Here is a 72089-nt window from a genome sequence, read left to right as displayed (position 1 = left end):
CGTCTGGGCCAAATGCTCCACCCCCAACCATGCCCATTATGGGCCCTAAATAAGCCCTTAGTATTGGGTTGACCAAAAACTTCGTTCGGATTTTTCCGTAACATTAAAAACCCGATGCTGAGTTTTCTCAGCATTAAAACACTTTGTGAAAGGCCTGTGAGCTGTGTTGGGGGAAGCTGGGACGGAGCTGGCTTCAACTATGGGCAGCTGCTGAGAATTGCTGTGGCCTGAGTGGGTCCCATTTCCGTGGCTTTGGAGTTTTTGTGCTGAATGATACAGCTTGACCCACAGACCAGATTCAGTGTGTACACTGGAGGATGTGATGATTTAGGTAAGGCAATCCCTGCCCGGTTACAAAAAGCCCCAGGCTGAATGGGGTCAGACTGGGATTCTTTCAGACTGGATTTCATCCCACAGGACTCCGTGATAGTCCTGCCAAAACAACTTTCTCCTCACTCAGACCAGAAATCCCATACTTTGGCTATTGGTGAATGGGTATGTGACTTACTGGGGAGAAGGGACTTATCCTTCTAGGATTTTTCTGAGATGGAATTTCCAGGTCTTCAAATGTTAACCCTAGGTAAAAGTCGGTGCTTTATTATAGACCTACGAGAGCATAAAAGCACCTACTTCTGATGCAACGACGGGAAACTCTCCTGGCCTGGCTGAGGAAGACAGGTGTTCCAAAGATGACTGAGACACCTTGACTTGCAAGTTCTCAGACCTACTAAAATTTGATTATCAACCCACATCACATGAGTCCCTGACCATACTTCTGAACTAAAAGTAGGAATCATAGTGTGGCCTGTAATTGAATGCCCGTGAGAACAGCAGTGATGGGGTATTTTAAATTGGGGGCCTTCTGAGAAAATCCAGGACCCATGACCACAACATGTAGAAATGAGTGTTCGGAGCCTATTTGAGACCTGAGCTACCAGCAAAGATCATGCTTTTTAGGAGTTAATTTTGGGACCACTCAGTACTTTGTAATCACTCCTTGGACATGTTGAGAATTTGCTGTTCTAATCAGAGGGCACTTACTACAAAGTTAATCTGAGATTATATTTAGTGATATGCTTTATCATGGTTGTAGCAAGTGGTAATTAGGAATAAAATGGGAAACAATTCCCATAAAATATTGTGATTAGCATTGATTATGCATACAATCCAAGTTTTTCCACTCCCACCTTGTTGCTTTTAATTGTGTCTCCCCCGCATGCTCTGAAGCACAGATCCTAGTTCTAATTCCATGCCCAGACTCCCTTGCCCCATCCCTCTCTACTCTGGATTGAGGATTCATAGAACATTGCTTTTGGTGCCCATTTGGCCAGATTGCCTCCTTGGTCTCCTACTTCTGGAACCCTTAAATTTCTCCTTTCTGCCCCTCACCTGCCCTTCATCCGGTGCCAGGTGAAGCGTGGGGGAGGCAGCTCGTGACCCTGGTGTTGGTCAGGAGTGACAGGTGTCCTGAGGCCAGGGCTGTGGGGGTGGGGGAGGCTGGATTAGGGGAAGAAGAGCTAGAGTCAGCATCTCGGTGCTGTCTGCAGAAGATATGGGGGTGCTGACTCTTCACCATGTCACCAGTGTCCCGGCCAGTCAGGGATGCAGCATCCGCCAAGAGGTCAAAAGAATAGTCTTGCCTCCCTCTATCTGCAGACCTCTCCACTTCTTACTTCTGACAGACTGGATTCCTAACTAGAGACAGAATGAAATCACTGCATACTAAGGGAGCTGGGGCTGAAAGAGCAAAAAATGAGGTAGTCCGCACACTGATGAGAAGAGTTTCAGGTTCCAGGCTAATTGGCACATCAGATTTTTGTGCTTTTGAGTCAAGGTAGGGGCTAGAGAGCAGAGGAACACTGAGTGTCTAAGGGGGTACAGAAAAGTGCTGAGTGGAGGAGTGACCCAGAGGGGAGAGGCCTGGAAGTAATGAAGACAGAACTCTGAAGTCTGCAGACTATATCATGAGAGACTTCTGGTGTGCTGTCGTTTGCCTTGTCCAGCTTGACCACTGGGGAACTATAGCTGAGATTAGGCCCCTAGGCCGCTGGCGAGGCTTTCCAAGGCTACATTACTTTCGTGGGAGTTTAAGTCAGAGCAGCTCTGACCCCTTCATCTGGCATGCGTAGTGAAAAGTTTTGGTTGGGGTGAGAAGGGAGGAGGTATGAGTCCTCCACCCCAGGAGTCCCCCACCCTCACTGGAACACTGTTCCACTCTACCCCTTAAATCTGTCTTTCACTTGAGCTCTGAAAATGCAAATGAGATCACACCATGCCCAGCTAAAAACCTTCCAAAGGTTTTCCAGTGCTAATAGAATCGAGTTCCTAATTTCAAAGCCCTATATGATCTGGTTCTTGCCTCTCTATTGATGTCATCTCCTACCCCTCACTTCATTCTTTCATCCGTCCTTCCTTCCTTCCATGCATGCTTCTATCCATCCATCCATCCATCCATCCACCCACCCACCCACCTATGCACCCATCTGTTCTGACTCAGACACAGTTGCTTTCTTACTATTCCTTAAGTGCATTTTATTCATTCCTTCTCTGCACTTGCTCTTCCTTCTGCCCAGAACACTCTTTCCTGCAATACCCACATGGTTCACTTGTTCACTTCCTTTATTTCAGTATCTGTTCTAATGTTATTTCTCCAAGAGAACTTTCCTTCACCATCCAGAGTTGTGACTGGAAGGCGGATGGCTGGGACTTCTGAAGCGTGGTCTTCTGTTTTTGATCTGAATGCCTGTAGCATTTTTGTGTTCAGCGTGTTAATATTCAGTCAGCCATAAACTTTGACTTGTGTACTTCTCTTTGTGCATGTTATACTTCAACAGAAACTTGAAAATAAATACCCACATCCCCATCTCACTGTACTTCTTACTTTGTTTTATTTTTCTTCATGGCCCTTATCACTACCTGACATTGTCTTATATCCTTATTTGCATTGTCTGTCATCCCAACGCCACATGCAAAGTTTATGAGACCAGGGACTTGGTCTAGTTTCCTGCTTTATACCTAGCGCTTAGCACAGCGCCTGGCATGTAGGAGGAGATAAATCATTGTTGAGTGAATATATGAGTAAATGGTTGGATACTTTAAGCAACTAGAAGGTGTAACACAAACTGGGGAGTGGGATATCTAATTCGTCTGGTGCTTTAAGTTGTAAGGGTCTCAGACTGGACTCAGCTTCCACTAGATTTCCTCTTTCCTCTTGCAAACTTCTGCTCTCTTGACTCTGTGACTTAGAGCTTGGTTTCTTTCCTCCAGTTGCCTCTCAACACACTGGTCTCAGACAGGAACCTCATCACCAAGGACCCAGCTTAGAGCGTCCATGGGGTACTGAGTCAGGTGCCAAATAACAAAATGTCTTAGAAAGGACTTGGGCCAGAAAGTCATTCCCACCCAAACTCCTCTTCATCTGCACTGAGCATGGTGGTAAGAACACGAGCTTTGAGGTCCAGAGACCTGGGTCTGAATCTTATCTCTACCTTATTCTAACCATGTGATCTTAGACAATTTACCTAGCCAGCTGAGGCTCAGTTCCTCATCCAGGTAATGATGCCCCCTGGGGTTGTTCTGAGGATTAGGTGAGGTGTTGTGCATCAAGCCCTTGGCACAATTCCTGACATTCCAGGCATTGTTATGAATGCATGACATTCTTAAGCATTCAATCGCTGTAGCTCCAACAGTGTTACTATTGATTGCTAATTTTTTTTTAACATCTTTATTGGAGTATAGTTGCTTTACAATGTTGTGTTAGTTTCTGCTGTATAACAAAGTGAATCAGCTATATGTATACATATATCCTCATATCCCCTCGCTCTTGCGTCTCCCTCCCACCCTCCCTATCTGTATCCTTCCTGTGATGTTATGATGCTGCATTTCTTTCTACTTCATACGTTTAGATCTCACCACTGAGCCCAGAACCTTGCCTCTGTCTTCACATGAAGTGTGATATTTTGAGAAATGAACTTTTGATTTATTTTTTGGTATCTTAAGACAGTGTATGTGAAGAGACTTGGAAAGCCATAAAGTGCTGTTTAGATGTACTTGTGCTTTCAACGACTCCCGTGTACTCCTTAGCCTCTTTTGGAGTCAGCATGAAAGAGCAGGACTCCTGTGGACCTTGGTTGGAGTGACAATGAGCAATCACTTAACTTCTTGAAGGCTCAGTTTCCTCATTTGGGGAATAGGGATAATAACAGGGTCCACTTTCAGAGTGATTTTGAGTGTCCCTGAAGGTGATAGCTATAAAGTCACTTGCAAGAAACATGGCAGAAGTTTTAAGTGTTCCCTACTTCCTCTGCCCACCATGCCCTTCTTTTCCATCTCACATGTGGTTTTGTTAAATCTTAGAAGAGCTTTTTATTCATCTAATCTAAACTTTTTCCAAATTATTTTTTACTAGCCATAAATTATTTTTTAAAAATTATTTATTTATTTATTTTGCCTCTCCCACTGGCCCTCTTATCAGCATTTATCCTGAGGACCATGGAGGAGGCCTAGTGGGATGGACAATTCCCTGCAAAGATTATGCACTGAAATGTGAGCTGCACCGCAGAGACATTCTCCTGGTATTTGCTTTCCTTCAACTGTAGTTTTTCCACACACATTACATTGGGTCATTATAATCATAACAGCTGATTGATTTTAAACCATGGGTCTTCCATTGCTAAGAAAACATCCAGTAAGTGCTGGTTGACTGATGGCCCAGTTAGAAAAATTCATGTGTCTGGAAAGCAAGAGGAAAAGGGTATGCTGTGTTTGGTTTTGATTTTATATCTTTAGTTGTCTAGAGAAATGGATTTTTTGTACTCCTTCATATATCTTGATGGAATTGACTCTCCTCTTTTATAGTCAGTGGACCTTTGCAAATTTTGTGATCAAACTGTGGTCCGACTGGCAGGATGAGCAGCAACTGGGAGCTTGTCAGAAATGCAGAATCTTAGGTCCCAGTCCAGGCCTACTGAATCAGGAATCAGAATCTGCTTCACCAACTCCACCCCATGATTGCTGTGCATAGGAAAGACGGAGAAGCACTGTTTTACAGGACTGTGATCCTGTCTGGACCCAGCAGGATCTGGGCCCATTATCAGCCTTGTAAGGCAGTGGGGAGCTCTGGGCTCTGGGGTGACATGCTGAGGAGAAATGACACAGTGCTTTAGAAGACCACCCGCTGAGGGGTCCAATAGGCTTCCAGGTCTGTGGACCCTCCACCTGTTTGCCTGGTGCCAGATGCCTTTGGCCTGACCTCATTTTCCCTTCCCTGTAGGACTGTGGTCCCACTGGGTACCAATCACCGTGGCTGCAATCGTTGTTATCTTTTCCTACGCCCCTAAAGTCTCCTTAAGAGCTTACTGACTGATTCAGTTAGAGAAATCCAAGTATTGAGAAAGGAGGCTCAAATTAGTTTGTTTTTGCCTTGCTTATCTGCCCAGAGAAAGCATCCCTGCTCTTTCAAATGTCTGATAAATGGACTTGATTATCCTCTTCAAGCAAACACGTGGTCGAGCGCTGGGAGCTGTGGATTGTTGGAAAGTCTATGGGCTGCCAGCAAATCGTTCTCTTTGCTGCTTTCTTTTCCATCCTGATGACAGAAAGTTTTCTGAGACAAAACCCTGGTGCAGGTTTCTCTTCTCTGCACCCCACAAAGAGCTGGAGTGTCTGAGAAGGATTGGGGACCAGCAGAGCTACCCTTTGGTGTCAGTTCAATACTAACAGTGTTGTTGGTTAGTCAAGTTGATTTTTCCTGTTCGTTCAACATTCGCTTATTCAGCAGATAGATATTAAACTCACAGCATCGTGCTTCCCAGCGCATGCTCTGGGGCCATACTTCCTGGGTTTGCATCCTGGCTTGCCACTTAGCAGCTTTGAGGCCTCCGACAAGTGTTTTAACCTCCCTGTGCCTCAGTTCCCTCACTGATAAAACGGGGATAATGAAAAGATCCATCTCATAGGGTTGTTGTGAGGATTAAGTGAGTTAATATTTCTATATGTTAACTGAGAGTCATTCTTGGCACCTGATGGGCACAGTTTAAGTTTGCTGTTGTGTTAATACTGTCAGTCAGGCACATTGCTAGGCAGCAAACATAGGTGCAGGGAATGAGGCTGGTAAGGACCCTGCCTTTACAGAGTGCACCTTCCCTGGCAAGACGGGAAGTGTACCAGTTCTCACCAGTCTGACATTGAATTTCCCCAGGGAGAAGTGCAGGGAGAGAGACATACAGGGTGCAGTAAGAGTGGGATTCAGGTGGATCTGGCCCACTTGGGGCATGTCCTGGAAGGTGTCCCTAGGAGGTGACATATGTTTTGGGCTTCCAGTGTGGCTGAAGTACAGATAGCTGGGGGGTGGGAGGGTAGGGCAGGGGTGGGGAAGGCACAGAACTGAGAAACTGGGTAGGGCCTCAAACAGAAATTCTTCCTTAGGGATTCTCAAGCTTTAATGAACTTCAGAATTTCTCAGAGATGCTGCTTAAAGATGCAAATTCCTGGGACCACCTCCAGAAGCTGTGATTCAGATGATCTCTGCTGGACTCTTCACTTTCACAAGAATCTTGGGGTGGTTAACATAGTGGATTCATAGAAGATAGTGTCGACAGCACAGCTAGGCCATGTTGAAGATGTCTGTTTTTATCTTAATCTTGAGAGAACTGGGGAACTATTCAGAAGTTTTTTATGGTATAATTGTGGTATAATTTACATACAGTTGAATTCGCATTTTTAGGTTCTATGTGTTTTAGCAAAATATACAGTTACGTGAACATCAGCCTGTAACAATCGATATATAAAATATTTCTTTCATCCCAGAAGTTGTCTCTTGCCCTTTTTGTCGTCAAGCCCTTCTTCCTCTCCCTGCCCCTGGCAATCACTGATCTGTTTTCCTCCATAGACTTTGTCCCTTTCTGAGTGCCATTTAAATGGAATCACACAGTACACAGCCCTTTGTGTCTGACTTCTTTCGCTTAGCATGATGCTTTTGCGATCAATCCATGTTATTGCATGTGTCAGTAGTTTATTCCTTTTTCTTTATGAATAATATTAAATTGAATGTGTGTACCACAGTTTGCTTATCCATTCAACAGTAGATGGACATTCAACTTATTTCCAGTTTTTGGAGATTGTGAATAAAACTGATAAAAAACATTCTCGTATAGGTATTTATGTAGACATGTTCTTATTTCTCTTGTGTAAATACCTAACAAAGGAATTGCTACATTGTATGGGAAGTGAAGTTTAATTTTTAAGAAACTGCCAAACTGTCTTCCAAATTGGCTGCACCACTTTGCATTCCCACCAGCAGTGAATAAGAGATGCCATTGGTCTATATCTTTACCAGCACTTGGTATCATCAGTTTTTTTTTTTTTTTAACTTTAACCATTTATTATGGTTTGAATTTGCAGTTCCCTAATTGCTAATGACGTTGAGCATTTTTTCATGTATTTATTTACCATGCATTCACAGCTCTTCTTTGGTAAAGTGTCTATTCATATATTTTGACTATTTTTAAAAAACTGGATTTTTTTGGTTTTATTCCTATTGAGTTTTGAGAGTTCTTTATGTATTCTAGCTACAAGTACTTTATCAGCAATGTGTTTTGCAAATATCGTCTACTGTTCTATGTCTTGTCTTTTCATTTTCTTTCTTCTTTTTTTTCAATAAATATATGTATTTATTTATTTTTGGCTGCGTTGGATCTTCATTGCTGTGCGTGGGGTTTCTCTAGTTGCGGCGAGCGGAGGCTACTCTTCGTTGTGGTGCGTGGGCTTCTCATTGCGGTGACTTCTCTTTGTTGCAGAGCACGGGCTCTAGCTGAGCGGGCTTCAGTAGTTGTGCTCATGGGCTCTAGAGTGTAGGCTCAGTAGTTGTGGCTTGTGGGCTTAGTTGCTCCGCGGCATGTGGGATCTTCCCGGACCAGGGATCAAAACCATGACCCCTGCATTGGCAGGCGGATTCTTAACCACTGCACCACCAGGGAAGTCCTCATTTTCTTAATAGTGTCTTTCAGAGAGCAGAAGTTTTAAATTTTATGAAGTCCAATTTATCAATTTTTTTCTTTTATAGTTCATAGTTTTGTGTTTTATTTAAGAAATGATTGTCTAACCCAAGGTTGTGAAAATTTTTTCTTATGTGTTTTATGGTTTTAAGTTTAGGTCAATGATCCATTTACATTTACATCTGTGACCTAGTCTTGAAATGTGGTATAGGTCAAGATTTTTACTACTGTACCGTTATTTAAAAAATTAATTGACCGCATATGTTTGGGCCTATTTTGAGAATTCTATTTTATTAATCCAAATGTCTATCCTTTCACCATTACCATACTGCAGGGGTTGGCAAACTATGGCCTCTTGGCCAAATTTATACTTCTGCCTATTTTTGTAAATAAAGTTTTATTAGAACACAGTCATACCCATTTATTTATGTATCATCTATGGCTGTTCTTGTGTTCTGGTTCTGTCCATCATCTGTGTAATGGCAGTCAGTTTATATAATTTCCATGGATCTGTTTCCCCATCTGTAAAATGTAAAAATTCTTTACCTATACTTTGCCCTGTCCACCTAATAGGATTTTTGTGATGATGTATATAAAATATATGAAATATATCTATATATTATGAAATGATATGAAGTCATGAAGGGCTATAACTATAAATGGCTGTAAAATCTAGAGAATTGCTATTCTGATGATGGCAGGTTACAGGGTTGATGGGGAGACATCCTCAGCTCTGAGAAAGGCAGCACCCTGAGGGCTGATGGTGTAAGAGAGGAGCCTGGTAGCTTTCAATATCCTCTTTCCAAAATCACAATCTTATATTTTCCAATGCCTTGCTTGACACCCTTCATGCTTCCCTTTCTTCTCAGGGTAACTCTCACCTTTCTTTATATCTTCACCTCACCTCTCCTTACTCCCCTTCTCACCCTCTGTGCTTCAGCCATGTGAGCTTCTTTCCTTAAATGTGCTAAATGCTCCCTCTCGTCTCTCAGGCTGGGCATATGCTGTTGCTTCTGCCTGAAATATGCTCCTCCACCCCTGAGTATCGTTAAATCCCACTTACCTTTCAGATCTCAGCTCCACCAGAAAATCCTCCCTCTTCCCCTACACCTATGTCAGTCACCCTTTTATGAGTTCCTATACAATCTGTGCAAATACATTCTGTTTAATACCATCCTTGCGTAGTACTGTTAATTGCTATTTGTCTCTGAAATATATTTTAAAGCCATATATAAATTATAAAATATTTCAATATGAAAAATCCATTACACTACTCTGTGTGTGTGTGCTTCTTCATCATGTCCTGCATGCTAACGTCTCTCAGTCATTGAGAGCTGGGGACTCGGCTGACTGTCCCGTACACCTTGATCGATAAATGTCATTGTACACCTTGGGAATGTTCTCCTCCCATGAGCACCTACAGCATGATCCTGAAGTGAGTGTGTTTGGCAATATGTGTTGTTTCTTCTGCAAGAGTCTTTCTTCCTGCCATGTATGCTTTGCGTCCTGGAGAACAGTTCTGACTCTAGTAACTGGGGATAGGTTTGCAGGTGATGTTACTGGACCTGCCCCAGAGAACCCAAGGAAGAGTATCACATTGGAGGCTATCACACCCTTTTGACAATGACTGGAGTTCACGGCAGAGCAAATTCAGGGCAGAAAACAGCAGGTGTTGTGGGAAGGTTGCCCTCTGACATCATGACAGCGCTATAAACGCTTGGGAGGATTGTCTAACAATAGATTGAGACCAGCCACTGGAAGAAATTATGGATGGGTGGCAAGTCACGATGTATGGAATTTGAGGACCTCTTGCATTGTACAATTCCAGGCCACAAACCCAAATGAACTCAACACGGTGTTGATGTAGTTACCACTGTCATTCCAGGAATATGTTCCCCCATGCTAAGTGGATACAAGTGTGTGTCTATAATGGCATCAAGTGCACTGCAAATAATTGATTCTTTGTTTATTTTTCTCTCTCCCTCTCCCTCCCACAGATTATAAACTCTGTGAGGGCAGATCTCTTGTCTATCTTATTCACCACTGTAGTGAATGCTGTGGTCTACCACCCATTTTCCCCTTCAGGAATTAGGTATTCATTTCCTGGCTGCCGGATGTGTTGCCCGCTGATGGCTCACAGCTGGGTTCTTCCCTGGGCATTGCCCTGCCTATAGGGAATTGCCTTGTCCAAGATTATGCCCCCTCTCTGTGACCAGCCAACTTCCAATGAGTCATAGATGGTGGTGTGTGTGGGGGTGGGTATACAGTGTCCCCCTTGCCTCAATTTGGGACAACTCTGAAGGGCCCACCAGTCCCAGATTGATTGACTGAGATCATGCTGCAACTGCATAACAGCTGAAATTCTCCCTGTCTAATCTAGCTTCTCCTCCTCCTGCATGGGCTTTTTTTCTGAGAGTGCTCCCTAATAAGCTTCCTGCATACAATTCTGCATCTTAGAATCTGTTTCCTGAGATATCAAAGATATCCCCTAGCGCTTGACCCTTTTCCAGCCTTGCATGGTCTTGTAGGTCCTCCATTTTATTATCTGTAAAATGATAAAAATTTATCATAAAAATGGAGGTTCAGTGCACTTCTGTGACTTGCCCAAGGCTGCCCACATACTATATGCTGTGCTGGGAAAACACCTATTTTAAAGGGTTGATGGTTTAAATGAGAATGAAAAAGTAACTATGAAGTATAGGTTCTCATTAAATGCTGGTGTTCTTTTTCTAAAGGGTTAGAAGTATCCCTGCAGAGTTCGAGGAGAAGGGAAGGAAGTTTCTAGAGAAGCACGCATGGTTTGCACTTTCCTCTGATGAAGCAAGATAGGGGGCCAGTTCTACACCCTTGTCGAGGGTGTAAGAAGATTAAGACTCTCCATCCCTGCCCACGTGGTCTGTCTCCCTGTCAGTAGCCTAACTTCATAGAAAGAACCCTTCTTTGCAGTCATATTTCATGTAAGGAAACATTAGCCTATAAATTAACTACTCCCTAAAGGCTCCTATTTCCATGTACTAGAATGCTTTTTTGTTGTTGTTGTTAGAAAACATTTTGACCACACACCTAGCTGATTATCAATGTAATTTTGCTGTAATCACATCTGAGGAAACTATCCAGCAAATCAACTCTGTCTGCTTACTCACAGAGAAGAGACTCAGATCTTTCAAATCAGAACATAGAAACAGGTGGCCTCATTCACAAAGAGGGATGCTCCTTCTACCACACAGCTTTTCTGTGGATAAATAGAGTGGATGTACAGGTCGAGAGGCACAGAGAATGTCTGCAAATTGATAGCAATTGTCTAGTCATTTTCCTCAGAGATTTCTGATGTAGGTGGTTTATGAGATATTTCTTTTTTGCCATTCCAGATACAAGGGTGAAAAAGATACTAGGCTGATAAGCAATTAAAGGCAAAGCCTTATTATTCACTCAGTCTTACGCTTTTGAATTCAAGAGATCTGAGTTTAGATACCAGCGTGCTGTGTCATCCTGGAAAATCTTTTGAATAATTCAGGTCAGGTTAGGTTATGCTATGGTAACAAGCCCCTTGAATCACCATGGGTTTACAGTCACTCATGAAAAGTCCTCTGCTGATCCAAGGCCTCTTCATGTCAGTTCTTTTCTAAGTTATGACTTAGGGTCCAGATGGTTCCATCTTGGTGCTCCGTCTTCTCAACAAGCAGCCACTCCAATCTTTGTACCAGGGGATGTGAGAGCAGGGAGCACATACATCCATTCTTTTAAGCTTTGACCCTGAAGGACCACATTTCTTTTGCCACAGCACATTGGCCAGAACTAGTCACATGACTTTGTCTACTGCAAGGAGGTTGGGAAATGCTGGGGAACACAGAGGTACTGGGGGAACGATAAACATCTCTGCCATATGTGGGTCTCAATTTCTCTGTCTTCAAATGAATTCACCTATTAGTTCAATAATGCATGCATTAAGGAACTAGTACATGCCTTTTAGGGTTTAGTTATTGTGCTGAGCTCCGGGCATGTAGTGGTGAGCAAAATGCACACCTTCCCTGCCTTCACAGAGCTTCTGTTTTGTGGGGGTCAGAAGTGCAAGCAATCAATGACAGTAAGTGAGTGCTGCCACAGAAGTTGAGGGTACAATGGCAGTTCATGGTTGCAAGTACAGATCTGGGTTAATGACAGCTTCTTCTGGAGGAAGTGTTACCTTAGCTGAAATCTGAAGGATGATGAAATGTCACCAGGAAGGGGAACATTCAGAGCAGAGAGATTGCCATTAGAAAGCCTGAGAAATGAAAGAATTTCTCCTCCTTCTCTACAATGGGGCTGGGAAATTTCCTTGAGATCATATATATTTAGAGTATTTCACAAACTAAGTACTCTATATGCTTGTAAGTGTTACTGTTCAATGCTCAGTGCAGAAATTTGAGTACAATGCCCGCTACTAGACAGAATCAACTTTATGGACACAGAAGCTATGGCAGTCAGGTGTTGAACCCAGGCAGTCGAACTTGTGAGTCCAAGTTTTTAACCACAAGGCAACACTGATTGTTTACAAAGCAAGTTGGAATGCAAGTATAAAACATATTATTATAGGGATAACCATTAACTTGATGCAACTTATACTTTCATAGAAGAGTAAATGATATACAACTTAGTAACAGATTGTTATGTTCTGATTAGTTATGAATTAGGTTGAAAGTAACGTGCACTTAAAACTGGGCACTGCAGTTAAATCTACATGACTGGACCAGGCAACTGACCTGTTGTCCATAGCCAATCCAGGGAGAGGGGAGTATTTTCTTTAGACTTAGTAGATCATGTTTTCCTAGGTCCAGAAATCATCCCTATTTCTATCAGATTCAGCCATGCACCTGCCAATTCATAGGTGAGACAAGCATCCCCACCCTATCCCCCACTCGAGACTTCCAGAGAAGTAGAGCCAAGGGATGAAGGAGGCAGGAAGTGGGAAGGAATGGGCAGGAACAAAGTCTGTCGTGTCAAGGAGAAATTGGTTCCTTTTGCAAAACGCTGACATGTCAATTTTCTACTCATCCCAACTAATTTTGCCTCCATCGTTATGTGGGGACTAAAATATTAATTTCATGAAGAAATTGTCAAACTTTGGTGCTCTGAAATAATTGGTGCATTTCATCAGCTCACACAGTTGGAAGAATGACTCGACAGAAGTCTGCCATCAGGCAGTTTCAGCAGAGAATTCTTTCATAACAGTCACTCGAAGATCCTCTTTGGAGATGCTGGTAAACGACCCAGCAATCGGGAGACATTGGAGCAAGCACACTTACCAAACCAGACAGGGCACAAAGGGCTTCACAACCAGGAAAAGCACTCGCCGGGGACTTGGTCCCAGGCTCTGCTTGTGATTGGAAGTGCAGTCACCTGGCTGTGTGTAGCTGTGTCCAGTAAGGGGCCGTTGGTGGCGATGCTCCACTAACTAGAAACCTCTTCTGCAGTCAAATTAAACACAGCCACAGCTTCCTTGTGATTCATGCCGGTTATCTCAGAGACATTTTATTGCAGAAATGCTTTTTAAACATTAATTATGCTGCGCATAATACGACCAAGTTAAAATATGGGCATATTATGACTTGTCTGTGGCTTTGGGGTGTGCTGTTTAATCCCTGGCAAGGGCTTATAGGAAGAAGGTGGGTTGGACTTTTGCTTTGGATTTTCATTCTGGGGCATTCTGAGCCTGCACTCCAACGGAGGCTGCAAGAAGGTTTGGATTTTGATTGCTCACCCTGAATTAGCCTTGTTCTTCCCCCACACTTCTGTGTCTCCCAAAGGGACCACAAAAGCCCCAGATTGCCTGGGAAGGTCCCGAGATTGACTTGGGGACCCATCCTTCAATGACTTTCTGCCTATGCCAGGCACAGCCATCCTCTGTTCCCTTAATGTTGACACCAGTGGGTTCTGATTGGTGGCTTCACCATTTGTTAAATATTGTTAATATCACCCCCGGGAGGTAGGCGTTGTCCTCATTTTTCACATACAGAAAACGAAGCTCAGAAAACGTGACTTGGCCAATATTTCATCTCACTGTTACAGGTAGGAGAGCTGGACTCCAGTCTATTTCTGTTTGTCTCTGTGCTCTTGCCTGAGTGGTTTTAAAACTATTATCTAAAGCAGTAGAAATCTTTCATTAGAGGCAATCTTTTTTTTTAAATACATTTATTTATTTTATTTTTGGCTGAGTTGTGTCTTTGTTGCTGCACATGTTCTTTTCTAGTTGCGGCAAGTGGGGGCTACACTTCGTTGCGGTGTGCGGGCTTCTCATTGCAGTGGCTTCTCTTGTTGCAGAACATGGACTTTAGGCATGCCCACTTCAGTAGTTGTGGCACTCAGGCTCAGTAGTTGTGGCTTGCGGGTTTAGTTGCTCCGCGGCATGTGGGATCTTCCTGAACGAGGGCTCGAACCCGTGTCCCCTGCATTGGCAGACAGATTCATAACCACTGTGCCACCAGGGAAGCCCTAGAGGCAATCTTATATGGGAGTTCAAAGCGATAAAATGAATGCAAATGGTGCTGCCCTGGGTGGAGGAGGGGGTCACACTCAGCTCCCTCCCATCATTTGCTCTGGTCTGGAACCTCTCAGTGTAAAGATGATTGTCCTATTACTGCACCACCTCCTAGAGGGCCTTGAAACAAATGAATCCATCTCCTGCTGATTCTTTATTTGTGGAGCCATCCTCTGTTCCAGTACTCTCCTAAGCACTGGGGAAACAGCTGTGGCCCAAGTTGACAGCAGTCCCTGCCCTCTGGGAGCTTGCCTTCTCCCTGAGTGAATGGGGAAAATAAAACAAAGTGAGAAATATATACTCTACATTAGACGGCATAAACACTATGAACTAAAGCAAAGCAGGACTGGAAGATAAGAGGCCTGTGGCAGAGGCAGTGGCACAATTTTCTACAGGGTAACCAGAAAAGACCTCAGTGGAAAGATGACATTTTGAGTGAAGGGGGCAGGCCACGTAGCTATCTGGGGAAGGACCGTTTCTGGACATGAGAGGAGCAAGTGGAGTGGCTGGTGCAATGGAGAGAACACCTAGAGCGTTTGAGAAAGGAGGCCAGGGGACTGAATCCCAGGGTGGTGCGAGTGAGGTCACAGGGGCCAGTATGAAAGTCCTGAGTGAGATGTGAAGCCATTGGAGGGTTTCGAACTAGAAGGAGACACAGTGTGACTTGCATCTTCACATGGTCCTTCTGATATCTGTGTGGAGAACAGGCTGAAGTTGGTGTAGAAAAAGTCCTGGCATAAATCAGGTTTGCTTTGAGAATGCTGTCTTGGGGGCAAATAGCCCTATATATTGGATTCCTTTCGTTTCAGTATCCCCATCATCTGTAGGATCCACTTCAATTTGAAAGTGAGTGTAAGATTGAAGGGAAAAATGAAAGCACATATGTGTGTGCACACTCACAAATGTGTATGAGAGTGTACGAGTGTGTATGTGAGTTTGTGAATGTGTGTGAGTGCATGGGAGTGTGGTGTGTATGTGAGTGTGAGTGGGTGTTTGGAGGAAGATGGGAGTGTAGACTCGCTGCCTAGGACTATTTGGGTGAGATCATGTGGCAAGGACACCCTGGAAAAGTGCTCTAAACCAGTAGAGTGAGGGTCAGCAGAGGGGCTGGGAGACATTGAAAATCATGAGGCAGCTCAGCCTGAGCTCCAGTCTCCAGTTCCTGTCCCAGCATCCTTCTCCACCCGACGGCATCCGTTTTAAGGTCAATTATCTGACTCACCAGGGTAAAGGAGTCATTCTCTCCTGGTCTCCCTTGGCACCATGTCCCATGGCAAACTTCCTGTTTCTCACCATCTTGAACTGTGATGAGATGTTCTGATTGCCTGGTGGACTTATTGAAGGTTTTGACCACATCTGGTTCATTGTAGTAACTCCAGGGCTCAGCCAGTGCCTGAGACTTGGAAGGAGCTCAGTATTTACAACACGGATATGTGTCTTTCTTTTCTTTTTGTACATTCCCATCAAAAGCATGTTTACATAGAAACCATGCCTGAAAGCTTGACTGCACCCACTGAATAGATTTTTTCTTCAAAGCTTTCTCAATGATCAATCACTAACCAGTTGGTTACATCATTTTGCCTGGTCAGTCTGATTTGATTGTAAATTTAGACGGTAGAAGGAGACTGCTTTGTGGTCCAGTAATTGGTCTCTCTTAATAGCAACATCGGATCTGAACTGAGTGGCAATGAAACAGCAAAGGATCATTGCTTAGGCCTGGTCTGAGCCTTTGATGATAGTGTCTGATCAATGGGGAGACTGTCTAATGCTCAAGACATACTAAATACTATGGGAGAGCTGAATAAATGTCCCTAAAAAGGAAGTGCACAAAAGGACACTTACCATAGACTTGGGATGATGACCTCAGGCAGTCAGGGTGATAGAGCAGTCTGGTGGCAATTGGAGCCTTGGTCATCTTGGGCTGTAACTCCAGAAAATTCTCACTGGCCCATCAATGGGAGCATCTTGGACTCTCAAGGGGATCATTTGGGCTGTGGACTTCTGCAACTTCTGTGCACTGCCTCGGGAGCTGTTTGTAAGAAGGATGTTCTGTGCACATGACACAGCACAGAGGATGGTCCCCATGTGACTCACAATGGAATCTGAAGCACCAGAGGAAATGGATTAATAAGATTCAAGGCAGGAGAGAAATTGGGTCACATGCCATCCCAGGAAGTGGGAAATCACGCTGTCTGGCTCAGACACAGGAGGGGAGGGGAACCCCTGCTGTGGAAGGAAACAGGGCGGTCTGGATGGCCCACATAGGGTGGTGGTTGTCACGTCTGCAGCTCAGGGGCTATCCTGGGGTGAGTGGGAGCACAGTGGAGTGGGAGGGTATGGACTGGAGTCAGGAGACTCATGTTCAAATTCTACCACTGTCACCTGCTTGCTATTTGTTATGAGCTGAGCACCTCAGAATGTGACTGTATTTGGAAATGGGGCCTTTAAAGAGGTAATTAAGGTAAAATGAGGTCATATGTGTGGGTCCTTATCCAGTCTGACTGGTGTCCTTATAAGAAGAGGAGATCGAGACACAGACATCTTGAGACATCCAAATGGTCTCTGTAAATGACACGTATTGTACAAATGATTGCCATGATTTACAGTTTTCCTTAGGATCGCACCACTGATTCATCACTCGTTCCATAAATATTATTGAGTGCCTATAATGTACCAGACACCACTCTTGGGGCTGGGGTTAAGCTGCAGAAAATAAAGACAAATATATCTCTGCCTTTCTGGAACTTTGCATTTAGGGGGGGATACTGGGTGGTGGCCAGGAGTGTGGGAGAATAAGAAACGGTACACAAGATACTAGGTAGAATATATGGTATACAAGAAAAGCCTGAATTCAATGGAGAAAATAAAAGCGGAGAAAGGGATAGGGAGTGCTGGGGTATGAGTGGGGAGTGGTGAAGTGTTTGTAAAGGGTATGTAGAGATCTATCTGAGAAGGGGGAATTTGAGCAAAGACAGGAAGTAAACAATGGATCAAGCCACGTAAACATCTGGGAGAAGAGTGTCTGCAAAGAGAAAACAGCATGAGCCAAGGCCCTGAGGCCTGGACTGAGAAAGTTTCAGGTGCTTGTAACCCACAGTGCTCTGAATTAGATGGTCTGGAGCATGTTGGGCATTTCAGAGACTGTGTGATAAACATCTTATTTTATCACACATGTTAACCCAAATGGTCATTATTAAGGATGGTACTGATAGACTGTGCACCTGTGATTGTGGAGTGGTTTTGGGAAGACTGTCTTCTTGTTTGCTGGGGAGAGGACTCAAAGGAGAAGTAGAACTAGCTCAGAAAGCCTGCAGAGGTCAATGAGCCTCTTCTCTTGGGCCCGAAACTCCTACAATCAGGCAGTAAATAACATTTCTCAGGGCTGAGAAGGAGAAAGAGCAGAGGGCCCAGGTGACCTGGAGAGCTTAAAACAGGGGCAGGCAGAAGTGGAGAGGCAGCATGTCCAAAGGGCTGCCTCCGGAGTGTGGAGTTCCGGAGTTTGGACCCAGGTGGCTAACAGGGTCTTGGTGCTCCAGCCTGGTGTCAGGCCTGAGCCTCTGAGGTGGGAGAGCCGAGTTCAGGACATTGGACCACCAGAGACCTCCAGGCCCCATGTAATATCAATTGGCGAGAGCTCTCCCAGAGATCTCCGTCTTAACGCTAAGACCCAACTCCACCCAACGGCCAGCAAGCTCCAGTGCTGGACGCCCTGTACCAAACAACTAGCAAGACGGGAATACGACCCCACCCATTAGCAGAGAGGCTGCCTAAAATCATAATGAGGTCCCAGACACCCCAAAACACACCACCAGATGCAGCCCTGCCCACCAGAAAGACAAGATCCAGCCCCACCCACCAGAACACAGGCAACAGTCCCCTCCACCAGGAAGCCTACACAAGCCACTGAACCAACCTTACCCACTGGCGGGGGAACACCAGAAACAATGGGAAGTACGAACCTGCAGCCTGCGAAAAGGAGACCCCAAACACAGTAAGTTAACCAAAATGAGAAGACAGTGAAACACACAGCAGTTGAAGGAGCAAGGTAAAAACCCACCAGACCAAACAAATGAAAAGGAAATAGGCAGTCTACCTGAAAAAGAATTCAGAGTAATGATAGTAAAGATGATCCAAAATCTTGGAAATAGAATAGAGAAAATATAAGAAACATTTAACAAGGACCTAGAAGAACTAAAGAGCAAACAAACAGTGACGAACAACACAATAAATGAAATTAAAAACTCTCTAGAAGGAATCAATAGCAGAATAACTGAGGCAGAAGAACGTATAAGTGACCTGGAAGATAAAATAGTGGAAATAACTACTGCAGAGCAAAATAAAGAAAAAAGAATGAAAAGAATTGAGGACAGTCTCAGAGACCTCTGGGACAACATTAAATGCACCAACATTTGAATGATAGGGGTCCCAGAAGAAGAAGAGTAATAGAAAGGGACTGAGAAAATATTTGAAGAAATTATAGTCGAAAACTTACCTAATATGGGAAAGGAAATAGTTAATCAGGCCCAGGAAGCACAGAGAGTCCCATACAGGATAAACCCAAGGACAAACATGCCAAGACACATATTAATCAAACTATCAAAAATTAAATACAAAGAAAAAATATTAAAAGCAGCAAGGGAAAAACAACAAGTAACATATAAGGGAACTCCCATAAGGTTAACAGCTGATTTCTCAGCAGAAACTCTACAAGCCAGAAGGGAGTGGCAGGACATATTTAAAGTGATGAAAGGGAAGAACCTACAACCAAGATTACTCTACCCAACAAGGATCTCATTCAGATTCGACGGAGAAATTAAAACCTTTACAGACAAGCAAAAGGTAAGAGAATTCAGCACCACCAAAACAGCTTTAAAACAAATGCTAAAGGAACTTCTCTAGGCAGGAAACGCAAGAGAAGGAAAAGACCTACAATGACAAACCCAAAACACTTAAGAAAATGGTAATAGGAACATACATATTGACAATTACCTTAAATGTACATAGATCAAATGCTCCAACCAAAAGACATAGACTGGCTGAATGGATACAAAAACAAGACCCGTATATGTGCCGTCTACAAGAGACCCACTTCAGACCTAGGGACACATACAGACTGAAAGTGAGGGGATGGAAAAAGATATTCCATGCAAATGGAAATCAAAAGAAACCTGGAGTAGCAATTCTCATATCAGACAGAACTTTAAAATAAAGACTATTACAAGAGACAAAGAAGGACACTACGTAATGATCAAGGGATCAATCCAAGAAGACATAACAATTGTAAATATTTATGCACCCAACATAGGAGCACCTCAATACATAAGGCAAATGCTAACAGCCATAAAAGGGGAAATCGACAGTAACACAATCATTAGGAGGGGACTTTAACACCCCACTTTCACCAATGGACAGATCATCCAAAATGAAAATAAATAAGGAAACACAAGCTTTAAATGATACATTAAACAAGATGGACTTAATTGATATTTATAGGACATTCCATCCAAAAACAACAGAATACACTTTCTTCTCAAGTGCTCATGGAACATTCTGCAGGATAGATCTGCAGACGGGTTCTTAACCACTGAACCACCAGGGAAGCCCTCATTCCTTTTTTAGCAGGGCACATTTCACAAAATAATCTTGAAATGACTAGACATCCTTATCTTTTAAAATGGTTTTTAACTCCTATTAGCTATAATGGTATTTCTACAAATAAATTGCTGCATTTTGTTGAAACATACCAGAACCCCAGCTGACCCTCCCCCAAGCGTGGGGGGATTTCAGTCCATGCTCACACACATACCATTTTTCTTTTCCTCAACAGAGCATGATTTAAAAACTCTGTAAAAGAGCAAGAACATATTTACTGGACAATGATGTGATTCTGGTTTTTGAAGGCTGACAATGTGCTTCCATCAGTGTATTTGGCTGACCGAGAAAAACAATTCTTTAATAGCTCCCAGTAAATGACATAAATAAACCAGTGAGGAGCCAGGGCTCTGCTCAGACTCGGCTGAATTTTATGTCCCTGTAACAGTCTATTGTTTAAGGACAATGACAAACATTTTAGACCATCCACGGAAGCCACTGGGGGAACTTTTGTTTCTCTCTAATAGCCCCTGAAGCCTTTATGGTTAATAGTGTGTATAATGAGTCCAGTTTTCTAGCCCCTGAGAGGATAGGCTGGGTTGCTTTAGTATGGGCAGGGAAGGCCTTTGAAGATTTGCCCAACAGTGATGGAATCAGGTCCTTTGTAAGGGAGGCACACAGCCTCTACAGCCGGGGATGCTGGGGAGAGAGGGAGAGAAGCTGAGGGCCATAGGCTAAGATGCCAAGCTAGGGCCTCAAATCTGGAGCCCAAGTCAGAGTAAGGTGTGACGTTTATTCAGAACCTCCCAGCCAGCGAATGGAAGGCAAATCCAGAGCCAGGATACTAACTCAGTTGGAAGAGGGAATGTGCTGAGGCTTGGAGGATGCTGATGGCACGCTCCGACCTCTAGGGAGTGCTCCAGTCACCCTCTTTTCCGTGTCCCCCTCAGGGATCCCTATGCAGCCCGGAGGCCTGGGGTGAGATTCCAGATCTCCATTTTAACAGGCTCCACAGGTTCAGCCAAGCTGGATAACCATTACTCTGGTTCAGGCCTGCCTAGGAGTGGGAAGTTGGCATCTATTCCAGCGTCTGCATGGATCTGTGAACTAGGAATTGGGAGGACGGAATGCTAGTGTGAGATTCTAATAGCTGTCTGTGGAACTTACACACGTCACTGTTCTGAGTCTTGGTCTCTTTAAATGTGAAATGAGAGGAAGGATCATTTCCGGTAGCACACTGTAATCATTAAGGAAGTTTTGAGAAAATGGCAAAGCTGGGGTACTCTCTGCCCCGTGAAATCAAACATCTGCAGGTGGAGCCTGGGATCTTCCAGCCCTGAGGCCCAGAGGAGTAAGGCATTTGACCAAATTCTTCCCAGATAGTTATTTATACAATTGGGCTTGAATTGAGAGACCTTCTGTGTCCTGGAAAAGCATATAGTAGTAGTAGCAGCAGCAGCAGCAGCAGTAGTAGTAGTAGTAGTAGTAATAGTAATACTAGACAAATCAGCAGTGCAGGCACCAGGGTCATCTTGGTGGCCTGAGATCTGGGCTTCCAGGAGTGAAAAGAGGTGTAGAGGGGTGGAACACTATCCTGCTGACATAGTTACGTAGGGTTAGGACCTTTGGCAGTGGTGCTGCAGGGCAGGAAGACACCTGGGGATGGTTGGGACAGGAACTAAGGGAATTTAACCTAATGTTAGGACAGGCACTGAGGCAGTAGCAACAACTTAAATCACAGTGCCCTAGAACATATGGAGAATTTAGTCTTTTTCAAGGTTGGTGACCATCCTAAATGGTGTCTAAGTAAAGGTCTCGCAGTGAACCAGCAGGAGTCTTGAAGCTGAATCAGGCTCATCCCTGTGTCACAATCTTTCTGGTTCGGCCATCTGGGGTTAAGGCCAAAGTCCGGGCCAAGGAAGAAGAGGGCACGAACCAAAGAGACTGGGATTTAGGTGAGAGCTTCAGACCCTAGGAGAGCTCTAGAGCAATGCTTCTAAAAGGGTGGTCCTCAGATCAGCAGCATCAGTGTCGTCGCCAGGCTACTCATTAGAAATGCAAATTCTATTGAATAGAAGCTCTTGGGGTGGAGTGGGCAATCTGTGATGTAAGGAGTCCTCCAGGTGATTCTGATGCATTCTTATGGCTGAGAACCACAGGTGCAGAGTTTAAATAAGGGGGAAAGGCACAGCTAGTGTGGCTGGGGATGGGCTCGTGGGAACACGTGGTTCAATGGGCTCATCTTACCTGATCATTGACTCAGAGACAAGGAGGAAGCTTGCATCCTCTTGTTGGATGTGGGCCTCCATTGCTCTGGGTGAGGGTGATCAGAACCCACAGAGGACAAGGGCTGGGATTGTCAGAGGCTACAAGTGGCAGGGGAGGAGATGCCAACATCCAGGCACACACTTGGGCTATTCAGGTGGCACCTCCTTCTTCAGAGCCAGGGCTGTTCTGCTCACCACACCATCTGCCTCTCTCACTAAGTCCTGCTGGGTCAGTGTGGAAAATAAAGCCCAATATTTCTTAAAGGTTCTGTGCCCAGCCATACTCAGATGATAGTCCTGCCACACAGCTAATATCTTCCTCACTGTCAGTAAAGATGATGCACAGCAGACCATGGAGTTATTCAACACACAGTTTTCAGAGATCTCTTTTGTTCCCATGAATAAAACCGAGCAGAGACTCCTTTTCTGAGGGCAGGAATGATACCCTCACAGTGATTTGGTAGAAATAAATGTGGGGTGGGTATATATATGCTAGGTACCCTGGGCCCTCTATTCATGTGGGTTATTTTGCTGCTTAGAAAGACTTATAACCGAAACTGGCTTAAAACGGGCACAACTTTGCATCTCTGAATATCACATGGAAGAATCCTTGAATGCCTTTTTCTAATATGATTCTGATGGCTCATTTTATGTGTCAGTTTGACGGGGCTAAGGGATGCCCAGAGAGCTGGTAGAACATGATTTCTGGGTGTATCTGTGAGGGTGTTTCTAGAAGAGATTAGTGTTTGAGTCAATAAATTGAATAAAGAAGGTCCCTCTCACGAATGCAGGTGGGGATCATCCAACCTGTTGAGGGCTTGAATAGAATACAAAGGTGGAGAAAGGGTGAATTCGCTCTCTGTGCTTGAGCTGAGACATTTTCTCCTGCCCTAGGAAATCAGTGCTCCTGCTTCTTGGGCATTTGGACTCAGACTGGGACTTACACCATCACCACATGATCATCAGGCATTTGGACTGACTGAACTGTACCACTGTTTTTCTTGGTTCTCCAGCTTGCAGATGGCAGATCATGGGACTTCTCAGCCTCTGTAACTAAGTAAGCCAATTCCTACAATTAATCTCTTCTTATACCTATATATTTATGTATCTATAGATATCCTATTGGTTCTGTTTCTCTGGGGAATTCTGACTAATACAGTGATGGATATGATAGAAGTAGTAATGTTTGAGAAGTGGTTGGTGCACTGAAAGCCCACATTATGAATATCTAGTCTAAACTGACCACCTGAGAAGGAATTCCTGGGGCTCCTGTGGTCACTGGATGTGTTCAAAGGGACTATCTTTCTGCCTCCAGTTAGAAACCATACCCTCTTCTTTGACTCCAGAAGGTGGAGATATGGTGGTCTGGCTTGAGCTAAGATGTTACTAAAATTTTGTTTAGTTTGAGTGTAAACAGATATTTTCTAGATCTTTGTGGTTTGATAGAACATTGCTTTCTCTAGCTTAACTTGGCATGGTGTACAGAGCTTGACTTTCTTATATATTTTTGGTGAGAACTAGACATTTCAAGACAGTTTCCACTGGGCAGTTAAGTTTCTTCCATCTGGGAAATGCTAATGTAGATATATCCCCTTGCTTATAGTGAGGAAACTCTGGAACCCCTGCCTTCTGAGATGGCTGAAATTATTTTTAAATTTTCTATTATAAAGATGTTCAAGCATAGACAGAAGTTGACATACTAGTACAATGAAGCCCCATGTAATCATTACCCATCTTCAAAATTTTCAACAGATGTGTTTTATCTCTCTCCCCACCTACTTCTCTGTACCTCTTTCACCCTGACAGGTTTATTTTGACGCAAATCTCAGCCATCGTTTAATTTCATCTGCATATACATCAGTATGTATGTCTAAGATAAGAACTCTTTTTTAAAAAAAAGCACTATCACAATACCATTATCACATGTAAAAAAATGAAAATATCTTATTAGTATCAAGTATCCAATCAGTGTTCAGTTCCCTGATAGGAACATACATGGTGTTTTTTATTACTGGTTTGTTTGAATCAGGATTTAAACAAGTTCTAAACATTATGCTTGGATGGTATGCTCTGAGAAGGTGACTTTAAATCATTCCTCATACTTGGCAAGTTTTGTCTTTCCTTTAGGCTCAGAAGTCCCATATAAATGCTGAGGGGCTGAAGCCATCATGTTACCCCTCTACAGCCCAGTGATTGGCCCAGCAAGCACGTCATTTGCCAAATAATGGCAGGAGAGGCCAGAGGGGCAAGTGGTAGAAGAGGAGATGAGCGTAGGTTGCCAGGATTCCAGCTTGGGCCTAAGTAGTGTTTATCCTAAAATCTGGACATGCTTTAAGCACTGGTAGGGAAAGACCACCACAGAGTCTACTTGATGAGAAGCTGAGGATCCATTTGGGAAAAGACTTAGATAAAGGATAAAAGAGTTTCTCCCAAGAATGGGACACAAGGTGGGGCTGACCACCACCTGGTCCAATGCCAGTAGACCCCATTTATCTCCTGGAAGCATGCAATGTGACCCCATTCACATCCTGGAAGTGTGCAATGTGATGGCTCTGGGTTTGAAGGCTGGTGGAAGACAGTGCCTGTTACTCAGATCCTTTTCTTGCTCAAGGTTAGGGGCTCATTCAAAATCTCCTTGGGACTTTGAGAATTCAAGTTGCCAGCACTGGGGAACCAAGCCAGAGTAGCTGATGAATTTGATTAAAGACCATGGTCTATGAATGTAATATCAGATTGGGGAGAGACACCCTCATGCTTTGGGACAGTTTTTGGCACCTCTCTTCCCTTAAAAGAAGATAAGGGAGAGCTCATCCATCCATTTATTCATCTATCCATCTTTCTATTCATCCCTCCATCCATCTATCCATTTCCTCCATCCATCCACCCATCCCTCTATCCATCCCTTTCTGTTATCTCTGCTGGTCTTTGGCTCTCCTCATCTGGCAGACAAGTTCTTTCCATGTGTCTAAGGACAATGGCTGTTGGCAGCCCCAGATTATTCATACCAACATAAAGGGAATTTCCCTCTTCCATCATCTGTATGTCAATTCCAGTGAGGAAACCCAATTGGCCTTTCTTGAATCACATGCCCTATGTCACTGTGTTCAGAAAAACAGGATACTCTGACAGGTAAACTCATGTCAGGTGTCCACCCCTGTGAGTAGAGGAGAAGGGGAAAAGAGAGGAATATATGGGGTAGGAAAAGTAACTAACAAACTACAAAAGGTATCTCACGCCACTCTGCACTCCTTCTCATCCCTGCACTGACATGAGAATTCCAAGTTAGTCTCCAAGGTTGATGAAGAGGCAGAATGAATAGGGATTATTGCCACTTCTCAAGTTTTGAATTTTATTGTTAAGCTTGTTTGATTTTATTTAGTGTTGGTACCTCATTTCCCACTATATTGATTTATTTATTGGGTCTATCTCTAGCAGAGAGGAAGCAGGATGTAGAGAAAATACTGTAGTCAACTGGTGCAAAAATAGTAGTATCGACATAATCAGCCAGCACCAGCCCGCTTTTCTTCATCCTTTGCTCCACAAGCCATCCCTCCGTTAAGCCAAGTAGCCCTCTCCTCTTCACCTCTTCACATTTTGCTATGTAGGACCTGCACTAGTATGATGTCAAGACAGAGAGGAGTGAGGAGGTGGGTGGGTGGAGTAGGGTCGCGTAAGGAGGATAAGCAGGGAAATTGGAAGAGGAGAAGGCAGACTTCTGGTTCTCCTGTGTGGGTACACACACACATGCACATATATATAAACATACCTGCACACACAAACACATGCACACGAATTAGCTAATCAATGCTAAATTGAAAAATATAATTCTGAAGTTGAGGGTAGTTTTGTGACCATTAATATGATGGTTTCCTTGCTCCAGGAAACTTATAAGGGGGAATATTGACATTTGGTCCAAAACTCCTGAGGAACTTTAAAAACAAAATAGACCATTCACAACATTTAAAGAAGTCTTTCTAAATATAAACAAACAAGCCCAATTGTTAAATAATAGCCACTATATTGGTTTATATTAAATACGGTCATAATCTGTATATATGGTATGTTTATGTTCATTTTATGAAACAAGTGTAATTTCTGTAAGTTTTTAATTATCCAGAGTTGTTTATGGTAGATCTTTTCCTTTATTGCATATTCGTTATAACTATAACTTTTCTGATGCTAATCATTAGTCAGGAACATTGTACTCCTTTACAAAAGTGTTTCCAAGAGAAAAGAAGTGTTTTTGTGCAATGATCTGCTTAAAAGCAACTTACAGGAGCATTCTGTAGAAAACAACTGGGAACTGCCAGTGCTTTTCTTTAGAGTCTAATATAAACATGGTCAAAAAGTCTAGGCATGAGTTAGAAACAACTAAATATTAAAAATGCAAATGGCACAGCTGAACTCAAGGGAGATGCTTCACAGGCAGACAAAAGTACCATCAAAAACGCTGTAGTGGTGTTATGAAATTTTAATTCATGATCAAAACATCTTCTCCCAAGTCACAGTATTTCTTTCCAATATATCTTTCAAATTATAGTGGGAGCTGGTGGATAACTTTTTAAATACCTCTCAGATTGCAGGAAGATGAACATTTGGCCCAAATACTTAAAAATTCTTCTCTGGCTGAAGTTGGGGATTCAGTAGGAAGAGTTACATCAGCATAGAGCTGCCCTGTCTCTTATATCTTACATCTTCTAGCAACCAGAATGTGTTTCAGGCACGCATTCTGGAGTTATGTTTAACAATCCTGAGACATCATCTCTATTCAGCCTCACAGCTTCTGATGGAGATAAAGTGAATATTAAAGAATCAGGAGGACCTGCTGTGAAATCCTGCTACACCCAATAAAGCCCAGCATTAGGGTGACTGCTTTTTTGATACTATATTTGCATCTTGTTTTAGAAGTAATATGCTTTAAACTCTTAAAATGAGCATTACTGGGTGATTAAGGTCAGGTGCAACCTGAGTATTAATGGAATATTAAAGGAAACTGTGGTTTAACTCTGTGAAAAGTAAATTCCTTTGGTCTTATGCTGAAACAATTTACTCAGGTGTGACTGAGCTTGCAAGACCTCAGGTGAATCATCCACACTTATAGTGGTGTGGAAAGAGAGTGGGGATTAGTGGAAAGTAAATGTTTTGTGGTTAGCAAAGGGCTTGAGGTATTTGCTGTGACTACAGGTCTATTCACGGTTGTATTAGTTTTCTCTGGCTGCATACCAAATGACCACAAATTTAGCAGCTTAAATAATACCCATGTATTAGCTCACAGTTCTGTAGGTCAGAAGTCCAGTGCTGCATAACTGGGTTCTCTGCTCACAGTCTCACGGGGCTAAAACCAAGGTGTTGGCTGGACGAGTTCTCATCTGGAGGCTCTAGGGATGAATCTGCTTCCAATCTCATTCTTGCTTTTGGAGGAATTCAGTTCCTTGTGGTTGTAGGCCTGAGGTTCCCATTTCCTTGCTGTCATCTGGGCCACTCCTAGGCTGCTCACATTCCTTGCCACCTTGGCCCCTCCATCTTCAAGTCAGCAATGGTATGTTAAATTCTTCTTGTGCTTTGAAGCTCTGACCTCCTCTGTTGCTGACCTGTAGACCCAAATTTGAAGGGCTCCTGTGATTAGGTCAGGCCCACCCAGATAATCTGCCTGTCTTCTGGTTAGCTGATTTAAGACATGATTACATCCGTAAACTGTCTTTATAACATAACATAACCATGGGAGTGATACCTCATCATACTCATAGTTTCAGGGATTATACAGGGCTTGTATACCAGAGATGAGAAACCTGACGGCATCTCAGACTTCTGCCTACCACCATGGTGTTTAACCATATCCTCACCCTGCAACAACAATAGGCAGTGTTTCTTAGAAGACCATGAGCTTCTGGTGAGGCTGTCAGATGGAAGGAAGAGAACCCTAGAATGATACTTAGAAGCTAATTACCTAGAAACCACATGTGTCATCTACCAGGTCTGCTTACTAATGCAATAGGCAGTTCACCATGTCCTTCTTAAGATCACAAAGAATAACATGAACTATCTAGAAACCTTAAGAAGTGAAAATATAAACTTAGTTAGAGATGCAGGAGAGAGCCTGGCTTCTTCTCCTGCCACTTCTGGGAATCCGTGAAAATTGGGAAAAGACATCCTCTCTGGTTGGAGAGTTCTACCTGGTCATGGGCCATCAGACCCAGGTCAGCCCCACTCGCCCCTCAGCTGGGCAGCTTGTGCACAGTTGTGTGTGGTGTCTATGTATAGACTGTGTGGTCCAAGCCAAGTGGACCAGGCCAGTTTGTGCCTGGGCAGCAGACCCAGCATTTTGTAGCCTCTAATGGCAGAGAGAAACGTAGTCACTGCCAGTTCACACAGCTAGGGGCATAGAGCAGGGTTTCTCACATCAACACCATTCACATTTGAGCCAGACAGTGGGGGCTGTTCTGTGCATTGTAAGATATCAACAGCACCCCTGGCCTCAGTAATGTGCCTCCTAAACTGTGACAACCGAAAATGTTTCCAGCCATGGCCGAATGTCCCACTGGGGAAAAATCACCCTCGGGTGAGAACTACTGCCATACTTGTATAATTCTATGACATAGAATGAGTGAAGAATTTAGAAAAACCATCCAATGTATCGTAGAGACTTTCTATCTTTCATGACTGGAAGTGAGAAGATGTAAATGCTGGAGAAACTAAAAGCATTTATGTAATTGTAATGCAGAATGTGTATGTGGGTGGGGGAGAGAGAGGAGAGGGAGAGGGGGAAAAGAGGAGAGAGGAGGGGAGGGGAGGAGAGTTATCTCCTTTGCTGAAGTCCTGATCCAGTCGTACCTGAATACCTGAAGTTGGTAGTCAGTACTATCCCTGGGCTTTTAAATTACTTGCTCCAATACATTCCTTTTTATCTTAAGCCAATTTCTGTCATTACCTTGGCTTTCTATCACTCACAACCTAAAGAGTCCTAACTGACACAGGGGCATTGCAGAGAGAGAAAAAAAGGATTAATGACTACGACACACCAGGGCCTTGTCAGGTCATTCATGCATGAGAGGGATGAGACTGGGGAGGCTGGCTGGGGTCAGATGGTCAAAGGACTTTGTATGCCAGCCTGAAAGGTTGGAATTTTTTCCCCTACCTGCCACAGATGGTTGGTAGACTAAAGCCATTCAGCATTCCTGAAACTCTGATCCTGACTTTTATAGCCAGAAGTATATTGGAAAACACCCCTATTCTCATTGTCTTAGATGTCTCACTTCCATTGTAGTAAAACAATGCAATTGACATTAGGAATGAAAATCTATAAACATCAAGAAGAATGTGGATGCATGACCCATAAAGCTGATTTATAAAGAAAAATTTGCCAAGAAAACTTGATTGCTTTTATTGATAGAATGGCTAAATTAGAAGATGAAAGGGTCACAGAAGTCATAGATCTTATTCCAGTAATGCAGCTGATACATTTTATCACAAAATTTTGCTTTGTCAAATTAATTCAAATTGGCTTGGCAGAGGAACCATTGGCACAGATTGAGAGCTGGATGAAGACTCATAAAGCCAAGGTAACGATAAACAGCCATGGATAGAGCTGCTGCAAGTTGCCCCATGTGCTACTAGAGGGGTGGTGTGGCTTTGGCTTCACTGAGTCTCTTAATTCCTTATTGAGAAGAAGGGACCGATAAATATGGTGCAGTCAGCCTCCGCTGCCCGATCACTTACTGGATGGGCTGGGGAGGTCACCAGGGATTGAGGAGAGACATGGAGGAGGAATTGGATAGACTGAGCCTCCTTAGCTTGAAGCCTCCTGGGGGCTATCAGCAAGCTGAGCTCACAGTAGGGCTGTGGAACAAGCTGGGAATCTTAACTGGAGTGATCAAACATGCTTATAATGGCAGTTATTTCCCTGCATCTGGGGGGATGTGTATCCTGATATAAAAGCACAAATTCGGATGCTTATAATAGGGCCAGGGGGAGAGATGACAGAGAGTGAAATTGAAGAGTGCATGACCCACATAACAATGAAAGTAAATGGAATATGGCAACCGGCGTGAATCTTCCAACCATAATGTTGGGTAAAAGTAGCTAGACCCAAAAGAAGACATTCCATAAGAATTCATGTCCATACAGTTCTCCAAACTACGTAGTTTAGAGATACATACCTACATGGTAAAAACATAGTGAAAAGCAAGACAATGATTATCACGAAGGCCAGCATGGTGGTGACCCTAGAGAGAGGTAGAGTCTGTGATTGGAAGGACATGCGGTCTTCTGGGGGTGCTGGCCGTGTTCCACTCCTTGACCTGGGACCTGGTTACATAGATGTTGGCTTTATAATTACTCTTTAAACTGTACATATATTTTATGCACTCTTCTGAATATATGACCTATATCATAATGAAGAAAGGAAGGAAAAAAGGTTCAGGAATCCCCCAAAGGGAGCAGCCACCAGTTAGCCCCAGTTGATGCCATTTGAGAATGGGACCAATGTTGTCAGATCAGGCTTTTCAAAGAAGTAAGATATATGGATTTTTAAAAAACTGTGAAATAAGCTTGTAACTAATTCAAACATTATTTAGACTTTGTGCAAACCAACAACATGAGCCAAATTAAAGTAGGTATAAATGTGAGATTAAGCCCATGACTGCCAGTTTGTGACTTCTGCACCAATCCAACAGATGGAGAGAAGTAAAATATTTTCACCCAACTAAAGTTAGCAGTGTTCTTTTCACTGCTTTTTATTTGGGAAAACTTATAATTGCTAATGAGTTAATGGGTCCTTGCTAAGCACTGCCCAAACATTTCAGTCTTCATTCTTAAACCATTCTATTTTAGCTGACACTCAGAAGTTTAAGAAAATTTCCCAGTATTATACAGCTAGTAAATGGGAGAGCTGAGATTTGAACCGCCCATCTAACTGCACGGCCTGTGCCACTCACTGATTTTGCAGGGTCTGTGGGTAGCCAGGAGCCTGGTGCCTCTTTTCAAATGCTCTGCCCCTGACAGACATCATTAATCGATCAGTGCTCCTTCCTGCTGAGCTGAGACCTGTCTTCTAGTGTGTTTCACCTCAGCACTTCAGGAGCCCATAATCAATTGGAGTTGGTGACTTAGATGAAATGTGTTTACACTCCTTACCTCACGCTATACTACTCCCCTGGTGGTTCAGGGTCAGGATGGACGGTTCCTGAAGGGTGTTGCTAGAAGTGAGTATTGTCAGCTACAGTCTGGTTCTTTTCTGATAAATAACTGGTCTATCTCTCCCTAGCCTGGTTTATTTCTGCTGTTGGTGTTGGCCTCACTGCATCTACCTGCTCCAGAACTAGGATGCTTGTCAGTTGCTCTCCAGAGCTTGACATGTGCTCAGTATAGAGAAATCACCTTGAAACGGCTCCTCTCACTAACTTTGGAAAGAAGAGCATTATCAAGGGTGACTAAATGGAGTGTTAAATGATCTTTAGAATAAGGGAAGGACAATGATGTGTATGACATCAGGAGGTTAGTGCAGAAAAGAGAAAGGCAGTGATGATACATAGTAACCCCCCATCTGTCTCTGGCATCATGGTTAGAGCAGGACCAATCAGAGGGGCCATTCCAGGAAACTGCAGACCATTAGATCTGATGGAGCCTGAGGGAGCACATGGCCCATCTCCCTCATTTCACAAGTGAGGGCCAGGAATGTGATGTGATTTATCCAAGGAACACGGATGCTCCTTTCACAACATCCTAGGGACTCTCATCATGATAAGAACAAAACGGAGTACAGTAGTTGAGAGAATAAGCCTTGGGTTTATATCCCAACTCCATTATGTTCTAGCTGTGTGACCTTGGGCAGATTTATTTCTTAACCTCTCATCTCTAACATGCAGGTAATAGCAGGACAAATTTTATAGAGTTGTAAGGGTTATAGGAGAAAATGCAGGTAATGGTGTGTATGTCTGATGCCTGGCATGAAACAAGGACTCAAAATTTATATATATTTTAATACACACATGTATACACAGTTACATACTTATATAAAATCCTCATATCTATGGCAAGTAATATGCTGTGAGACCTATATTTCTAAGGGCATCAATAGTTAAAATTGAATCTTCTTCTATGAGGTTGGATTTAGATGGCCATTTCAGTTCTGGTGTGTGATCGTAGAAGGACAGCACAGTATCTTTTATAAAGAAATATTGCCTAAGTGTCGCTGTGAAAGATAACACATCCCAATAGACCCCTTGGCCCTGTGCTGGCACCATTCTCAAAGATGTAATGCTTCTTAGTACCAGAATGGTGAATATAAGTGACAGTTTCCTGCTTTGGGTATCTCTGAAACAGTTGTTTGAAATCAGATCTTTATAAAGAGAAAAGATTTATTGAGAACAAAATGGATCCAATTCATAGAAGTAAATGAACTATGTCCTGATGATTTTCTGGGGTCCTTCTTAGACAGCCATGGCCTTGGAGGTACTGCTCATTGGTTGGGGTGACTGAGTCTGGGTTGGTTAAGGATGGGGTAGTGGGTACTTACCTACTGGGTGGAGTTGAGCATCCAGGGGTGGAGTCGGGACCCAGAGATGAGCAGTCTATTTGAGTGAAGGCCAACTGGAGGGAAGAAGATCAAGCAGAGGGAATGTCAAGCAGAGGAAGAGGTTATGGGAAGAGATGGGGATTCCAGGGCAAGTGCAGGTTAGAGAGGTTCCCAGGCTTTCTGGTGGTTGTTGCTGGTCTTTCCCAGGAGGAAAGTGTCAGGGTTGGGGCGCGAGGCGAGTGTCAGGTTCAGGGAGAAAAGGCTGCTGTTAAGAATTCTGGACCAGGTCAGGCAACAAAGATGGGTGGATGGATGGATTGATAGATAGTATTTAGATAGATAATATATAAATAATAGCTTATATGTGCTGTAATAGATAAGTGACTGGTAGATAACATTGATAGATAGGTAATAGATAAGTGATAATAGATAGATAATAGCTAAACAGATAGTTAATAGATTGATGGATGGTGTGTTAGTTTTCTGTTGCTGCTGTAGCTTAAACTTAGTGACTTAAAACAACGTAGTTTTTTTAATCTCATTGTCCTATAAGTCAGAAATCTGGTCAGCTGGTTGGTTTCTCTGCCCTGGCTTCATGAGTCCAAAGTCAAGGTATCACCCAGGCTGTGTTCCTTGCTGGAGGCTCTGGGGATTAATACCCTTCCAAACTTGTTTAGGTTGTCTGTCGAAATTCAGTTCCTTATCATCATAAGACTGAGGACCCCAGCAAGCAAGGGCAGGTCAATTCTCTCACTCTTCCCCTGCTTCCCCTTCTGCCTCATTTCTTTTGCTTCCTCTTCTGCTTTTAACGGCTTGTGTAATTTCATTGGGCCCACCAGGAAATGCAGAATAATCTTCCTTTTTTTAAAAAAAATTTATTTTTGGCTGTGTTGGGTCTTCGTTTCTGTGCGTGGGCTTTCTCTAATTGTGGCGAGCGGGGGCCACTCTTCTTCGCGGTGCACGGGCCTCTCACTGTCGCAGTCTCTCTTGTTGTGGAGCACAGGCTCCAGACGCGCAGGCTCAGTAGTTGTGGCACACGGGCCTAGTTGCTCCGCGGCATGTGGGATTCTCCCAGACCAGGGCTCAAACCCGTGTCCCCTGCATTGGCAGACAGATTCTCAACCACTGTGCCACCAGGGAAGCCCTAATCTTCCTATTTTAAGAGCAGCTGATTAGAACCTTAATTACACCTGTAAATTCCCTTTACAGCAGTACCTAGATTTGTGTTTGATTGAATAACCAGGGAATGGGAATTTGGGGGGGCATCTTTAAAATTTTACTTATCACAGGTGGATAGATGGATGGATGAATGGATAAATAGATGGCTAGGTAGGCAATTGATAGATAAATGGATAGATAGCTAGATAATAGCTAGATATATGGACAAATGGATAGATGGATAGATAGCATAGATAGGTTAGGTAAACACCAGTTCATAGTTGTTATGCAGTTACCAATGCCTTCATGAATAGACTTTGAGTAGAGTTCTTATCCAGGAGTGAGCATGATGTTATCATGGTCTGGACATGTTATTTTCTTTTTCATGGTTCTATATGTGTGAGTCATCTATATGACCACCACTTACTTCATCACATCCTGGTCTTATGACATTTTATAATTGGAGCTGATAATAGAGTTGGGTAGATTTAAAAATTTTTTATAAGCAACTGTCCCATGTTCCATTTCTGCTTATTATTAATCCACTCAAAAACATTTATTCAGCAATTACTTTGTGCTGGGCATTGTGAGACATACTAGTGATACAGTGTATAAGACATGTCCCAGCTTTCACAAAGCCAACAGACTAGTGGGAGAGACTCAGAAGTAAACTGGTAATACTGATCTCAGGCGACAAATGCTATGAGTAGGACAAATGCAAGGGGAAATTCATCAGATGGGCACACAGCCTAGACTTCCGGGGTCTGGGAAAACTTCATAGAAAAAGCAACATCTAATCTGAAACTCCAAGAATGTGTAGGGATTAGTCATATAAAGGAGGTGGCTGCCTTGAACACCAAAAACCTCATCAACTCTAATTCAGTTGCACTGGTTATTTCTGTGCCTAATTGCTACTGCACAGATCTGTGCATATGCTGCACATTTAGGATGTGTTGGTACTTTCAAATGCAAATGTGTTCTGCAAAAATGTCTTCTGCTTGTACAGAAAAAGGTCTCTGCAAAAGTTCTCAGCAAAAATTCTCTGTGGCTTTGGCAGTGGTGTGGGCTTTGTAGATTTTAATTTTTTACCTTAGGTGGGGAAAGGTGTTTTTCAGGGTAGAGGCTACCCAAATGATTCCTCTTCATTACTAAGAGGATATTTTGCTCTGTCTGTTATTGCCAGGTTCCCCAAGTACAGAGGCTGCTGTTAAAGCTATACTCGTAGGAAAAAATGCTGAAGCAGCAGAGGCTTTTGTTTAATTCTCTGCTTCCTAAGTGTGGAGTCACAGTGTGAGGGAAAGGGCTGAAGGAATAGGCAAATAAGGAATGGGACTCAAGCTCTTGCCACTTTTCTCTCCTGTCCCTCAAACTCTAGTTTCTAATTACTTCCTAGCTCACCATGGCTCCCCAGTCAGAACTCCAGTGGTTTCCAGGGGAAAGCGGATCCTGAGAAAGGAGCTGGGATGATTGGAAACCATCTTTTCTTCCAGATGCTGTGTGATCTAGGTTCTTACCATTAACAGTGTAAGTGAGCTTGCATAAACCACTCACTTCTTTTCACTTCCAAGTCCTAATTCTTAACTCATGGGAAAGAGTTTAAATAATACTAAAGGAGTGGAATGTGGCTCTAGTTAAGAGTATTAATTTTAGAATTAGTATTTGAGTCACAGCTTTGCTCCTTACTGATTGTGTAGCCTGGGATGTCATATTACTTAACGTCTATGAATTTCAGTTTTCTCATCTGTAAAATGGAGGCAATATTATACCTTCCAGGAATCAATGAAAGAATGCACGCAAGTTAATTAGCCTAGTGCCTCCTAAAAGCCTTACAGTTTTAATTATTGTCAAATATGTGCCTGATTCTGATTCCCTAATACAACCTCTTGCTCTAAGGACCACTGCCCCCACCCACAAGCATGATCTTGTTTTACTGACCATGAAGAAATGGTGAGATGCGGACAAATGTAAAACATGTAGATGTGTTAAGAGGAGTTAATAACAAGAAAACATAAGAATGTATTCTAGAGGTTTGATTTCTGATATTATTAACCCAAGTTGAAAATTAAAGTTGGATATGGATGTGGTATTCATTTAATTTTGACAATGAATTTTAAAATGGGGAGAAAAGGCACACTTTTGCATTTTGCAACAGAATTTAGACATCAAAATTCTGCCTGTATGTTTTTGTAAAAAATATATTCATGGATAGATAAGTTTTATTCCTATGTCTGCATAAATATGCATTGATGTTGAACAATAAAAACCTTTTCCAGAGTGTTAACATTAGTTTATTAGATAATAGGACTTGTCTCACCCTTCAGTTTATCTCTGAATTTAGTGGATTGACACCTCATGATTAGTAATCCACTCTCACTAATCATTTTTACCACACACAGAATCTGAATCTTTGGGTGGCACTTCTTTTTTTTTTTACCTTTGTGTGTGTTTATTAACAATGACATATTGGTAATTTTATAAAGGAGACATACCGTATGTCTGTAGAAAATGATTGCAGATGTTGGTAGTAATGTAAAAGACGGCAGTTTTTTGAGGGAAGGGCAAGATGAAGGGAAAGTTTAGTTTTTAGGAAGCCAGCTCAGGCATACTGGTAAACTGAAGGAGTGTCTGTAAAGAGATTAAGTGTAGACTGGAAATAAAACCGTTGGAGGAGTGGAAGGGAGAACAGCTCAGATGGTGGCATTAGCCTTGGTGATAAATAAGAGGCCTTTTTCTTTGAAACAAAGTAAAGTAAGTAAGAATAGTGTAAACACGGAGAAAGAGGAAATTAGGGAATGAGTCTCCCATTCTTTGGCGAATTGGGGTGAGATCATCTCCTAACATAGGAGTTTGGGTGTGACTGGCCAAGGACTGGAGAGGTTTGTTAGTCATTGGAAATGAAAACATGTGGAAAACTAGAGATAATTAACAGAGTCTTACTGAAACAGGAGGGTAGTGGGCAGGGTACAACCTTTCAAAGAATGACATAGTCATAGGACATGACAAAAACTGGTTAGAACCAACTAGGTCCAAGATGGTGGAAGATTTGACTTCCAGTGGACCTTGAGCTTCATTATATGCTCATTGTAATACATTAGCATAAGCTAAGTGACACACCCACCAGCACCATGAGAGTTCTGAGGCCAACCATCAAAGATCAAAAAGTGGACAGTGGCCCAATTCCTGGAAATCCCTGTCCCTTCCCCCAAATAGTTGAAATAATCCTCCCACCCATCAGCCTGTGGAATTACCCAGCCCATAAAAACTAACCATCCCTGTATTTCAGGGCCTCTTGCCTTCCGAGATGGCCCACACTCTGTGGAGTGTGTTTCTCTCTAAATAAATCCACTTCTTACTTGTTACTTTTGTCTCTCACTGAATTCTTTCTGCAAGGAGACATCAAGAACCTGAGCTTCATTAAGTCCTGAGACCAGGTGTGTGATCTCAATTAAAAGACCGTGGGTTCAAGTTCCAATCTGGGTTTAGGCTGGGTTCGAATCCCGGCACAGGGTTCAAGTCCCACTCTGAGTTGTACAGTTTCGGTTTCATTACATTTATTCTTTCAATTACAGTACTCCCCCCTTATCTGCAGTTTTGATTTCTGTGATTTCAGTTACCTGAGGTCAACCACATGCTGAAAATGTTAAATGGAAATTCCAGAAAGAAACAATTTGTAAGTTTTAAATTGCACTCTGTTCTGAGGAGTGTGATGAAATCTTGCACCAGCGTATCCCACCTGTTAGTCACTCAGTAGCCTTCTAGGTTATCAAATCGATTGTTGTGGTATCACAGTGCTTGTGTTCAAGTAACCCTTAATTTACTTAATAATGGCCCCAAAGCACAAGAGTAGTGATGCTGGCAGTTTGGATATACCAAAGAGAAGCCATAAAATTCTTCCTTTAAGTGAAAGGGTGAGAGTTCTTGACTTAATAAGGAAAGAAAAAAAATCTTCTGCTGAGGTTACTAAGATCTATGGTAAGAGAGAATCTTCTATCCGTGAAACCGTGAAGAAGGAAAAAGCAATTCATGCTAGTTTTGCTATCACATCTCAAACTGCAAAATTTATGACCACAGTGCAGTGCATAAATTCTTAGTTAAGATGGAAAAGGCATTAAATTTATACAATAAGGTATTTTGAGAGAGAGACCACATTCACATAACTTTTATTACAGTATATTGTTATAATGGTTCTATTTTTTATTAGTTTTCTTTAATCTCTCACTGTGACTAATTTATAAGTTAAACTTTATCATGGGTATGTATATATAGGAAAAAACATAGTGTATATAGGGTTTGGTAGTATCCACCACTTTAGGCATCCACTGGGGGTCTTGGAACATATCCTCTGCAGATAAGGGGGATGACTGTATTATTTATTATCTATGGTATATTGGGTGCTAGAGATGGATGAATTAAACAGAGGGCCCCTAATCTCATGGAGCATATTAAAGGAAGTTGGAGTGTTTAGCCTGGAAATGAGAAGACCCAGAGAGAATACTGAGGATATATCCAGATATGTGAAGGGTTGCCAAGGATGTACTGGGTGACAAGAACTGCCTGTTCTATGTGCTACCAAAACACAGAGCTAAGATCAGGTGGTGGAATTTATAGGAAGCAAGATCTTGACTCAAAATAAGGAAGAAAGGAATGCCTTTGGAGGGAGTGAATTCCTGTGATTTTGAAGATACTCAAGCAGAGAACAGGTAGCCACTGGCCGTGATTAATAGAGATGGTTCAGGCAAGTTGAAAGGCAAGTGGCAGCTGATGAGCTTTAAGACACCTTACAACTCTTTGAGTCTGTGAATCACCAGGTGTCATCACACGATGTCACTTTCAGAAATTATTGCATAGATTGTCCTCCCGCTTGAACTGTTGTCAGTGTGTATTTATTTTATTTTAAGGGATGGGAGGGACCCCAAAGAAGGTAAAGTCTATTTCTTTTAAAGTAACTACTCTTCTATTTTCTTGTGATTAAGACATTTATTTAAAGCCAGCCTTGCTAGTAAAAAGGCATATGATCACTGGTTCTCTTCAACCCCTGTCATGATAGATTAGCATTAATAATTTAGAGAACAGCAGCATTAAAAGTAATTACAAACTGTCAGAAAGATTCAAGAAATATGACATAGCTCATAGCTTCTTTTCAGATCTCAAATATTATTTGAGGGAAAAAATAATTACGTTTTCCTGTTCATTTCCTAATACAAATAACTTAGGAAATCTCATAATTCTTGAAGTTTGCAATTAATTCATTGAAAAACTAATGTCAGTTTGAAAAAAAGGCCCCTCTGGTCACAAATTTCCAGTGTGGAATCATTCCTTTGGGCACCTTCCCAATTGCCTTGTCAATACTCGTTTCAAATGCATTAACATAGCAACATGAATAAATCAACTAGCATTTAAAAATATAAATTGTCTAAACCTCCTTTAATGGTGCGTGCGTTTTAGTTCTTTCTCCTTTATCTATCTAAATTCTACAGCCTCTTGATTTAGGTACCTCCCTACAAATTTACCTAAGATATCGGAACCTACTAAAATTCATCCTTAAGAACTTTTGTCCAACCCAAGCCTATTTTGTTCTATCTGTCTATCCTATTCAGTGCTGCTCTCATACGAAAAATGATAAATGTGTCACTATTCATATTTTAATAAAATTTACAAGGCATCTTCCACAACTCCCCTCTTTCTACAGTCCTTTCTTTTATCACATGTCCTCTACCCTGGGAAGAAATAAGAACAAAGATGGACACTGTCACTTCTATACTTATCCTCTATTATTCCAGAGAAAGGAGGGGAAAAAAATATTGTTTTCCTATTTTGAAGTACCATTGACTAAAACCTAGACATTCATTTACTGTATTTAAAGTTTACAGTTCATGCAGTTGAAGGATGTATTAAACACGTATCTTGTGGTAGTCATGTCATCTTATATTTGTTGTTTTGTGAAAACAGAAAATTCCTATTAAAATAGTTGTTCAGATTTCATTGGAATTTGTTTGACCTCAGGAACAGATTGTATGTGGCCAGCAGAACCGAGCAGATTGGAATGGGGGTGTTGGATTGATGTTCATGCTCTTTGTACCCTTACAGTGCCTGGCATATTGCAATACACAGGATGCCAGGTGCAGGTCAAGCATGTCACTTGAAAAGCAAGTGGGGAAGGGAGAACAGCAAGAAGAATGTTATTGCATTTTTAGTATTTGTTGTCCCTAAAAATTCACCATTTTATATGGCACATTCTTTAGATATAAGGTCATATGGGTTAGCCTACATGCTGTCATGTGAAATACTGGTTTATATTTGTGTCAAATGATTAGAATCTTAATTGGATCAACGAGCTCATTAGACTCCTCAGTATTTGCCATAGCATTGCACATAAACTCCTACTAATCGTTTTTTCATTCTCTCTTTGGCTCCTCTATGACAGCCTGTCTTCTTTGGGAAAGTTACTCTTCATATAAAATGGTTTATAATGACATAGATGCATTAGATTATTTGAGGGGAAGTATTTATACGACATACTTCTTATAAAAAAAGTCTGTATTGACATAGATACGTATATTGCGAGACAAAATCATGTTACTGTTTCTAAACAGCTAATATAACATAGCTCCTTTGAGGGAAGCCTTTAAAAATTTTCCTTAATTTTATTTATTATACAAGTTGTTCATACCTACTATAGCACAATTAGGATAAAGAAAACCAGATGATCACAAAGAAGAAAATAAAAATTCACTATCCAGTGGTAGTAACTATTATCAAGTTCATGCTTGTGCTTCCACATTTTTTTTATACCTTTATATCTTTTAAAACAATAAATCATACTGTGTATGCTGTTTGGGACCAGCTTTGTTCTTTCAACCATACATAATGAATGTCTTCCCTTATTGAGAAATATGTAGCATTATCACCGTTTATAACAACTGCAGAGTATTCATTGTGTGACTTGATTTAAGCCTTTTTTATTTAAGCACGCTCTGTCATTGGAAATTCAGATAATTTCTACCTTGTTGCCAATAATGAATTCTGTGATGGACATCCTTGTAGTTCCCCTGCCCCCCACCCCCTTGCATTTACTTAAGGCACTCTCAAAGAGAGCCTCCAAGTGTCCTCCAGGACTCGCAGGGAGTAGCTGCCATCCCAGTCAGAGATAGGGTCAAATTCAATGCTCAGTGCTGTGTGGGCATGGCCTGACCAAAAGAAAATTGAACAAAAAGGATGAAGCTGTGGGCAAAGGAGAGTTTCAGGACATTTTACCCTTTAACTCAGCATCTTTGTAACCCTTCTGTTAATTCTGCATTAGGCATGGGGGCAGTCTACACACACCCTTTCCAAAGGAAAGTCATGCATTTCCTCAGTTATAGTTTTTGGCAATTAGCCTTGTTTAAAAAAAAAAAATCTCTCTCTCTCTCTATCTGATAGATTAATCAGTCTGTCTTGCTAGCTGATATTTGGCAGTAAAGCCAAAGGGTTCTGACGTATTCTTTCTTTTTGTTTTTTTCCTGTGCAGAATTTTATTTATTTTTTCAGCTTTATTAAGATATAGTCAGACAAATAAAATCATAAGCTATTTAAAGTGTACATTGTAAGGATTTGATCCCTGCATATCCTTTCAATGTCATGCTGGAGTACTGACTAACAAGCCCACCTAAGGATTATTTGACTTTTTAGGGCAGGGGTTGGCAAACATTTTCTGTAAAGAGCCAAATAATAAATAATTTAGATTCTATGGTCTCTGACCATAGGTTATATGGTCTCTGTCACAATTATTCAACTCTGCTGTTGTAGCTTAAAAGCAGCCATAGACAATAGATAAATGAATGTGTGTGACTATATTCCAATAAGACTTTATTTACATAAACATGAGGCAGACCAGACTTGGCCCATGGGCCTTAGTTTGCTGACCTCTGCTGTAGGGGAACATAACTTTGTTCGACTGTTTACTAATAACTGACAAGGTACAAATTGTTTTTGTCTGATAGAGATGCAAATGATTTATGTGCAGTAGAAAAATAACACCAATGGTTATGCTTTTATTGCCTTGTAGTTTAGAATCTAATTCAGCAGTCTTCATCCAGCATATAGAGGGGTCCTATATGTATCAATTTCTGTATGCAGTTTTGTCACCCTGCTAGTTCTTTCATTGATAAGCTAAATAAAACTTCGTCATGTACTCACTGGTTATATGAGAATTATGTTTTTAACTTTGGAAAATTATACATTGGCAGCCTGTATTCCACAGGCAAGACAACCCCTAAGAAAAGGACTTTGAGAGGAGCATGACCTTCAGAGGTCAGCTCAGCCTTGCATCTGCTGCTTTATGCAAACAAATATGTCTAGTTTTCTGTCTGTCTCTCCCTTGCTGTCATCAGATTACTTTCTGTCCCCTAGCATCACTGTCTGTCCCCAAGACACTCCACTTTTCAAGAACAGGACATCCTCATCAACAGAGGGATATTTTTGTTTCTAAACATTTGTGACAGTTCTGCAAGTACATGCTGTGGCCAGTGGAATGGTTCCATTAGCAACTCGCTTAGGAAGAGTAACACATTTAGCTAGATTATTAAAAAAAGAAAAAAAGAGTCTTCATACTTTTTTCCTATTACAATTTCATTCTGAAAACAGAACCAAGCCTGTTAATCCTCTCAAGGTTTAGCAGAGACCCTGGTACTCAAGGGTCACACTACAGTGCATACTGCCTTAGGGGTTCACCTTTGCCTCCAGTGACCAAGTAAGTATCTCTTCTCAGTATCCCCTCCTGGCCCAGACCTTTGCTATGTTTTTCTATTTCTTTTAAAAAAGCTGCCATGTTGTTATTGTATGCAGGGTATGATTCTCCATTCTTCCCCTGCATCATCTCATTTGGTTCCCCCAGCTACCCTAGGTGCACTACCACTCTTTATAGAGGAGGAATCTGAGAACTCAGAGAAGGCTAGGCACCTGCTCAAGGTCGTATGGCTAGTTCATGGCAGAGCTAGGATTTTAACCTATGTTTGTCCACCCCCCTAACTCAAGCTCTTAGTACTATACTGCCTCTCCAACTACCCACTCCTAGATCTACTGTTAGGGCCTATCTTTAGATCAGACCTAGCTTCATTTCTGCACCTTTATGACCATGGCAGGTAGGATTATACTACTATTATTTTTTATTTTTTTTAATTAAGACTTTATTTTTTAGAGTTTTAGGTTCACAGCAGAACTGAGGGGAAGGTCCAGAGATTTCCCATATACTCCCTGCCCTCACACAGGTATAGCCTCCCTGATTAATAGAGTGGTACCTTTGTTATAATTGATGAACCTGCATTAACATATCATAATCACACAAAGTCCATGGTTTACATAAAAGTTCATCTTGGTGTTGTACATTCTGTGAGCTTGGGCAAATGTGTAATGATATGTATCCATCATTATGGTATGATACAGAGCAGTTTTACTGCCCTAAAAATCCTCTGTGCTCTGCCTATTCATCCCTCCCTCTCCTCTAACCCCTGGCAACCACTGATCTTTTTAACTGTCTCCATAGTTTTATTTTTTCCAGAATAAAGTTGGATTCATACTGTATGAAGACTTATCAGGTTGGCTTCTTTTACTTAAGTATGTATTTAAGGTTCCTTCATGTCTTTTCATGGGTTAATAGCTCATTTCTTTTTAGTACTGAGTAATATTTCATTGCTGGATGTACCACAGTTTATTTATCCATTCACCTACTAAGGGACGTCTTGCTTCCCTCCAAGCTTTGGGAATTATGAATAAAGCAGCTTATAAACATCCATGTGCAGGTTTTTGTGTGGACATAAGTTTTCAACTCCTTTGGGTAAGTAACAAGGAGTGCAACTGCTGGATCATATAGAATGTTTAGTTTTGTAGGAAACTGCCAGACCGTCTTCCAAAGTGGCTATACCATTTTGCAGTCCCACCAGCAATGAGGGAAAATTCCTGTTGCTCCACATCCTCATCAGCATTTAGTGTTGTCAGTGTTCTGGATTTTGACCATTCTAATAGTTGTGTAGTGATATTTCATTGCTGTTCTAATTTGCATTTCCCTGATGATGTATGATGTGGAGTGTCTTTCATATGCTTATTTAGTACCTGTATATCTTCTTTGGTGAGGTGTCTGTTAAGGTCTTTGGCCCATTTTTTAACTGGGTTGTTTTCTTATTGTTGAGTTTTAAGTGTTCTTTGTATATTTTGGATAACAGTCCTTTACCAGATGTGTAATTTGCAGATATTTTTTCCCAGTCTGTGTCTTGTCTTCTCATTCTTTTAACATTGTCTTTCACAGAGCAGAGTTTTTAATTTTAATGAAGTCTAGCTTATCAATTATTTATTTCATGCACTTGGCCTTTGCTCTTCTATCTAAATAGTCATCATCATACCCAAGGTCATCTAGGTTTTTTCCTATGTTATCTTCTAGGATTTTTATAGTTTTGTGATTTACATTTAGGTCTGCAATTCATTTTGGGTTAATTTTTGTAAAGGGTTTAAGGTCTGTGCTGATTCATTTTTTTTGCATGTCGATGTTCAGTTGTTCCAGCACCATTTATTTTTAATTTTTTTTTAAACTTAAAATTTTTTGTGTGTGTTTATTTATTTGGCTGCGTCGGGTCTTAGTTGTGACAGGTGGGATCTTTTTTTTAGTTGCAGCATGTGGGATCTTTTAGTTGCAGCATGCTAACTCTTAGTTGCGGCATGTGGGATCTAGTTCACTGACCAGGGATCGAACTTGGGCCCCCTGCATTGGGAGCATGGAGTCTTAGCCACTGGACCACCAGGGAAGTCCCCAGCACTATTTATTGAAGAGAATGTCTTTGCTCCATTGAATTGCCTTTGCTCTTTTGTCAAAGATCAGTTAACTATATTTATGGGGGTCTATTTCTGGGCTCTCTATTCTGTTCCATTGATCTATTTGTCTATTCTTTCACCAATACCACATTGTCTTGATTACTCTAGCTTTATAGTAAGCCTTGAAGTTGGGTAGTGTTAGTCCTGAAACTTTGTTGTTTTCCTTCAGTATTTTGTTGGCTACTCTGGATCTTTTACCTGTCCATATAAACTTTAGAATCAACATCTACAGAATAGCTTGTGGGATTTTGATTGAGAATGCACTGAATCTATAGTTCAAGCTGTGAAAAACTGACATCTTGAGAATTTTGAGTCTTTCTATCCATGAACATGGAATATCTCTCAATTTATTTAGTTCTTTGATTTCTTTCATCAGAATTTTAAAGCTTTCCTCATATAGACCTTGTACATATTTTGTTAGATTTATTCCTAATTATTATTATTTTTTTCTTGGTGCTAATGTACATGATACTGTGGTTTGTTGCTATTGTTGTTGTCGTTTGTTTTCGATGAAGGAAATTACAGCATATATTGCAGGCTCAAGCAAGGAAAATAGGCAGCTCATGCTCAAAAGACCTGAGCTCCAATGGTACTGTGTTTTTTTATTTCAAATTCCACTTTTTTTTTTTTTTTTTTTTGCTGTACGCAGGCCTCTCACCGTTGTGGCCTCTCCCGTTGCGGAGCACGGGCTCCGGACGCGCAGGCTCAGCGGCCATGGCTCACGGGCCCAGCTGCTCCGTGGCATGTGGGATCTTCCCGGACCAGGACACGAACCTGCGTCCCCTGCATTGGCAGGCAGACTCTCAACTACTGCGCCAGCAGGGAAGCCCTCAAATTCCACTTTTTAATTGTTGGTATATAGGAAAGCAATTGACATTTGTATATTAACCTTGTGTCCTGCAACCTCACTATAATCACTTAGTAATGCCAGGAGTTTTCTTGTCTATTCTTTTGGCTTTTCTATAAGACAATCATGCCATCTATGAAAAAAGACAGTTTTATTTTTTCCTTCCCAATCTGTATACTTTTTATCTCCTTTAATTGCCTTATTGCATTAAATAAAACTTCCAGAACAATGTTGAAAACTACTGATGAGAGAGGATATTTTGCTTTGTATGTTATCTTAGTGGGAAGGCTTCAAATTTCTCATCATTAAATATGATGTTAGCTGTAGAATTTTTGTAGTTATTCTTTATCAAGTTGAGGAAGTTTCCCTCTATTTCTAGTTTGCTGAAAGTTTTTATCACGAGTAGATGTTGGATTTTGTCAAATGCTTTTTCTGCATATATTGATATGATCCTGTGATTTTTATTTTTTAGTTTGTTGATGTAATGGATTCCATTAATTGAGTTTCAGATGATGAACTAACCTTGCATACCTGGGATAAATCTCACTTGCTCGTGATGGTATTCTTTTTATACATTGTTGGATTTGATTTGCTAATATTTTGTTGAGGACTTTTGTATCTATGTTCATGAGAGATATTGGTCTCTTTTCTCTTGTCATTTCTTTGACTGGTTTTGGTAATAAGGTAATGCTGGCCCTGTAGGATAAGTTAGGAAGTATTACCTCTGCTTGTATTCTCTGAAGGAGATTGTAGATACTTGGTATAATATCTTCCTTAAATGTAGAGTTTAAGTAGAGTAGAGTTTACTCTACTCTAGAGTTACTTTAAGTAGAGTAGAGTTTAAGTTCACCAGTAGAGTTTACTGGTGAACTCTTCTGGGCTTGATGCTTTCTGTTCATTTTTGTGTTAATTTTTGTGTATTGAGTTAGGTATGGGTTGAGGTATATATATACACACGTATATATACATGTATTTGTGTATGTATGTATACATATATATGAATGTATGTATATTTGTATGATTATTTGTTGAAAAGACTATTCTTTCTCAATTGAATCACCTTTGAATATTTGTAAAAAATTAATTGTCCATATACATGGGTGGGTCTGTTTCTGGGCTCTCTATTCTCTTCCACTGATCTTTGTCTACTTGCTCACTGATACCAAAGTATCTTGATTATTGCCTACAGGGAGTCTTACAGTCAGATAGTGTTAAGTCCTACAACATTTTTTCTTCTCATTCAAAACTATTTTGGTTATTCTAGGTCTTTGCATTTCTGAATGAATTTTAGAACCAGAAAAAAAGTATGCTGGGAGTTTTATTAGGAATGGGTTGAATCTACATATCACTTTGAGAAGATTTTATATCTTCACAATATTGAGTCTTTTCATTCACAAGCATGATATTTTTCTCCATTGACTTAGACCATTAATATTTCTCAGCAATGTTTTGTAGTTTTCAGTGTACATGTCCTGCATAACTTTTGTCAGATTTTCCCTCTGTATTTCATAATTTTTGATGCTATTGTAAATAGTATTGTTTTTATATTTTAAGTTCTGATTACTTCTTGCTGGTATGTAGAAACACAGTTTTTAAGTATACTGATCTTGAATGCTGAATCATTGTTAAACTCTTGAATTAGTTCCAGTGACCTTTTTGGGGTTATCTGGGATTTTAAAAAACATTTAAAATTTATTTAATTATGTTTACATAGATGATCATGTCACTGGTGATTAAAGTAGCTTTGCTTAAACCTGAATGTCTTTATTTTTCTTGCCTTAGTTCACTGGCTGGAACTTCAGGACAATCTTTAATAGAAATGATGAGAATGAACATTCTTGCTTATTCCTGAACTTAGGGGTAAAATATTTAGTCTTTCACCATTAAGAATTATGTTAGCTATATTATTTTTGTAGATGTTCCTTATCTGGTTGAGGAATTCTATTCTTAGGTGGCCTAGAGGTTTTCTTTCTTTCTTTTTTTTAAATCAGGAATGAATGTTGGATTTTGTTGAATGCTTTTTCTGCACCAATTGAAATGAGTATATGGTTTTTCCTTTAAAATATTCTAATTATCATAAATTACTTCGACTGGTTTTCAAATGTTAAACCAAACTTCCTTTCCTGGGATAATCCTTAGTTGTTCATGATGTATTATCCTTTTTATACATTGTTGGATTTACTATGCTCACATTTTGTTAAGATGTTTTTCATCTATATTCATGAGAGACACAGCTGTAGTTTTCTGTTTTTGTATGTCTGTCTCTCTCTTTTTTTTAAACCATAAGGGGCCTCATAGAATGAGTTGAGAAGTATTCCCTTCTCTTCAACTTTCTGGAAGGGTTTGTCTAGAATTGGTATTATTATTTCCTTAAATATTTGGTAGGGGTTTCCTGTGAAGCTTCCTGAATCTGGAGTTTTCTTTGTGGGAGTGTTTTAACAACAATTTTGTTTGATATAGTGCTATTAACATAGTCTAGCTTTTCTTAAGTAAACTCGGAAATTTTGTGTCTTTGAGTCATTTTTCTGTCTCATCTAAGTTGTCAAATATATTGGCATAAAATTGTTCACAATATTCCTTATTATCCTTTGACTATATGTAGAATCTGTATTCACATCACTGGTCTTATTTCTAATGTTGGAAATATGTGTCTTTTCTCTTTTGTTCTTGATTAGCAGATAGAGGTTTGCAATGTTACTGAGCTTATAAAGGAACCAAGTTTTGGTTTTATTGTTTTTCTGTGTTGTTTTTTGTTTCCTAATTCACCGATTTCCATGATGATGTTTATTTACTTTCTTATGCTTATTTTAGGTTTTATTTTCTCCTCTTTTTCTTAGAGTGGAAGACGAAGTTATTGATTTGAGACCTTTCTAATTTTGTAATATAAGTACTTTTAGTGCTATAAATTTCTGTAATAAATTTGTTTGCATCCAAAAATTTTTGAATAAATTGTGTTTTCATTTTCATTGAGATCAGAATACTCTTTTGATTTCTTGACTCATGGGTTGTTTAGAAGTGTGTTATTTAGTTTCCAAATATTTGGAAGATTATCTAGATATCTTCCTGGTTATTGGTTTGTAATTTGATCCCATTATGGTCAGAGAACATACTTTGTGTGACTTGAATCCTTATACATTTGTTGAATCTTGTTTTATTACCTAAAATATGATCTATTTTGGTATATATTCTATGTGCACTTGAAAAGAATGTATATTCTGTTGTTGAGTGTTGTAGTAATGTCAATTAGGTTAAATTTGTTGATAGCATTGTTCAGGTCTTCTATCTTCTTACTGATTTTCTGATTTCATGGCTTATCAATTATTGAGACAGGAATGTTGAAATTGACAAAAATACCAATTTTTCTATTTCTTATTGCAATTCCATCAGTTTTGGATTTATTTTATTTTATTTTTTTTTGCGGTACGTGGGCCTCTCACTGTTGTGGCCTCTTCTGTCATGGAGCACAGGCTCCAGACGCGCAGGCCCAGGGGCCATGGCCCACGGGCACAGCCGCTCCGTGGCACGTGGGATCCTCCCGGACCAAGGCACGAACCCGTGTCCCCTGCATCGGCAGGTGGACTTTCAACGACGGCGCCACCAGGGAAGCCCGGATTTATGTATTTTGTGTTTAGGAGTGTAGATACTTAGAATTGTTATATACTCTTGAACTGACCTCTTTATTATTATTAAATGGCAATATTTAATTTTGGTATTTTTCCTCTGAAATCTAATATTGTCTGATATTAATATAGCTTTCTCACCTTTATTTTGATTAATATTAGCATAGTATATATAGTTCATCTTCTTACCTTTAATCTTGTCTTTATATTTAAAATGAGTTTCTTATAGGCAGATGTAATTGGGTATTACTTTTTTATCCAATTTGACAATTTCTGATTTTTTTGGGGGGGGGTACGCGGGCCTCTCACCATTGTGGCCTCTCCCGCTGCGGAGCACAGGCTCCGGAGGCGCAGGCTCAGCGGCCATGGCTCACGGGCCCAGCCGCTCTGCGGCATGTGGGATCTTCCTGGACCAGGGCACGAACCCATGTCCCCTGCATTGGCAGGCGGACTCTCAACCACTGCGCCACCAGGGAAGCCCCGACAATTTCTGATTTTTAATTGGGAATTTAGGCCATTTACATTTAATTTGTTTATTGATGTGTTTGACTTATATACATTTGTGTGGGCTACATCTTGTTATTTGTTTTCTATTGTCTCTTTTAACACTCTTTTCCTCTTTTTCTACCTTCTTTTGAATTTTTTTGTTGAATATATTTATTTATTTATTTTTTGCTGCGTTAGGTCTTTGTTGCTGCATGTGGGCTTTCTCTGGTTGCGGTGCATGGGGGCCTATTCTTTGTTGCGGTGCACAGGCTTCTCATTATGGTGGCTTCTCTTGTTGCGGAGCATGGGCTCTAGGCTTGCGGGCTTCAGTAGTTGCAGCATGCGGGCTCAGTAGTTGTGGCTCGTGGGCTCTAGAGCGCAGGCTTAGTAGTTGTGGCTCATGGGCTTAGTTACTCCCCGACATGTGGGATCTTCCCAGACCAGGGCTCGAACCCGTGCCGCCTGCATTGGCAGGCAGATTCTTAACCACTGCACCACCAGGGAAGTCCATGGATTGAATATTTTTTATGATTTCATTTTTCTCCTTTGTTGGTTTATTAGCTGTAACTCTTCATTGTGTTATTTTATTTTATTTATTTTAAAATAAATTTATTTATTTATTTAGTTTTGGCTCTGTTGGGTCTTCATTGCTACACACGGGCTTTCTCTAGTTGCCATGAGTGGGGGCTACTCTTCATTGCAGTGTGTGGGCTTCTCATCGAGGTGGCTTCTTTTGTTGCGGAGCACAGGCTATAGGTGCATGGGCTTCAGTAGTTCTGGCACGTGGGCTCAGTAGTTGTGGCTCACGGGCTCTAGAGCGCAAGCTCAGTAGTTGTGGCTCATGGGCTTAGTTGTTCCGTGACATGTGGGATCTTCCCAGACCAGGGCTCGAACCCTTTTCCCCTGCATTGGCAGGTGGATTCTTAACCACTGCACCACCAGGGAAGTCTCATTGTGTTATTTTAGTGGTGGCTTTAGGGTTTATAATTTTATAACTTTATAATATTACATACATATACTTATAATGTATGTATGTGTGTGTGTATATATATATATATTTAAACAGTTAATATCTTTTATAAATATTTAAATGATAAGATTAAGTGATAAGAAAATAAATTATATTTCTCAGGCAATTACAATTTTTGATTTTTTAAATTACTTTTTCCCAGTCCAGGTTTATATCTGGAATAATTTTACTTTTGGTTAAAGGACCTTCTTTAATGTTTCTTGTAGTACAGGTCTGTTGATTATAAATTCTTTCAGATTTTGCATGTCTAAAAAAGTCTTTGTTTGGCCTTTGTTTTCAAAAGATACTTTTGCTGAGTATAAAGAATTCTAGGTTGACAGGATTTTGTATTCCTATAAATGTTTTTGAGAGCTTTTCTAGAACATAGTAAATTTCTAGGAAAATATTTAATCCATGTGGGACTTGCTTTTAAGCTTTGCTAGGTAGGACCATAGCAGCCTTTAATCTAGGATTAATTATTTTCCTACTACTCAGGTGAGACCCTTCTTAGTAATCTAACCAATGTCCCATGCATTATGAGATTTTCATTTGGGCTGTTGGGAGAAGCCACTAATACAGAGTATTGTTCTAATCCTTTTGGGTGTTTCTCTCCCTGCACTTGGGGAAGTTTCTTCACTCATGTGTTGATTGGTTCTCTAGGTCGACGCTATGCAGCTGAGTTCTCTCTTTGTGCATCCTTTTCTCTGGCACTGGGCTCTGAGAACTTTAGCTGCCTTGGCATTCACAGACTTTCAGCTCCATCTCCCCTACCTACACTGAAACCTGGAAACTTTCTCCAGGCAGTAGGCTAAGGCAGGCAGTGGGCTAATCTCTCAGGGAATCATTGTCTTTTCCCCTGATACCCAATAGCTTAAGAATCATTGTTATATATACTTTGTTCACTTTAAAGAGTTGTTTCAGACAGAATGGTAACTCTGTTCCATGTTACTCTATCTTGGCCAGAAACAGAAATCAAGTGATGACACTTTTGAGAGTAAAATGGAGCTCTACTAATGATTATATTTGGTAAAGGCATGAACTGTACTGACTCAGACAAACTGGAGTGTAGGGTTACTCTGAATATTAAGGGCTTTACTTGAATTGGTTTAATTAGTCTAAATAATAACTCTATAAATCAGGTAGTATTAGTTATCTTCAATCATACAAGAGATAAGTGAGGTAGGTAGAGGTTAACTAGTCTAAGATTTCACAGGCAGGTTGTAAGTGGTAGAGCAGAGATTTGAATTCAGGAACACTGATCCTGAGCTCAGGCTTAATGGAACTGCTCACCATCACCACTAACCCCTCTCCTGTTAAAACACACCTTGATGGGCTTAGAATTAGGCGATGTTGCCCACGAGACTGTTTCCAGTAGAGCCTGCATCAGCTCTGGGCACTGGGAGACCTCTGAGGGCCTGCTCCCTTCTTGTCTCCTCTGTTGATTTCATGGACAGTCTAGACTCTGTTCCTTCCCCCTCCTCCATCCACTGTGGTCAATTTCTCCTACCAGTTAACTTTAGGACTGGGAGTCAGGTCAGCCTGGAGTCCCTACACTTCTGTTCTCTTATCTCAAAACTGGCATCTCCTGCTATATCCTGATGAAATCGTAGTAGAATGGGCCCTGGTTCTGTCCTTGGGATGCTAGGCCACCTGAGCCCATTGGCTCCCTGGCCTGCCAGTTTTGCCTCACTCATCTTCTCTACCAATCCTTCTCTTGCCCTTCCAGCCCACATGCATCGTGCATATTATGACACCAGTTATGTGTCATAGACAGAATTGCTATCTTTATCCGGGGAGAAGAAGTCACCTTGGTGTTGAAAGAGGTCATGAAACCAAACTCCCCATCTACCTGCAATCCTGTCTTTTCTATCAGTCCACCAGTGGTGGCGAAAAAGCCATACAAAGCAGGCAGATTTAAAGTAGCACACTGATTACACGCACTTAAGCACTCTTCCTCCCAGTTTCCTCCTCGCTCCCTTCCATCATGTTAACTCCCCTCCCTGACCATCATTCTCTCTGGGGGCAACCCCAAGTGGTCTCTTCTTTGTTCCCCTATCTCTAGTCAGCCAGGGATATGCCTTTGTTCCCTTATCTTGTCTTGTTCAGGAATGTTATCTATGTGGAGGCCTAATTTGTTTCATCACCTCCTTCATCTCCCCAGGACCTTCTTTCCTCTGCTTTCTTACCAAGGTTAACTCTAGTCCCCTCTCTCAGGAATTTGCTCCTTATCTATGTAGCAGGGATGCATTTTATTCCACAACACCATGGGGCAAGAAATGTCACATTCTTTTAGTTATCCAAATCATGTTTAATCTGTAATAGCTGAAAATTCAATCTTTGTCTTTACCTGAGCTTCTTCCGCTCCGAGCCTTTCCCCTGTAGGGTCATACGAAGGCTCAGGATGTCCTTGCAGGACAGCGTTTTCAGGGAAAGGTCCATTTGTCTCTGGCCTACACAGGTTACGACTTTCAGACTCTTTGTCTCAGCCCTGATGTTACCTGAGGCAAAATTCCTAGGCTTCTGTTCCAAGTGTGGTTGGCACTGTGGTTCTCAGGGCTAAAGCTCTAACTGTTCAGTTACCACTCCAGCCACTGACAACTACCAGGCATGGACCAGCCTTTGTGGAAACCCTGAAGGACTTTGTCCTTGTCATCTTGTTGGATAAATATTCACCTGTCCTCAATTCAAGTTACTTGTAAAGCTTCAAGCAACTTTTCTTCTCTCAGTGTGGTATAACCCACGATAACATCCCTCAGAGAGGCAAAGCTTTTGGAAAAAAATAGCTAGGAAAGACATTATCTTCCCTGCCTGGCAAGCCTCCTTTTGTCTCTGGCCCACAAAAACACACCCAAGACAATGTTATACAAAGACACAGTTACCTTTCTGAGCTTGCAAAGAGAAACCTATCCTGCAGTAGGGAGAACAAAACACACATTTATATCTTAATACCCTTGTTTCTGCCACTTATTAGCTGTGTGACCTTGGGCAGGTCATAATTCCTTCATCTATAAAGACTTCTGCCTTCTCACTTCTTAGGGTTGTTTTTAAGGATTAAGTGAGTTAATAGAGGTAAAAATGCTTTAGAACAGTCCTATAAAGTGTTAGCTATTTTTATTATCAGTTAATTATGCTGTTTGTGACCTTTTCTCTGTGCTGTTCATTTTATACAGTGCCGTTGAATCATAGGTGGAGTTACTAGAGTCAGCACTTAAGGTGAATACCTTACGTGGCCAAAGTTACCTCCAAATTCCTTTGGAGACTAACTGTATTATTTCTTGATAAGTCCAACCCAGACAGTTTTTCTGCCAGCATTAAATCTGATGGTGTTGTCTTGGGTTGAGCTCTGGATAAAGGTGTTACTTACAGGTTTATACCTCTCCTTACGCAGTCAGTTTGGAGCAGATATGTTTTCAGTGAAAAACTGCAAGATCATCCACGCTGCTTAATTTTTCCCCTCTCTGTGTTGAGTGCAAATTGTTGAATTCATGTGAGTTAAGTGTGAATAAGCTCTAACTCCAAGATTGCCTGGAGTCCATCCCATCCTAAGCATAGCCAGATAAGAAACTGAAATCCCTTTCTATTTCAGGGGGTTTCATGATACCATTGGCCAGACAGGGCAAAGAATGAAAAGTTCAAAGGATCCCCCTTTGCTACCCTCATGATGCTCACAAAGGCAGATCATCTTGCTCTTCACTTAGAATAGGATAGTAACCAAAGAACTTCACTGAAGTCTCATCTTTCCCTTGTCACAGTCCTTGGTGAAGTCTATGAGTGCTTTACACTGGCCATTGAGGGTGTGTATTTAGGCATCTCTATGGGATGTTCATCCCTGATAGAGGGTATACAAGCATTATTCAATTGTAGTCATTGTTCGGCATCACCTGTAGTTTCTGTTCATATCAAGAGAGACTCCTCTTCTAAAACAAATGATGCAGGCAGATATTAACCACATATATTTGAATGTAGGAAAAATAAAAACTGAGAAAACAATACAGTGGACCAGGAACCCAGAGATTTTGTTTTTTTCCTGTCCCTGTCACTAATCAGCTCTATGGTCTCAGGTGAGTCCCTTCCCCTCTCAGAGGTTCAGTTTTCTCATCTGTAAGATGAGGGGGTTGTACACAATCATTTCCCAGTTCTACTGTCCTATATCTGTGATTCCACTTAAACAGTGTGAACTCTTCCTTGAAAACTTCCTATTATAGAAATGACTTTGGGGAATGGGCCAGAGATGTCAACTGTTTCTTGGGAAAATTCACCTGGTGTAGGCAGTTTAGTAATTTCAGTTTCCTTTGGGGAAGCACTTCTGCTCTAATTTGTATTCATCTTCCTGGTTTGGGGATGAATACACCATCTAAGCTCCAAGGGTCATTCCATTCCCCTTGCCACAATGATTGGTTCAAGCATAAGCATGTGACCCACTATGGTCGAATCAGAGACACTCCTGGGACTTTTGATGAAACGGTTGGAAAAAAGACACTCTTTTTTCCCTGGCATTGGTAAACAGGTAAACCTACAGTTGGTGATGGCCATCTTTGATGGAACATGGAGGGAGCATGCAGGAAAATGAGGTTGACAGAGGTATACACAAATATAGAGACAGACAGACAGAGAGAACCACACAGAAAGAGATAGTGTCCTGCTGGCCTGTTGAGTCCCTTGATCCTGGCCTTTACCCCTAGGCTTCACAGTTACAAGAGCCACTAAGTACCCCTTTTGTTTAAATTGTATTAACTTAGGATTCTGTTATTTGCACCTGTATGGTGCTTGACTAACATGCTCAAGGTTTCCATTGCAACGTTGGACAGAAGAATTTGCTCACCTCCAGATGGCATGGACTGAGGCTTGGGAGTGAGAGAAGGAGGTGTGATTTCTAATAGCAGAGGTTGTACGAAGAGGGAAAGAACCCATGATGTGCCAAGCACTATGCTACGCTTTTCATGTATTTTTTTCCATTTAATTCCATAACCCTATGAGGAATGTGCTATTTTTATTATCCTCATTTTGCAGAGGAGGAAACTGGGGAACAGACAGATTAAGGACTTGTCTGAAGTCATACAACAGGTGGCAGAGCTGAAGGTTAAAACCAGACGCTTGATCTCTGGAGCTTGAGCTCTTAACTGTTGAACTAAAATTTTCTGGGTGATTTTTCTTTCCTAATTCTCTGCCTAACTTATCACATAGCTGTGGTGGAGTCACAGTGTGAGTCTAGGTTGGCTGGACTTCGATGTGTGAGTAAGTGAGCTGCAGGAGAAAAGTAGGTGGAGGAGATGTCTAAGTGAATGGATGATATGCTTAAAAATAGAGGCATGGAAGATAATTACTCCCTGTGCTCCACCCTCCCATACCCAGGTAGTTATATTTTAATATTCTAAAAATCAAGAAAGAAAAAATTATCCAAATAAATTAATTTTTAAATAGAAACATTTTTTGCCACTTTGACAAAATTGTGATCTATATATATAGTTTTAAACTGTTAAATAATTTAGCGATAAATTTTGAGATGAAAATGTATTACATATAGCCACATCAACATTTTGTGTAGCACATTGCAATTTATTAGTTATCAGTACAATGTGTTTCAGTATATCTTTGTGATAGTCAAATATATCATTTTAATATTTCCTTTCACATGCAAGATACATGAACTTGTACGATGTTGAGGCTCCTCTAAGAATTTCTGTTACTTCTCTCTTCCTTTTGTTTTCCATTTTTTTCTTCTCTGCCTCATTTACTGTGCATTTATTTTTATATACTGTCCCCCATTTGACTGTAAAGGAAAGATACATGAAGGGAGGGCCATGCACTGCATGTGAGCTCTGTGTTTTCATGGTGCCTGGCACATAGTAGGTGCTCAATAAAGTCTATTAAGTGAATACATTGTATAATAATTCAGTTTATCTCAATTTATTAAAAAATCAATGTGTGAATAAATAATTTTTAAATCAACCTTATTAATTGAAATTAATATCCATCCTGACAATTGCATAATTTATAAGTATATAGCTTTATGGATTATCCCAAATTAAATGTACTGATGTAAACACCGCTCAGATAAAAAAGATAATGCATTATCTGCTTCTCAGCAGCCTCTCTATGTGTCTTCTCTAGGTAACCATTATTCTGGCTTCTGCTACATAAATCAATTTTATCTGTTTTTGAAACTAATATTGAAATCATATTCATATCATGAAATCATTTCATGTCTAGCTTTTTTTTACTCAGTATCAGTTTTGGGAAATTTATCTATATAAATTCATCCCCTTTCATTGTTGTATAGAATTGTATTGTAATAGAATTACAATCACCATAATTTACTTAATTTTTTCTATTATTGATGAACTTTGGGTTCTTTCCAGTTTTTTTGTGTGTGTGTGAATAATACTACTATGAACATTTTTGTACATTTTTGGGGGTGTACATAGGTATTTATTTCTGCTGGGTTTATACCTAGGATTAAAATTTTGGGGTCACTGGACATGCATATTTTCGGCTTTGGTAGATATTGCCAAAAACTTTTCATAGTAGTTATATCAATTCACATTGTCAATTCCCTGCAGCGAAAGACCACCAGGAACACACCTGTAGTCAGACAAAATTAGGTTCATTGATTTGTTGCAACAAGGAGAATGCACACCATGGGGATTGTGGAGTGTCTCAGGAAAAAATGTGTTATGAAGACTTTTTGTAAGATTTGGGATTCTGTTAGGTGATTTTAGGGAGGGTTCAAGGAATCTGGGCTTTGCTCTTGATTGGATGCTGTCAGTAAGTGGGGTTAATTCTGTAGTTGGGTTTCTCAACCATTTTTATCCAGAAAACAGGAAGAATGGAGTGGGGTTAAACTGGAATTTGTAAAGAAGCAGAGTTCCCTCATATTAGCTGATATATTAGATTTCTAGGGCTGCTATAATAAAGTATCACAAACTGGATAGTTTAAAGCAATAAGAATTTATTTTCTCACAGTTCTGGGGGTGAAAAGCCCAAAATCAAGGTGGCACTTCTTGGCTTGTGGGGCATCACTCCACCCTCTGCCTCCACTGTCACACAGTGTTCTCCCTGTGTATCTGTATCTGTCTCTAGTCCATTTCTTATAAGGATGCCAGTCATATTGGATTAGGCCCATACTAATGACCTCTTCTTAACTTGATTATACCTGCAAAGACCCTATTTCCAAATGAGGTCATATTCACAGGTACCAGGGAGTAGGATTTTACCATGTCTCTAGTGGGGACACAGTTCAGCCCATAACAGCCTAGATATGGGGTGTTTGGTCATTTTGTGACTTGTACAATGTTCCTAATTTTGTCTCTGTTCCAATATGACTACAGAGTGGTCTTGTTTTTGTCTGGTGTGACAGGAGAACGTGTTCAACAGAAGGATACCATGGGCTGGCTTCCTATTGTCAGGGGTGGCTTTTCTCCATCTTAGTGGCCTCATCACACTTTATGTTGTCAGTCTTTTAAATTAATTTCAGTCATTTTGGTTGGTGTGTATTGTTCTCTTACAGTTTCAACTTCCATTTCCTTGATGACAATGAGATTGAGCACTTTTCCACATGTTTATGGGCTACTTGGATATCCTCTTTTGTGAGGTGTTCTTTCAAGTCTACTGCCCATTTCTTTATTAGGTTGTTCTTTATACTCTGAAAATGGGTTTCATTTTTTGAAATAGCCTGGTCAATAAGGTAGATGATCAAAGTGGAGTAAAAATGATATGTGCTTATAAAATAATGAGCCTTATTTTCTAATATGACACAAAGTAGTCCTAAAGAAAAGTTTTAAAAAATTCCTAGAGGGTTTCAATCAATGACGTGTTGGGAATAACTGAGTTGCCTCTCAGTCACCTGAAAGTTTGTGTAAAGTCTGTTTGTATAAAGTTCATTTATTGTTAAATGAATGTGTTAGACATAATAATAATGTCTGACTTTTTTATACCATGTCTGGTGAGTCAGGTAATGTGCTAAGACTTGATATGTGTCAGCTGATTTAACACCAGAACAACTCAATACTGTCCCCATTTTACAAATATGGAAATGGAGGCCGAGAAGCAGTAATTAACTTTCCCAACATCACACAAGAGAAATTTAGGAGCTCTGTGTCAGGAACTTGCACCTAACTGCTGTACTGTCCTGCCTGTCTTTATGCGCTCGAGAGCTTGGATGCTGTTCTAGTTACTATAGCTGTGCACCAGACTACCCAATCCACGTGGTGTAAAAGCTCCCCTAGTTTATTATGCTCACACGTTCTGTGGAGCAAGAATCTGGACCAGGCTCAGCAGGGATGGTTCTTCTCTACTCCATGATATCTGGGGCCTTATCAGGGAAGGCTTGAAAACTGGAAGTGACTCCACATCTGGGGTCATCTGAAGGCTCCCTCAAGCAGGTATCTTGGGGTTGATGCTGGCTGTTGGCATCTGTACACACACACACACACACACACACACACACACACACACACACACACATTGGTCTCTGCCCCTGGTTCCTGGCCCAGAGCTTCTAGAACCCTTGTAATTTCCAAAGTGATAAGAACACTCGGAACATCTTTTGTTCTAATGTTTGGTCTTCTAACACTGGTTCCTGACACAGAGCTCCTAAATTTCTTGAAATTTCTTTTTTTCTAATGAGGCAATGCTTGGTAGGCTCCTGGATTGGGGGTGGTCACCAGAAAGACCAAGCCATGATTAGAAGCTTGGAAATTTCAGCCCTACCCTGTATCCCCTAGGGAGGGGAGAAGGGTTGGAAATTGACTTAGTGATCAATCATGCCTGCATGATGAAGCGTCCATAAAAATCCGAAAGGTATTATGGTTCGGGGAGCTTCTCAGTTGCTGAACACGTGGAGGTGCTGGAATAGTGGAAGCTCTTTGCTTCTTCTCACATACCTTGGTCTATGTGTCTCTTCCATCTGGATGTTCATCTGTATCCATTATCATATCCTTTTATAATAAACCAGTAAACCCTGAGTTGTGTGAGCTATTCTAGCAAATTATGGAACCTAAGGAGGGGGTCGTGGGAAGCTTGTTTATAGCCAGTCAGTCAGAAGTACAGGTGACAAACTGGAACTTGTGATTGGCATCTGAAATATGTGTGTGTGTTGGGGGGGTGGGGCTTGAGGGGACTGAGTCTTGTGGGACTGAGCCCTTAATCTGTGGAATCTGATGCTAATTCCAGGTAGTGTCAGAATTGAACTGAATTGGAGGACACCTAGCTAATATCACAGAGAACTGCTTGGTGGGGAAAACCCCACACACATTTGGTGACCAGAAGTGTCAGAGGTGAAGTGTTCTATGTGAGTAGTAAAGGAGAAACACACATATTCCCCTACACAATGAGAATCACTTACCGTTCTTTCCACCACAGTCACAGGCCCACCCAGGTTCAAGGTAAGGAGATGTAGTCTCTGTCACCCGATGGGAGGGAGGTCAAGCTCACTGAGCAAAGGGAGTGTGCGGGATAGAATGTATCGTGATGGCCAAGTTTGGAAAATGCGGTCTGCCACAAATCCTAAATCTATCATATACTGTCTATGTGGTTCTGGAAATTCCTTAAGCCTCTTTTAGTCTTATCAACTGTAAAATGGAGAAAAAAATGCCCCCGCTGTTGACTTTATAAATACATAAATGTGGTAAATAATATAATATCACTGACCTATAGACATTTAAGATGGTAGAGAGCTTCCAATCTGCGGATTCCATAGTTGCCCAGTTAATGCCCCTTCCCTGCTTTCCCTGCTGGACTGTGAGCTACACAGTGTGATGTTCAGAGCTGAGCACAGCTCCGGCATCTAGCAGGCCCTGAACAAATATCTGTTGAAGGTATAAGCAGATGATGCAAAACCTTTCTTGCCTTCCCACTGTGCTGACATAAGATCCAGACTCAAATGTTCTGCCGTCACCTGCTTGTCTGGCCCCCACCAACTCCTCCAGCCCCATCTGCTGTTGCCCTTCCTCTCGTTCACCTTCCTCCACCCACACTGTTCTTTCTGTCCAGTCTTTTCGCACCCCCTTCCCTCTTTTTGGAGCAATTCACTTCCCTTGCTGCTTTTTCTTCCTTTTCCTCATTAACTTCTCTTCTTTGGGTTTCCCTTAAACGTTTGTTCTCCTAAAAAGCCTTCTCCTTGCCTCCCAAGCTAGACTATATCTTTTGAGGCATCCATAGTTTCTTTCTTGGCAGAGCCGTTACCTTGATTGAGATCAAGTAGTTATTTGCTTGAGGTCTGTCTACACCATTAGGTTACAAGCTCATCTCCACCAAGGTATAATCCAGGCCTAGCCCAAGGGCTGACACATGCTAGGAGCTCAGGCATATTGGTTGAATGAACATGGGGACAGCTTGTACCTTTAGTTTGTCTAATACAATATTGGAAGATCTAGAGCCCACCTGTTTACGTGGACCAGAGGAATGAGAACATTTCCATCAATGGTACGTTTTAATTTCGTCCATGTATCTGGTAGTTGATAGACACAGGTGTGGGTTCTACTTGACCCAGGCTCAACATTAGCTCTGTGACCTCACCTCCTGCTTCTCTCCCTTGGCCAACCCTGCTCCCTTTGTCTGGAACTCTCTTTCCTTAGATTTCCTCATGGCTTGTTATCTTTCTTTTTGTTTTTGCGGTACGCGGGCCTCTCACTGTTGCTGCCTCTCCCGTTGCGGAGCACAGGCTCCGGACGCGCAGGCTCAGCAGCCATGGCTCACGGGCCCAGCTGCTCCGCGGCATGTGGGATCTTCCCAGACCGGGGCACGAACCCGTGTCCCCTGCATCGGCAGGCGGACTCTCAACCACTGCGCCACCAGGAAGCCCGCTTGTTATCTTTTTAATGAGGGTTTCCAATACCACATTTTAGAAACTGCATACTCTACCCTCAAAAACCTCTGTATATTTCCCTACTTTATTTTTCTCCATACTGCTCCCCACCATTTCACATATTACAAGTATTTGTGTACTGTCTGTCTCCTCCTAATAGAACAGGAACTCCATGAAGATAAGAGTTTTTGTTTTGTTTCCTGCTGTATGCCTAGTGCCTAGAACAATACCTGATATCTAGCAGCTACCCAATGAGTATATATTGAATAATTGAATGAGTAAAGCAAGAAAGAAAGACATGAGTGAATGAACAGGTAGAAATAGAATCATGTTGGTCATATGTTACTGATCCAATGTGGAACTCAAGGTCTAATGAGAAGTTTATAGAAACCACTTGGAAGCTTTTGTGGAACATTAGCCCAGAGCCTGGTAAAGAGGGTAACAGGATTACATTCTGAGATTTAAGCCCTAAAAACAATGCATAATGGGTCTTAACAGTTGGAAAAGTAGAGATGGCTTCTAGGCTACAAGACATCTCAGCAATCTGGTTGAATGAATAAACATATCTAATGAAAAACGTGCTGCTCAAAAAGGATTTTAATCTGTTCACAAAAGCAGAGAGAAGGGAAAAGACAATCTTGGAGGCAATTTTTAGCAGTGGACATGCAGGGAAAAGTGGCATTGCCAACCAACATGAAGAATTCTGTTCCCGTTGGCAAGGGCATCCCTTGTGGAGATGGTTGAAGGAAGTAGTCAGTTGACTTTGGTCTATGGTCAAGGTTCATTGCCTGAATCAGGTTATCTCTTGTGATGCTCCTACAAAACCAGTGCCTTTTTTTTTTTTTTTTTTGCGGTACATGGGCCTCTCACTGCTGCGGCCTCTCCCGCTGCGGAGCACAGGATCCGGACGCGCAGTCGCAGCGGCCACAGCCCATGGGCCCAGCCGCTCCGTGGCACGCGGGATCCTCCCGGACCGGGGCACGAACCTGTGTCCCCTGCATCGGCAGGCGGACTCCCAACCACTGCGCCACCAGGGAAGCCCCCAGTGCCTTTTGAATTCATTAAATTTCAAAATAAAATTGATTTGGCCCCCTTATAAGTTGGGCTCTACAAAGAGGCTGGATTAATTGGGAGAACTTTTAAAAGTTCCCATGCCAGTCATTTATCACTTTGCATTAATTAGTTGACATTCCAGCTTTATAACAAGTCTCATGAGCTTTAGTAATACAGTTCCACATTTGAAGAAGAAACTGATATTTCCGTGCTAGAAAAGTCAGTTTTCTGAGCCTCTAAGACTGAGGGAAAGACTTCCAAAGACTTGGAAGCCAGTAAATTCACCTAGGGAATGAATTTCACTTCATGATGCCTTTTGAAATGTAAACTACTGGCCTGTTTCTTTCTTTTTTTTTAAACATCTTTATTGGAGTATAATTGCTTTACAATTGTGTGTTAGTTTCTGCTGTATCATGGCCTGTTTCATGGCAGATGCAGTGGTTGACCCACATCTGCATTTGGGAGTCTGTGTTACTTGAAGTTTCCTCAGTATGGAACATCTGATTTCCAGCTGCAGTTCCACCAGACTCCCCTGCTTGTGAGCTCATGCTCATTTAAGTGCTTTAGGTCTTAGTCTTAGGTATCATCAGGCCTGTTAACACTTTTTGTAGATGTGCCTTAGGGAAGTTGTAAAATGTTTAGGGCTTAGGTCAACTACTTCCCCCAACCCAGTGACCCCCAAATAATATTTTAAATTTGTCCCTTGACAACATTATATTCGGATTTCTAATTTCCTTATCAGATGCAAGGCCACAGTAAAAAAAGTCATCTGGTAGTCACAATCTAAACTGGAGACTGTGTGATTAAGCCACCATTTTTAATTAGCAATGTCCATGGGAAATATGGCTCCTGATTCTATTCCTTTCATTTTCTCTTGAAATCAGCTCCATGCTGGGGCTTTCCTCTTACTTAAAAGCTGGGAATTTTAGGTTTTGGGTTTTGTTTTTTTACCTTCTGTTTATTTCTACATAGCAAGCTGTGGTCAAGACACTTCACTGCATGGCCAAGATAGGGGAAAGGGAAGGAGATAATCAAGTATTGTAATATTTGGGTGATAAGAACCCAGCAATGCACTCAATACACTGCATAGGGGAGGTAAAGGCCTTGTTCAGTCAACTCAATGGGAACTGAGCATCCAAAGATATATAACTACCATTGGGGGACTTTTATTTTTGGCTACGTTGGGTCTTCGTTGCTGTGCGTGGGCTTTCTCTAGTTGCGGCAAGCGGGGGCTACTCTTCGTTGCGGTGTGCGGGATTCTCATTGCGGTGGCTTCTCTTGCTGTGCAGCATGGGCTCTAGGCGTACAGGCTTCAGTAGTTGTGGCATGTGGGCTCAGTGGTTGTGGCTCCCAGGCTCTAGAGCGCAGGCTTAGTAGTTGTGACACATGGGGTTAGTTGCTCCACAGCATGTGGGATCTTCCCGGACCAGGGCTCGAACCCACGTACCCTGCTTTAGCAGGCAGATTCTTAGCCACTGCACCACCAGGGAAGCCCTGGGGGACTTCTTAACACTTGACTTCATTTAAAAAGTTGTTCAGTAAGATGACTGATGCTGCCACCGTATGTAAACACATAGTTTTAAAGGCAGACGTAGGGAGGGTTAAGTTTTCCTTAATGGTCCACCTAGAAAACAGAGTTAAATGGGATATCATTTACAATGCATTCAGTTGCAAGCAACAAAATGCCTAACTAATAGTGGCTTAAATGATAAGGTAATTTAAATATATCACATAACAAGAAGTTGTTTTAGCAGCTCAGTGAGGTCAGAGTTGGGGTTCAGTGTCTCTAAGATTATTTTTGGCCTTTACTTCACAGGGGAAAAGCCTTGACACTGCTGCAAGTATCAAGCCCTCCATTCCAAGCAGAAAGACAGGGAAACAAAAAGACTTTCTCTACCTGAGGCTCTCTCTATTGTTTTATTATCAAAGAGAAGCTTCTCAGCAGACTTCACATGTTTCATTGGTTAGAGCTTGGTTACATGCCTACACCTAGGCCAATTGCTGGCAAGAGGAAAGGAATTACCATGGTAGTTTAGCCCAACCTGAAGCTGAGATAGGACCTGATGCCTTCCGTGAGATGAAGAGATTTCTGCTCTCTACCTCATTCATATAGGGTTTACTAACTGGTTGGGTAGAAATAGAGATGTCTTCTACAAGTATATTTTGATTAATTGTATAAAAGAATTTTAAAAAATTCTTAAATGTGTAGGGATAAATGTCAAAGAATTTCTTTGTGGTGAGGGTTGAGGAGAGGAGAGAGTGGGTAGATTGGATTCTGGGATGTGCAGGTGTCCAAGTAAAAGTTCAGTATTAATTGACCTTCTCTAGGAACTCCCTGTCATGTTTCTTCCAGTTAGCCTGCATCTGGGGTATAAAATACAGGAAAACATCCGCCTCCATCAACTATACAGCATAACTGTCACTTGTCACAAATGACTGCCTCTTGCCCGCCCACGTTCACCAAACTTGAACCACTCAGTAAGGTCACTGCCTGTTGTTCCCTGTTATGTTGTTGAGGTGTGGACCACCAGAACACCTCATGACTCCACCCAGGCGGCATCCCATGACGAATGGGTTGCTCAGGGAGTGTGAGGCCAAAATCGTTTCTGCAGTTAAACCCCAGAGCATTATTAAGTGGTGAGTGCAATTTGGCAGAAGGGAGGAGCACTCACATTTTCTATAAGAATATGAAAGAGTGATTATTAGGTAAGCTGGAGAAAAGAGCAAAATTACCTAGCTATGAAGGAGACTCTGCCTAGAGTGACTGAAAAATAGAGACCTCACAGATAGGAGAGGGTTGCTCCGGAAGCAGAATGATGTTAGCAGTAAAGGGAGTGTATAAGGAGGGGAGGCATGGGCAACTCACAAAAATTTGATTCAGTTGTTTGTTCTGTGGAAGTGCTTGACAGCACCTTTAAAATGAAGATGGTGTGAAGACTCACTGAGGTTCATTCTCTGAGTCTGGAGCTATTTCTGAAAGAGCTAAATAAAAATGTAGCAATTAATTGAGACACATTGTATGTAAAATGAGTGTAATGCCAGATGGAAGGAATGCATCTCTACATTGTTTATCGAACACTGACCTTGTACTGTGAGCGCTGTGCATTCATTATCTCTTTTAATTTTTACTATCCCTGGCTCAAGTAGGTGCTTTTACTACCTCCATTTGACAGATCAAGAGGATTGTAGCTTAAAAAGCTTAACTCTTAGGTGGAAAGGGCAGGAGGTAGACCCAAGTTGTCTGAATCCAAAATCTGCCTTCGTAACCTCTACTCTGTACTGTCAGCTGAAATTAAAAAATACTGAAGGGATAAAAAGAAATTAGAACTCAGGATAAACTGAATACTAGGGTTTGTGTGTTCCCCAGGAGTAAGATGATGTTGTAGATTTAGGAATGTGTACACGGACTCCTTCCATTGTAAGTGACAGATTCCCAGAGTAAACTGTCTCAAACAAAAAAAGAATTCATTGACTCCTGCGGTGGGCTGAATAATGGCACCCAAAGGTGTCCACATCCTAATCCCCAGAACCCATGAATATGTTCCCTTAAATGGCAAAGGGGGCTTTGCAGTGTAGATTAAATTAAGGTTCTTGTGATGAGGAGATTATCTGGGTGGGCCAATGTAATCACAAGGGTCTGTATAAAGGAAAGATGAAGATTTGAGTACAGAAACAGTTGTGAGGATGGAAGAAAAAGGGTGGAGTAATGTGAGGAAGGGGCCACGAGTCAAGGAACTAGAACAGGCAGGGAAACAGAATCTCCCCTGAAGCCTCCATAAGTAATACAGCCCTGCTAACACCTTGCTTTTAGACTTCTGATGTGTTCCAGAACTGTAAGAATAAATGTGTGTTAAGTCAGCAAGTTTGTGGTAATTTGATACAGCAGCCGTAGGAAACTCATACAACTCCTGTAGCTAAAGGGTCCAGGGTAGCATCAGCTTCAGGCTTGGCTGGTTCCAGGTGCTCTGATGAACTGGCCATGAAGCTGTCCCTCTTCATACCCTAGCTCTATTTTCCTCTGTGTTGGCCTTACTCACAGGCAGACTTTCCCTGAGTCGGGGCCCATCAGTGGCTGCAGGCTTCCATTTCGTCACTTTAGCAATTCTGGCAGAGCAAAGAGCACCCTTTCCAAATAGTATCAGCAAAGGGTGGCCATCAGGGGCCTGGCTTGTACCAGAATCTGTCACCATGATTCTGATTGGCCAGTCCTAGGTCACTGACCACAGGAGGGGGACAGCAGCCCCACCTGAATCTCAGGGACTTGCGAGGTGGAGGGTGCTTCCCAAAGGAAAGTCCAGCCGGGTAGGCACACACAGTAGGTGCCTAGGACAGGATTGGAGTCAGATGCACTGGGATGTGGAAGCTTGCTGGCTCTAAGAAAAACCAGAGAGATGGAAATGGGGGTTTCTCTCTGACCATCAGAGACAGTTAAAAAACCGCAAATCACAGACAGCCGTTATGGCGTGAGTCCAGGGACTTGTTGAGACTGATGAGGAAGGTGCGGCAAGAAGTCAAGAGATGGCTAACAAAGGGGTGTGGGGGTCCTTAGGGTTTCTGTTTCAGTGTGTGGCCCTAAGGAGGAAGGACCCCCTTCTTGGTGGACAGGAGAAAGAAGTGGCTGTGCTGAGTGATCCCTTTGGACACATGTGAGGCAATGGTACCCCTGGCCCCTGGCTCCTATGTGGCTGCTGAAAAGGGGTTTTGCAGAGTAGGCACCACACCCCAGACAAGCTCCATCTGCCCTGTTGGTCTCTGCACACTCCTGGAAACCCTGACAGACTGCTCCTGCCTCTGAAGTGACCCTCAGACTGGGGCTAAGATTGGGCAATGCTCACCTTCTAGGCGGCCACTCTTCGCCCTGGGCATTTACCTCTCAAAATGAGTGACTACAGTGTGACAACACTGTGCTGTACATTTGAAAGTTGCTGAGAGAGTAGATCTTAAGACTTGCCATCACAAGAAAAAATATTGTAACTATGAGGTGATGGATATTAACTAAGCTTATTGAGGTGATCACTTCACAACATACACATATATCAAATCATTGTGCTGTACATCTGAAACTAATACAATGTTATATGTCAAATATATCTCAATAAAATTGGGAAAAAATGTGTGAGGAGACAGATGATATTGCTGGCGCCGTGGCAGGTAAGCTCTGAAGCCTGTCCCTCAGGGTCCCGTTCAGACTGCTTTTCCTCTGCATGGCTCACAGAGAGAGCCTCAGATGTGTTTCTTTTATCCCTGTGCCTGTCAGAGCGCCTCTCTTTTGGTGCTTATGGGACAGAATGGGCGCTTTAGCCCTCAGTTCTAATACTAAGTTGATTTTTCCTGATCATTAAAAAATATAAGGCAGATCATATCATCCTTTGTTCAGAGCTATCTGGTGGCTTTTTATCTCTCTCAGAGTCAGGGCCAAGTCCTAACAAGCCGTGTTGGTCTTGCACCCTGGGGCCCTCTGTTAACTCTCTGGCTTCTCACCTGCTACTCTCACCCTTGCTCCTTCCCCAGCAGCCTCCTCACTTATTGATTCTATTGTCTGTCTGCCCCATATCCCCCACTATGAGGCAAAGCTCACGAGGTCAGGAATATTTTTTCTTTCTGTTCTGCTTACTGCTGTATCCTCAGCATTTGGAGGAATACCTGCATGTAGTAGGTACTCAGTAAGTATCAGCTGAATTGAGTTGATGCATTACCTCACACATGGGTGCATGCATTCATTTCTCCAACATTTGCTGAGTGTGTATAGAGCACCAGCTAATGAACTTGGAGCTGCACTCAGCAAGACAAGCTCAACGTGGTCTCTGCCCCTAACAGCTTATACCCTAATGAGGAGAGAGTGACATGTAATCCAATAATAGCAATCGAATGTGATAATTACTAAGAGGTGGTGTAAACCTGTGGTGCTAAGGGAGCTTGGGGAAGGGGGCACGAACCAGGGCTAAGAGTCCTTTCTGCTTCCATAGGAGTAATTCCACCTGGGAACTCAACACATAATTGCTATTTCATTGTTTATTTCCCGTTGGAACTGTCTCTAGGTGTATACACTACTTTTCTGAGCAAATGCATTTCTAAATCCAATAGATTTAGAAGTTCTCCCATTGCTGAGTTCTAATTCCTGGGTTGTTTAGTTCCCAAATATTGGGGTTTGCTGGAAAATTGCGATTTCCTCCCTGTGATAGGACAGATGGAAAGCCAGAGCACCTCGGTACCTCTTGTTACCAAGTAAAATGTGCAGAGAGCTGGGCCAGGCACTTCTAACCGCCGTACCCCCCCAGATGGCTCCTGCTGGGTGGCAGGGAAGCATAGCTCTTCCTACCTGGACTTGGCACTTGTTCTCCCTGCTCCAGGCTCTCCCCAAGGCTGTTGGGATGGCCACTTTCTTCACATTGTTGAAGCCTCAATTTAAATTCCACCTCCTTGGAGAGGCAGTTCCTGAGCACCCTAACTAAAATTGTCACCTCCCCACATCAGACCTAATCATTTTCTTCATATCACTGACTACAATCTGAACACATCCTGTCTGTCTCCCTCATTAGAAGGTAAGTTCTGTATGGACAGGAGCCGTTTCTGTCTTGTTTGCTCTTGTGTCCCCAATATACATAGGTGCTCATATAGTATTTATCAGATAAACAGATAGCTAATAGAGGAGCTCCTCAGCTACAGCATCATGGAATCTTGGTATTTATAGGATTAGAAGGAGCTGTGCTTTTTTTTTTTTCTTTTTGCAAAATTAAAAGGTGAGACTCAGGAAAGGAGGAAGCTCAACCAAAGCCATCCCAGAAGCATTCACACCATTGTCCCACCTCAGGCTGACACACCATCTGCTGCTGTTGTTGGGAACTATACGCTCGTGGGTCACTATTGAGATGGGTGGTACAAAGATTATCTCTTGGGAGCCAGTGGGAGCCGCAGCTCCAGGGCTGGTCCTGGCAGAGGCTCCCAGTGGTGCCCTCTAGTGGCAGCCATGTTATAGGTGCTCAGCTCTTCCGTGCTCCTTGCAGGTTCATAAGGACGGAGAGAGCTTATGAGACACAGTCTTCTTCATCTACCTCTTTCTGGAGGCTTATTACAGATTCCACAGGGACCATGCTTGACAAACATCAAAACAACTATTCATTCCAAGAATGACCTTAAACAGTGTTTGATAGGCCTGTTAGAGCCAAAAACTTATTTCGATTGCTAAATAATCACTTCAGCCTTGTGGTTCCACTGCATTCCAGAATCTTATGTTATCGTTTTCAAGAGCTGCTCAAATATTTAACCCTGTGTTATTAAATTTACTTTTTTAATTGAGGTATAACCTTCATAAAATAAATTGCATATATTTAAAATGTACAGCACAATGTTTTTGTTTTTTTTTTTGGCATATGTTTACATCCAGGTAACCACCACTCTGATCAAGATATAGACATTTCCACCACCCCAGAGGGCTGGCTTTCTTGTGCTCTCTCACAGATAATACCCCCTAAACGGAACCACCGTTTTGACTCTCATAATCTCATAGATTAGTTTTGCCTGTTCTTGCACTTTACATAAATATCATCATTCAGTGCTTTTTTTGGTATCTGGATATTTTCAGTCAATATTTTGGCTATGATATTCAGTAGCTTATTCTTTTTCATTGTTGTGCATTATTTCATGGTATGAACACATTGCAATTTATTCATTCTACATTTAGTACATTTAGCTTGTTTCCAGTTTTTGTCAATAATGAATAATACCACTTGGAACATTTTCATGCATGTATGTTTGTGGAGTATGTATTCATTTTGGCTGTGTACGTGTCCAGGAGTGGAACTGCTAAGATATTTTAACTTTAATAAATACGACCAAACATTTCCCCAAAGTGGTCATATCCATTTACACTGCCATCTGCAGTGAATGAGAGTTCCAGTTCCTCTACATCTTCACCAACTCTTGATATTGTTAGTCCTTTTAAATTTAGCCATTCTGGTACCTCACTGTGGTTGCACTTTGCATTTCCCTCATGACAAGTGATTTTGGCATGTTTTCTTATGTTTATTTAACTCTGCATTCTGAACAGCTATACATTTCTTGTTCAGAGCATGTACCCCCCCAAAGTTTACAGACTGCCTTTAAACTCATTGTCCTTTTTCATGAACCTTTCCCTATGTTCCCCATGGAATGTAGGAACATGTAAGAATGTAGACTAGAAATCTTGACTCTCTTTCTCATTACCCCCTGCCCACAAGAGGTCACAGAGTCCTACTGCCCCTATTTCAGAAATATCTCCTGAATGTTTGCTTCCCTTCATTCTCATTGTGATCATCCCAGTTCAATTTTATCACTTTTTAAATCCCTATTGGCAGGAGAACATTGCTCTTCATATTCTCATAGCTGAAGAATGGGCCCCATCTATCTGAGAGTTTCCTCTTTGATTCAGAAATCACAGACAATAATAACAATCATGGTGACTGCTCAAATTTCCAGAATGTTGAGTGTCTTTCAGGACATTCAAAGTTTCTTTATAAGTGTTATCTTTTTAGTTCTTACAACACCCCTGTGAAGTGGGTCCTCTTGTCACCCCCAAGGTTCAGATGAGGAGACTGAACTTTAAGGAGCTTAGAGAGTTGAGTTGGGTTGGGGAATCAGAGTCCGTCTGCGGAGTCGACTGCTTAGCTACTCTATTATAGTTATCAGTGGTGCTTAATTGAAAGTTACAAGCTCATATTTCATAACATATTTTGCTTTTCTACACACTTGTAGTTTTGAGATTTATAGTAACACATCTGGGAATGAGGTGGTTGACAGCTGCCATCTTGGCTAGAGAAACACTTTTACACTTGGAAATATTGTGGTATCCAGGCTAATATTCAGGTTTGAGACTCTCCAGAGCCAGCTAATTCCCCATGGAGGAAACCATTGGTGAAAGCTATGAATCACAGGGGAGCTGCGTCAAGCAGCATGGGTGGGTCCCGGCAGACCACCTTCATTAAAAGAAACGTGACTCCTCCTGCAGGCACTGCTGATATAAAGCTCTAGTGCTCTCGTCACAAGTGAAGATGACCTTCATTGTATAACCAAGAGGGTGGGTCTTTCTGGAGCCAGCAGTCTCAGGGAAGGTGCAGCAGAATTGGTCACCATTCCCTCTGTACAGGTTCCAAGTAGAGGTCAAAGCAGTCAACAAGCAACACTAACAGTTCCCAGGAATCCAAAGGGAGCACTCCCTTAGCATCCTGGGTTCTTACAGGGCTTCATGAAGGATGCAGGGATTTCATCCTCTTTAATTCAGACCTTCAGGACCTAACCCTCTGGTGTGTTAGCCTACCAAGGATTAAATGCAAAAGCTACGATTCATTGAGCAATCAACGTCTCAAGCACTGGGCTGCATACTTTATTGTTACAAGCTTATTTAAAATTCACAGTAAC

This window comes from Orcinus orca, chromosome 20, assembly GCF_937001465.1.
Source record: "Orcinus orca chromosome 20, mOrcOrc1.1, whole genome shotgun sequence".
Taxonomy (NCBI): Eukaryota; Metazoa; Chordata; class Mammalia; order Artiodactyla; family Delphinidae; genus Orcinus; species Orcinus orca.
This window is presented reverse-complemented; position numbering follows the sequence as displayed.